This window comes from Ceratotherium simum, chromosome 9, assembly GCF_057802395.1.
Source record: "Ceratotherium simum simum isolate JZ-2026a chromosome 9, ASM5780239v1, whole genome shotgun sequence".
Taxonomy (NCBI): domain Eukaryota; kingdom Metazoa; phylum Chordata; class Mammalia; order Perissodactyla; family Rhinocerotidae; genus Ceratotherium; species Ceratotherium simum.
In genome coordinates this window covers 79,642,710-79,714,798 of record NC_141908.1, presented here as the reverse complement: position 1 = coordinate 79,714,798, position 72,089 = coordinate 79,642,710, and the positions used below count along the sequence as shown (strand labels likewise).

The 72,089-nt window shown below is 43.2% G+C and overlaps 1 protein-coding gene across 2 annotated transcripts; it reads right to left on the bottom strand.

The window, feature by feature from the left end:
• Positions 1 to 38,629: 38,629 nt before the first annotated feature.
• On the bottom strand, positions 38,630 to 45,105 carry CTLA4 (cytotoxic T-lymphocyte associated protein 4). 2 transcript variants are annotated; one of them, XM_004426822.2, is made up of 4 exons: positions 44,873 to 45,105; positions 41,688 to 42,035; positions 41,120 to 41,229; positions 38,630 to 39,885 (listed from the first exon to the last, which is right to left on the bottom strand). In XM_004426822.2, the coding sequence occupies exons 1-4, from the start codon at positions 44,979 to 44,981 to the stop codon at positions 39,781 to 39,783; spliced, it is 672 nt and encodes a 223-aa protein (XP_004426879.1). In that variant the 5' UTR covers positions 44,982 to 45,105; the 3' UTR covers positions 38,630 to 39,780. The 2 variants fall into 2 exon arrangements, with proteins under 2 accessions (XP_004426879.1, XP_004426880.1); XM_004426823.3 differs by lacking the exon at positions 41,120 to 41,229.
• Positions 45,106 to 72,089: the final 26,984 nt, after the last annotated feature.

Sequence of the window (72,089 nt, the reverse complement as noted above, 5' to 3'; positions counted from 1 at the left end):
CCTCTAGCCTCCAGAATTATAAGAAATTTCTGTTTAAGGCCCTCAGTTTGAGGCACTTTGTTATGGCCGCCCTAGCAAGCTAACATAGCCACTCCAAAGGCTCTTAAGGTAAAGACATCTATTCTGGGAAGAAAAAAAAGCCACCTCCACCAGATCAAGAAAACCAAACCAATCCACTGTTTTAGCGTCATGAAGCTGCAACTTATGTATATAAACCCGAAAAGGAGATAGACAGTTTTTAAATCTATTCATCAACATATGCCATCATTCTGGGCAACGAAATTGTCGGTGCATTTATTTTCTAGCCATTTTTTGGAATTAACCGCTAGTTGGACTACTGCCCATCTCTCCAAATATTGGGACAAAGCTCCATTTCCAAGTGAGGACTTGGCATCTTAGGACTTAATGTTTGATCTCTTCTCACACAATGATACTGTACAAGGATTACTAGAGGAAGAAGTATGGAAATGCAACTGATGTGGAAGGTAAGGAATAAAATAAGGTAAGGTAAGATCAGATCCCTGGATTGTGGGGGTGGTTCCCCACACAGCTCCTAGGCGTAGGTCCTCCAACGGAGGTTCTTTGTAGAACCTCGCTGAGACCACGGGGTCTCCCTAAGCCCACACCCTGACCTAACTCTACCCCTCAGTCTGCAGTGTCTGTTGCTAAGGATTGGTAGTCTCTTCAGTGATTGTAGGTCCCTGCCCTACATGAACCTGGAAAGTCTCAACAGCAGTGGGGAGCAAGGCAGAGAAAGGGCCCCAGCAACCACATTTCTTTTTCTCTCTATAGGAATAAATACCCCCTGCTCTTATTGCAATTATTAAAAAGTAATAGAATTCCTTTTTGAAATTTGTGCTTGGGAACCCATTGCCTTAGAAATAAATGTAAAAGGACCAAATAAGTTTGGGACTGATTAAAAAACAAACTCAAAGAAAATCAAAACCAAATTGCTAAAGTTTTAGAGATCTCAGCCCCAAACACAGAATATCATATGTGACAGAAACCCCATTAACGGAATCATTTGTTTTATGATGCCGCATTTCAGTTTCAGGTTCCAGAGCTGTGCGTTTTTATTTCATTTCGTGAGACTCTGCGTTCTTAACAATAGTTTATACGAATGAGCTTTTCCTTCAAATATATAAAATGAGAAGTTTTGGGGCTTTCTCAAATGTCATGTTTATTACACCCAGTGCCCGGGAATTTTTCCAGTGGAATACAACTTGATTTCGAAACAGAAAAACTGGACTCCCTTCGCAGACTCTCGTTGGCGCCCAACACCGTTGGAACGGCAGAGCCTCACCGCGGGGGGCCGCCGGGGCAGAGAGGGAGGGCCAGCTCCCCAGCCAGGCCTGCCGGGTGGGACCCCGAGCTTGCGTCTTCCTAGTCGCGGGCCCAGGGGCAGGGGACTGCGCTTCTGACTTCAGTTTTCTCATCTGCAGAATGAAGATAATGACAGTCCCTGCATCCTTAGTTTGTTGTGGGTATTGCACAAGTTAACACAAGTAAAGTACTTCAACTAGTATTACTACGTCTTATTTGCTCAGTAAGTACTAGCGGCCGCTGGTGTTAAGGTAGGCAGAGAGACAGGCAGAACTTCTCCCCATCAGCCGCAGGCCTCAGCCCTGCCTCCGCACCAAAGAGCCAACGACAGGACGGGGGCGCCGTGTGAACCGAAGGTGACCGCGTGGTTAGCTGGTAAACACCCCCGCTGTCTTGAGGGGCCCGAGCAGGGCCTGCGGTGGTGGTGAGGTTTTGTGGCACCAGCCTTCTCGGTGGGTTTTGTTTTGAAGATGCAGAGGTTGTTTATCTTTAAAAAAAAAAAATCACTTCAAACTTTCTCTTGTTCGACCTGTAAGATGTAGTAAAAAGTCATAGCTATTCCTTATTATTGTGCTCCAGAAGACGAATTTACAAAGAATATTCTCATGTGAGAAGGAGAAGGGGTGGGAAAGAAGCTAAATGCAGAAGCTGACATTATTTTCAGGTCTGGGTAGGAAGTTTTCTTATATTGTTTCATAGTCGGAAAACTCCCTTGAAGCTCTCTTTCCTATCAAACTCCATCCATACAACGGGGAAGAGAGGGAAATGGTAATTATTTTCCCCCAATAGTTTCCAAATTGGCTGCCTTGTTGGATATATTTAGTTTCACATTGGCAGTGTTTTCCCTAAATGCCCCCGGAATTAAATGCAATAGTATCAATCCCTCAAGGACATAAATTATCCAAGCCAGATTTTAGAAGTTCCATTTTGCTGTCCCATCCGTGCATGAAAGAGATAACACAGTGTGCACCCCCAGCTGGAAAACCCACCTGTCTGGTCCAAGGAAGCCATGGGCAGTGCTCCCCTCTATGGAGAATAGACCCTCTAGTTGCCCAGAATTTGAACCAGAAATTGTTAAAATAACCTTAAAGGGATTTACAAATATCAGGAAAAGTCCTGCGTGTAGCTGGGTCCTCCTCGAAGACGTCAGACCAGCGGAAAGCCCCAGGTGTCAGAGGCTGCGCCCTGATTGGTCAGACGGCGGAAACTGCAGACAGGCGAGCAGCACTGGCGGGTGAGGAGACCCGAACTTCGGCCAACAGGACAGGTGAGAGGGAGCAGAGGCGGCTCAGGACGCGAAATCGACGAGACGGGCAGGGAGAGAAGAAAGCCAGAGGAAGAGCGGACTGGGAGAGAAAAGCAACCTTCCTGGGGAAAGATTTGAGGAGAGAATCGATTTATTGAGAACACCCCTTGTCCCCTCCCCAGGCTTGTTGTCTTAGAGGTTCTATCAGGGGGCGCCGTGAAACTGAGAACTGATCTACAGGCTCCCCAAATTGCAGACATTCTTGTGGGCTCTATGACTTTGTTTGGTTTTGGTTTTTTGTTTTTGTTTTCTTTTTGATCTTTCCCAGTGCCACTCGGGCAATGATTATCTTAATATTTACATTTCAATTTAAAACTTAAAGAAATTTCATACCAGTAAAGGGGGAGCCAGAATTATTTGCCATGGAAAAAAAGATGATGAAAAAATAAAATAAAATAGAAACAAATAATGCATTAAATTCTAGCCACAAAGAGAGAGTGTGTTTGAGATTAGCAAACATTCTGGAGGTGCCAAAGGTACGGGGCACTAAATGAGGCTTGTTCTGTGATGTGATTAAAAGGAATAAAAGAGAATTGAAATGGGAAAAAATATTCTTACTCTGTGAGTCGATGTCATTTAATGCCATGACCAAGTATCATTTGAAGTCATTTATGATATACCTCCTAAAGCTAGTGGTATCCATCCCTCACTGTAGAAAGCCCTGGGGCCATAAGCATGTCATTCCCTAGAAAGGACCATGCTCTTCACAGATTAATACATTTTCTCTTTTGTCCAGCCACCAATGTTATCAGACTTTAGTTAAGCTGAACCCGCTCCTAAGGGCTGATCACCTCCGGGGGTTCCAAGAGCTTACAGGGGAAAGCCCAGGACCAGAGGTGGGAGAGGTGCGGCCCCAGAGAAACGCAGCCAAGGAGTTGCTGGGTCCCTGGGTGACATCTATCCCTGCACCTACCACTGAGCTCTCACGTACGGCAGCCTCTGGACACACGTGGTTTGACTACTTGAAAATGGCTAGTCCAAATTGAGGTGCTCTGTCAGTGTAGAATACATGCCAGATGTTTTAAGACAATACAGAAAAATGTAAAATCTCTTATTAATAATTTTATGCTGGTTACATGTTGATAATATTTTGGATATATTGGTTTAAGTAAAATATATTACTAAAACTAAATTCACTTGTTTCTTTTTAATTTTTAAATTATTTTCCTGTAAACCAATTTTAGACTTACAGAAACATTTGTAAGTAACAATTGTATAGAGTTCCCATATACTGTTCTCTTAGCTTCCTCTCCAGCTAATATCTTACGTAACCATAGTACAATCATCAAAACCAAGAAATTAACATTGATACAGTACTATTAACTAAACTACAAACTATACTCAACTTTCACCACTTTTTTCCACTCATGTCCCTTTTTTGTTGTTGTTCCAGGATCCAATCCAATATGCCGCATCAAATTTAGTTATCATGGCCCCTTAGTCTCCCGAAATCTGTGGTAGTTCCTCAGTGTTTCCTTGTCATTCACGATCGTGACACTTTTGAAGAGTACTTAATCTGTTATTTTGTAGACACTTCTTCAGCTTAGGTTTGTCTGATGTTTTCTCATGATTGGAATGAGGTCATGGCTTTTGGGCAAGAAAAATCAAAGATGAGAAATGTCCTTCTTGGTGCTTCCTGTCAAGGAGTTCGTGATGTCACTACATCTTGTTATTGCTGATTTTTGCTTTTATTTAATGTGGCTACTATAAAATTTTAATTACATACGTGGCTCACAATATTCTTCTATTGGACAGTGCTGGTTGACACCATACACAAAATAAGTATGTAACTTAAAAGAGCATGTTCAGGGGCCAGCCTGGTGGCATAGTGGTTAAGTTCACGCACTCCACTTCGGCTGCCCGGGGTTCACGGGTTCGGATCATGGGGGCGGACCTATGCACCACTTATCAAGCCATGATGTGGCGGGCATCCCCTATAAAGTGGAGGAAGATGGGCACGGATGTTAGCCTAGGGCCCATCTTCCTCAGCAAAAAGAGGAGGATTGGCAACAGATGTTAGCTCAGGGCTATTCTTCCTCACCAAAAAAAAAAAAGAACATGTTCATAACAGAAATATGTGGATTTAATTATCTATGTTTTTCTAGGCCGTTTTGATGTATTGCACCTTATAATACTAATAACACTTAACATTTATTGAGAACCTACTCTGTGCTTTTGTGGGCACTTCACCTGTATTAAACCATTTAGTCCTTACTACCTGATAAGGTAGATGCTGCTGTAATCCTGCTTTGCAGCTGAGGAACCTGAGCGCTGAAGAGGTTGTATGTTGCACAAGGTCCTTCAACTGGTTGAGTGGCAGATCCAGAATTTGAACACAGGGAGAGAGTTCCAGAGCCCGGGCTCACAACCACTACACTTTTTTAAAGCCACAGCATCAGTTATTTCAAATTCCGCAACTCAAGCTTTACCAACTGCAAACTCTCTGTTTTAACTTTTCTCTCTTTTTCTACATGACATAGATTAGGAGAATTGACAGTTATTTAAGCTTCTATACAACTTCTAAGCAGGTGGCAGAGGCTGAATTCACATATTTGACCATCTATCTTTCCATTATACTCACATCTTCTCTAGTTGGTTCAACTGCATAAGTGTTTTGTTTTATCTGCTTTTTAATGTTTAATAATTTTGAAATATCAGTGCTCTGCTATAGGGATTCTGTCCATCAGCAGGTTTTGTGATAATTGGTAATGACCCTGATGTGCCTTTTCAGTTACCAAAGGGAGAAAACAGTGTCACTTTAGTGCAAAGTACAAAATTTCTTAGATTCTAAGTGTGGGAAACCTGGTCACCTGTGTAAGAAATATAACGTAACTGTTAGTTATCTAGAACATCTGATGGAGGAACCAGAGCGTCTGACCTATTTTTAATTAGCTGGGCTAGTTCCTTTCACAAGCAGTACAGATACTGGGCATCCGTAGCATGGAATACCGAGCTGCCTGTGGTTGAATACGAATCCACCGTGTTCATCAATAATCTCGCCAGTGGCTGGATGACAGAATCTTCGTTAGTAAGAGTGGAACTGGGCACCACTTCCAGGGCTGTGCTGCTGAAGTTCAGACAGGCAGAAGTGTGGCCCAGATGGAATATTCCAGTGACTCCCCAGACCAAAGCAGAGGATGCAGTAGTTTCTATTTGTCCAACTGGGTTGCCTAAAAAAAAAAAAGTAATGAGGTGATTAAAAAGAGTTCTGTGTAATTAAACATACTTGGATAAGTTGTGGGGTGGCTCATATTATTAGGTATTAACCAGAAAAAAAAAATTATTTCTAAGAGTTTCTTCCTTTCAAGTCCCAAGATTCCTTTACATCTCAGAGCCTTCTACAGTTCCCAAATATAGCCACTAGGGGGTGCTGCTGAATCACACTTAATCCACAGCTGTACAAATGCTTTGGTTCCTTTTCTGAAAAAAAAAGAAAACAAAAACCAACTAATTCCATAGGCTACGTGCAATGCAGTGTAAGGGACAAGTTTTGTTTTGTTTTGTTTTGTTTTGTTTTTTGTTTTTTTTAACACTTTGCAGTACAGGCCCATAGAGCAAATTCAGTGAATTCCTGTATTGCCAACAGAAGCCGGCAAATCCCACCCAGGAGAGATGGACTCATTGTCTGATGCCGTGATTCCTTCCCTTGAATTGTTCTCTTGAAAGAATTTTGTGTTTGCATGAAGGAGATGACTGCCTGGAAACCGGTGCATTTCTTGTCTTGCTTTGCTTTGGGGGGTAGTGGAGAGCTTCCACGCAGAGATTGGAGAAGGAAACTGAGATGTCCTTGGAGGACTGCGATGTTCCAGTGACGGCAAGAAAGCCAGCTGCAATTGACGTGCCTCCGCCAGGCGCGTCAGGGTCCCATTGCCACGTCCTCTAACTGCAAACGCACTTCATAGTCTTCCTGCCAAGCTGGCCTAACCAGCAGCACATGTGTACCCCACACAGCAAGATGTGTAACTTGAAACAAAATAGGTGTTCCCGCGTGCAGGGAGGAAATGAAAGGAGGTGGCAAAGGCTGCCGAGAAGAGAGCAGGACCCCAGCGCCCACTGGGGTCCACATGAGCCACCCGAGGAGAAGGACACGACGCAGGCGCGCCCCGCCCGCTGAGAACGCGCGTTCTGGAGGTCGGTGGCGGGCCGGTGTCTGGAACTGCGCGAGCCGTGAAGGGTGGTTAGAGTCCCTGAGCGGCCACACACGCCCAGTCCAGAGCTGGACTGTGACATGGCCGGAGGGAACCGCGTGCGCTGGGCGCTTGCTGTACACCACCACCCAGCACACCTTGCCTTGTTCTACTCTCAGAGCAAGGCTACAGGGCGGCGTCACCCCGTCTGACAGGTGAAGACTGGCATTAGAGAAGGTAGTAACGGCCCCGAGTCACGCAGCCAGCGGTGGCAGAAGTGAGCCGCTTGCCTTCACCACCTGCGCCCTCTCGCCCCACTCATCTGTCCCCGCTGCTCCTTTCAGAGCACCAGACACTCTTCCGAGCGCGTCACACGCATCGTTTCATTCACACCCACGATAGGAGCAACAGACGGGTACTGTTGTTGTTATTTCCATTTTAAAGATGAGGCAGCTGAAACACAGAGAGGTTAAGAAACTCGCCCAAGGTAACGAACACAGCTACGAAGTGATGGGGCGTGGATTCCAAACCAGGTCGTGCGGTCTGAACCAAACCACATCCAGGGGTCCTCCCGGCCCCTCAGCAGGTGCTGGGGCATTGGCTGAGTTGCAAATCCTCCGGCCAACAGCCACGACAGCCGAAAAGGGAAGGAAAAGGCTTCTCTCGCTATTTCCTACTGTTTGCCAGGTTCCATGCTTAGTGCTTCATATGTATGACATCATTTGGTTCTCACCATAGTCCTGGGAGAAAGGAATAATTATCCTCATGTTTAGGTGAGAAAACTTGGGCCAGAAATGTTACTTAACCTGCCTAAAGACATGCAGTTAATGAACAGCAGAGGCAAGACTAAAATGTAACATCTGTTTAACTTGGAGGGATTTCCCAGAAGTGTTGTTAAATGAGAAAAGCAAAATCCAGAAAAGTATATCAATGTACATATGTAAACAATTACATCACTATGGAAAAAATATAGATGGATACACCTTAGGTTGTTAATCTGGGTTATAGGAGAAATTGTGGTAAGGATGTAACAAGTGTATACATCACACATTTATGCATCTATGCAAATTATGCATGTGTGTAAGTATATGTACATATAGTTATGAAATTTATACAAAAGTTGCAATAAATAAAAATAAAATAATTCAAATACATTAATTAACAGATATTTGATAAAAGTCAATAACCATTTCTAATAAAAGATCTTAGTATACTTTATTATTATGGACGTATCTTTCTAATCCTGGATTATTAATAGAAATCTAAAGTAAGCATTATATTTAATATTAAGATTCTAGTCTGAAGGCCACCAGGCTCTACACCCAGGAAGAGCTGATATTTCAGGTGAAGTCCACAGGCAGGAGAAAGCCGAGGTCCTAGTTCTGAAGCAGTCAGGCGGGAGGAATTCTTTCTGACTCAGGGAAGGTCTGCCCTTTTGTTCTACTCAGGTCTTCAACTGATTGGATGAGGCCCGCTCACATTAGGGAGGGCAATCTGCTTTACTCAGTCTACCAATTTAAATGTTAGTCTCATCCAAAAAAACCGTCCCAGACACACCCAGAATAACGTTTGTCCAAATATCTTCGCACTTTGTGTCCCAGTCAAGGTGACACATAAAATTCACCATCACAACCGTAAGGGAATGGGAAGAATTGTCCTCACTAAGAATCTAGCTTCAGAAACAGCTCCTGGTTGTTCCTGTTCTCACAGCACCTGCCATTCCTGCTCCCCTGAACCCACAGATGATGTAAAAGCTCCAGGTGGTTGTTTGAAGTGTGTCCTAGGGCGGCCACAGCAACAGCAGGGAGCTCTCATCTCTAGAAATGGGGTGGGGGGGTGACCATGCTGGCTGCTGTGGATGTGAGTCATTTCTCTGCAAAAACACATAGGTGAAATCAGATCCAAAAAGTCAGGACTACGTGGAACACCAGCACTTTAAGGGTGATAAGAAATACATGCATTCACGCATATACACACATTTGTACATGTACCTGTTACCCATAATACGGATAATTACAAATATTAAAGGCCAAGCATGTAGCAAGAGGACATTTAAATTAGAATCAGATTCTTACTGTCCAGAGAAAGGGAAAGAAATATATTCCCCACAAAAGGAATGAGAAAATCAGATGGCATCAGACTTCTGTGACAGGGAAGATATGTCTTCAAAGTCCTGGAAGAAAATTATTTTCAACTTATATATCTTTAATCAAGTGTGAGGGTGAAATAAAACATTTTCAGACTTTCAAGGAATCAAATTTTTGCCTTCCACACATTCTTTCTTAAGAATTTACTTGAGGATATAACTTAATAAAACAAAAGTATGGAGGCCTTCCCAGTAGTGTAGTGGTTAAATTCGCACGCCCTGCTTTAGGGGCCCAGGGTTCACGGGTTCAGATCCTGGGCACAAACCTACACACCGCTCATCAAGCCATGCTGAGGCAGCAACCCACATACAAAATAGAGGGAGATTGACACAGATGTTAGCTCAGGGACAATGTTCCTCAAGCAAAAACAAAAAGCAAAACCAAAAAAAGCCAAAAGTGTGTCCTCCGTTTCCTCGGAGGTAAGTTGAGGCCCAAAGACCAGGGCTTTGGTCTTGAAACTGCTCCCCACAGCTCTAACCCAGGTACTAGGGGGCCCTGGGGGTGAGGGATGGTAGAGGGAGTGGGACAGGCCCCAACTCCGGCCCCCACCTCAATGAGAGAAGCCTCACTTGGAACTGCTTCTTGTAGTGGGTTTCTATGGGGGGTTTCATCTGAAGAATGAGTTCTGCAGCTTTGGATCATTTGGAAGCTCCTAGACTGGGAAATCTCAAAAGTCCCCCAGGCGCCAACACTCCACAGGTCTGTGAACAGAGATGAGTTTGATCAAACACTGCCACTTGAACTGGGCAGTGCCAGAGCTCTGTTTCTGCAAACTAAATCATAGCATCCTTCATCAAAAACAAAAAAGCTTTCAGAGGTGGGCCATAATTTCTCTCACCCTGCTTGAATCTTTCTCTTTACAGTTTATTTTTTCAGAGCAGAAATCCTAAGGAAGACAGTTTGATGCTGTGGAAAGAACAATAGGCTTGGGATCAAGAAATTTGGCTTTTAATGTTAACTGCATCACCTTAAACAAAATGGTTAGCCTCTGTGGGCCTTTATTCCTTTCCTTGCATAAATAGAGGGTTGGAGAACATTCTTTACCTCAAAAAGAGCAAAACACAGTGCCCGTTCAGAGCAAGAGAAATACTGCTGTGATTCTAAGTCCAATGCTGTGAAAATATACAACTTTTTAGATAGTAATATTTATTTCACTGTACTGAAGACAAATAAAAAGAAGTACTCCAGGCTCTCCAAAACCTTTGCTGGCTTGCCTGCAGAAAGTTTACCAGCTTTTATCATATGAGCAAGATAATTATGAAATATTTGAAGTCAGTGGAACACTAAAAAATGAAGTAGTTCAAACTCCAAGTACTGTTATTTTTTTGTCACTTTGTTGGTTGAAACACGTTTTTTTAAGCCCATGGGTGAGTGCTGATTTCTAGACTTTACTTAAAGAACTTGGAAAGTTTGAGAGCGCACACAGTGATGTGAAAATCATAGAGGAATTATGGGTCGGTCATCAAAATGTCTTATAATTAGTTAGCTGGAATGATTCTCCAGGAGATGCCAGGCCCAGCCTCAATGTCTGAAACTTGGGCAGATGTGAGTTGACCTGACCAGCGTTCCACAGGGATGAAAACTCCAAGCTGGATTTCGGTAGGCTGTTCCAAGGTTAATAACTGCTCCATTTCATGAATTCCTTCTTGTTGCTCAACCAAATGCTCAGAAATTTTAACCCAGTTCTTCATGTTTTAGAAAACCACTAAAAATATTTAAGGTTCATGCCCTTCACAATATAACCTCTCTATTTCTAAGTAATGATAGTAAGACTCCAAGTTAGGCAATCCCAAATAAACTCAAGCTATTTTCTAGTTCTTCCCACCCCAACATTGTCCTAGTTCATAACAGACAAAAGAATTGAGAACACAACCTTCTTGGATGATCTAATAAGAGGAAGACAAAAAGGAAGATGAGGAGAGAAAGGAGCAGCAAACAGTTGAGGTGAAGCTAGAGAGAGTCCCAAAAACATAGTAAACCCAGCTAATGTAGCTTCCACCCCCGGTTCCCAGATTCTTGAATTTCACAAAGTAAATTTTCAAAAATAAATTGATTAATCAGCGGAAAATTTTGTTAGCTTTTCACTTTACCAAGTAACAACATTGAGTCAACAAATTTTAAAAAACAACAAAGATCCTAGTATAAACTACCATGACAATTCATAGAAAGAAAGGACATGTTTGACACCAAAAAATTAGGAAGAATATGTTCTCAAAATAATGACAGTTCTTTAAGTGGAATTAAAAGTGCACTGCATCAATCATGTTTTTCTCATCTCACTACAGACAAGTGAAACTTTGTCAAAGAAAAGTACTCCTCTTCCTAAGCCTGGTATTTGAAAACCACTAGACTACTCCACCGTGAGCATGAAATTCAACACAGAAGCCTAAGATTCTGCAAGCAGAGGGAGGTTTCAGAGAGTGACGTACGAAGCATCCAGGCATGTGCAACTCTGCAAAGCTTTCTTAGTTTGAACCCCCATCAGAAAGTGATTGTATTTTCCAAAAGAAGCAAACTACCAACCTTCACCATGCTTTGAGTAGACACAGCTGATTTTCGTATATTGATCTTGTATCCTGCAACCTTGCTGAACTTGTGTGTTAGCACTAATAGTTTTTTGTGGATTCTTTAGGTTTTTCTGTATATATATGATCAAGACATATGCAAATGAGAAAATCTTATTTCTTTTTCTTCCTTAATTTCTCTAGCTGAAACCTCCAGTACAATGTTGATTAGAGGTGGCAAGAAGAGACATCCTTGTTTTTCCCCTATTCTTAGAGGGAAAGCTTGCAATCATTCACTATTAAGTATGATGTTAGCTATGGGTTTTTCATAGATGACCTTTATTACTTTGAGGAATTTCTCTTCTATTCCTAGTTTGTTGAGTGTTTCTATCATGAAAGAATGTTAGATTTTGTCAAATGCTTTTTCTGCATGTCTTTTCTTTCATTAATATGGTGCATTATGTTGCTTGATTTTTGTATATTGAGCCAACTTTGCATTCCTGAGATAAATCTCATTTAGTCCTAGTGCATAATCCTTGTTATATGCTGATGGGTTCAGTTTGCTGGTATTTTGTTGAGAATTTTTGCATCTATGTTCATAAAGGATATTGATCTGCAGTTTTCTTTTCTTGTGATATCTTTGTCCAGTTTTGGTATTAGGGTAATACTGGCATCATAAGATGAGTTAGGAAGTGTTCTTTGGGGAGATACTGAAGCAAGAAACAACGGACAGAAACAATAGAAAGATCTCAAAATGAGATAGAAAAATCAAGAGAAGCTGTGCCTTATTAAACAAATAACTGGTGGCAGGCATTTGTAGCCTGTACCATAAACAAACATACTTTCAGAAAATAAGAACTTTACACAATTGGTAGATACAAGATATAAGCTAGACACAAGGAAATAACAATTGTAGCACAGAAAATAGCCAGCATGATCTGATGGCTAATTCCTGCTAGGGAAAAGCTGAAGTTTAATATTAAAACTCCACTGCAGATTATTCATTATTTGTTGAATATTGATTATGTACAAGTTAACTGTATGGGAAAAAAATGTGTCAAGTTTTCATTCCACACTCACAGTTCGGTTGTTTCCAATCAATCTTTGTGGCAGAGATTGCTAATTGTCCCCCATTATCTTGTCCCTTTTTCTTTTTTAGTAGTAGAAAAATTTAGCTGGACATGTAACTATGCAGCCAAAGCCTATATTTCTCAGCCACCCTTGCACCCAGGTGTGGTCATGTGACTAGGTTCTTCACAGAAAGCGAGAGAAGGTGATGTGCAATTTACAAGTCATACCCTTAAAAGATAGGAATACCCTCTTCCCTCTTCCCTATTCCTGTTTGTGGGAATGCTGAAGTCGTGATGGAAGTTAGGGCAGCCTTCAGAGACCACAAGATGGAAGCTACGTGCTGAGCATGGCAGAACAAGAAGGTCCCCAGGTCCCCAACATCATTCATTTTCTTCAATCCTTTCACTCAGAACTTTAAGTAAGAGAGAAATAAATTTCCATCTTGTTTGACACACTGCTATTTTGGCCTTTGTCACAGCAGCCAAATTAGTATCCTAACTAGTACAATCTTTGTCTAAAATACCAGGTTAAAGAAAAACAAAAAGCTCAAGATATTGTTGAAGACATATTTTTATCTAAAAGGCTATAGCTTTCAATTATAGTCACAATTTTGGTATTGCAAATTTATGAAAAGATTAGATAAGTAATATCCTTTACAGAACATGGCCTGAATAGACTTTTTTCCCCAGCCATTTCTTTCTCTCTTTTCGCTCTTTCTTAAATGCTCTTGAGTCAAGTCCTTTCTCCCCATCTTTCCACCAAAAATGCTTCTATCAGGATCAACAATGACCTCCATGTAATGAAATTGTACAGTTAATTCTCAGCCCTTGTTGTACTCGACCTGTCAGCATCTCACGCATTTGTGTATTTTCTCCTCTTTGAAAAATTTCACTTAGTTTACAGAACACCTCACTCTCCTGGATTTCCTCCATCCTCACTAGCTGCTCTTTTTTAGTCTCTTCCTCTCTCTCCTACCACAAATTATTAGAGAGTGCATCATCATTGGAAATCTCCTTTCTATCTGCATTTGCTTCCTTGAAGATCTTATCCAGTCTCACGTTTTAAACACCATATAGATAGTGCAACTCCATAATTTTATCTCCAGCCTGCTAGAGGGTAAACCCTATGAGGGTAGGAATCCTAGTCTGCTTCTTTCCTGGTGCATCTTCAGTACCTAGAACTGGACCTGCCATTTATCAGTGCAGCAAATACATATTTGTTGAATGAATGAATAAATAAATAGAAGCTGCTTTGCTTTATAAATAATCTCTTTAATTATTAATTATTAATATCTCTAATATTGACTTTCCCCGTGAAAGTCTCAGTAGAGAGCAAGAAAACCATATCCTTGCCCAGAACACCTAGCACACACAGAATAAATGTCAACCATGAATTTCTCTCTCACTATTCTTGGCCAGCTACGCAGAGGCTGTGATGATGATGTCCTCAGTTGGTTTTAAGAATTTATAGCACTGCAGAATATGGAATGATATGCCCTAGTCAATCACAGGCTTAAAGAAAATGAGTGCTTATTAGTATTCAGCCTTTCATGTCTGTGAATTCTAATCCCCAGTACAAACTCTTTTAGGGTCGTAAACAATGCTCCAAGACCAGCACTTTCAAAGGGTGTTTACAGGGTCTTCTTTGCTTCTGGGTATATTTAACAACCAATTAGACTCAGTGGATACTAGGGCACTCAGAAAATGGCACGTGTGTCTAATTAGAAATGTTATCAGCTAAATGCAGGCTCAGTTGGTCCTAATCCAACCTGGGCTTACCCAAACCTGAACCATGATAACAGTGTGCATAAGTTTTATTTCTTGGATGTTTGTTGAATGTTCTCTGAGTGGGAAGCTCAGATTGGGTGTCTCTTTGTATGTCTGTCTATGTGTCCATGTGCTTATGTGTGTGTGTGAGTGTGTGCCTGAGAGAGCATCTGTGTTTATATTCTGAAAATACTCTGTTCAAATCTCCAGAGGAAAAAAGAAGAGCTGACAATTACCTGCAAATATGTTTATAAACAGAAAGAGCAGAACATTCAGGAAAGAAAATACTTTCCATCTGGGAACCCAAATTCTCAGAAATGGTATCTTCAGAGCTTGTATTTGACAGATCATTGCCAATGCTTCAGTTTGGCAGTGAAGACCTCTCACATTTGGGAGAAGCAGAGAGCCTAGGAAGAGTAGTGTTGTGGACCCAACTGGCTGCCTACACAAACAACAACCACTTCCCCCTTCTTCCTTCCAACAAACTCAGTTTCTGTTCAGGTGTCCAACCCTCCTTAGAGGAACTAAGCAACTTAGGGAAAAGTTGACCCCATTCTCAGCTCTAGAAGTAGGTTCTGATTCACCTAAGCTAGGGGTCTGCAAACTTTTCTGGTCCTGCAAAGGGCCAGATAGTAAATATCTTAGGGTTGTCAGCTACATAAGTCCCTGTCACATATTCTTTGTTTTTGTTTTTTATAACCCTTTAGAAATATAAAAACTTTTTTTGGTTTAATGGGTCATACAGAAACAGGCCACAGGCTGGATTTGGCCCATAGGCTATAGTTTACCAACCCTTGTCTAGACCGTCATAGTAACTTCACTCCCCTTGTCAGTAGCTGCTTTAGAAGAGGACATGTGATCCAATTCTAACCAATGAGATATAAGAGAGAATCTGTTGAGGACTCTTAAGAGAGGTTTCCTCATCTCTCCTGCCGCCAGGAAACTACTGCAATCATCTTTCTATATAAACCAAGAGAAGGCAGAGCCAGGAGACAATAGGGAAATGAAACCAGACCCTCAATTGCACCGTGCCTGGAGCCCATCCCGCTTCTGAACTTACTGCTGTGTGGGATAATAACTTTCATCACTGTGTAATCCAGTCTGAATCAGTATTTTCATTTGCCTGTAGACCAAAGCCCAAATTCTAGTTGATCGAGATGGTAATGACTTCAGGGAGGATGAGAAGAGGAACAAAGAGAATTCCTGGAAGGGTAAGATGGCAGAAGATGTTTCCTCAGATTCCTGGATACCCTGTCCTTACCTTTATCCTCTTCAACCCCCTCTCAGATTTCAATTATAAAGATCATCTAAATGAGTACTAATTATTTTGGTTTTAAAAACCAAAGGATTTTGGAGGTGAAAGAGATATTAAGATAATCTACTGTGATTCCTTTATGCGATGGATGAAAAAGTAGAGCCCAAAGAGAAGTAATTTGTCCCTAATCATGCAGCTATTTGGTGGCAGAGACGGGATGAGAAACCGGATCTCAAATCCAAGTCTATAAACTGAAACAAGAGACCCAAAGTCTACACACTAGGAGACGTGGTCCCCCAACCATGTGCTTATCATGAAAACCTAGAATCAAGATTTCCCTTTGAACATCAAGACATCTTATTAGAATCAGGCATAAAATCACACATCTGTGCATTAGTCAGTGTTCTCCAGAGAAAAATGAGATGAGAGAGAAATTGGCTATTATAAGAAATTGGCTCATGCCATCATGGAGGCTGACAGGTCCCAAGATCTGTGGTCAGTACACTGGGGACCCAGAAGAGCCGATGTGTGTGCCAGTGCAAAAGCTGGCATGTTTGAGACCCCAGAAGAGCCTATGTTTCAGTTCAAGTCTGAAGGCAAGAAAAAACCAATGTCCCACTTCGAAGGCAATCAGGTAGAAGGAGTTTCTTCTTATCCACAGCCTTTTTTGTTCTATTCAGACCTTCAGCTGATTGGATGAGGCCCACCCACATTAGAGAGGGCAATCTGCTATACTCAGTCTAAATTTTAATGTTAATCTCATCCAAAATCACCCTCACAGACACACCTAGAACAGTGTTTTACCAAATATCTGGGCACCCCATGGCCCAATCAAGTTGACACAAAATTAACCATCACTGGATTTCTTGGTTTGGGTAAAAGGGAGTTGGAAGTACACACACAGCCCCCAACACACCTACCTTTGACCCATGCCACTGGCCCAGAAGCTATGGAGGACCGTGGTGCCACGGGAAGAAGAGGTATCAAGGCTTCCATTCCGAGCCTATTTTTTTGGAGTTGGAGAAGAAGGTGAATAAACTAGAGCTAAAAACAATAACCTTGTTTACAGTAGAATTTGAAATGTAAATCCTGACATTTAAGAAGGAAATGGAAAAAAGAATAAAAAGGTAAGATCTGGCTTAGAGAAATTGACTCTTAAATTGTAAGGAGGATTTTGGAAAGGCAGAGAGATTTATGAGAACAGCACTATGTCTTTGTGGTTTTTCTTGAAAGCAAGGGTCCCCAAGTCTTGATGACAAAGAGCCATTTTTCATTCCCCCCATGTCTTGTGCTCCCAAGTGTGGTGGAGCAAGGAGGGAAAAAAGCCACAATAGAAAATAGAGTGGAGGAAGGGGCCCTTCCTTGCTGAGTGGAATTTTGGCGAACCACAGAGTTGTAAAGGTCTTAGAGCCCCACTATGAAACGACGTAAGACCTATGGTTGGGGTTAATCGGCATTGACACCTAACACCCTGTAAATGTTTGAAAACCAAGATAACAGGAAGAAAAAATAAGAAGGAGCTCTACAGAAGTCACACAGAGTAATAAGTTTACAAAAAATTAGAAGTAACGTCAGCACTTTGTAATGGGAAGTGAAAGACAGATGAGGAAGTCACTATTTTAAAAAACCGAGAGAGGCCCCACGAAAGTAAAGGTTCGATTCATGGCCTTCAATGAAACTTCCTCTGAAACTGTCGAGTGATGGACAGGAATTATTTTTAGGTACAGCACATTTTGCGATTTCATTGCCTAGGCTGCATATTTAGTGAATTTTCAGGCCACTAAGTGGTTTACATGGCCTGGAAAGTCCAATCAGGCAGGAAGGAGGCCTGGCCATTAATTGAGGATGTGACTCGATGGCTCATGCCGGCACTGATGTTCGGGAGAACACCCAATACGACCACAAATGTAACACACCTGAGCAGCAATATCCTGTTTTTGAAAAATTAAAAAGAGGTTGGTTAATTACCACACTTTGGAGATCAAATCTAGTTACACCCTTCTAGGCTGACAACCTTCTTCCTATTAAATAATGTACATGGAAACCTCCCAAAAAGGCTACACAAGACCCCCATCCTACCTGAGCATCCTTCTCTTCACCTTCTGCAGGATCAAAAAAAGGGAGAACGGGTATCTGATTTCGAGGCCCCAGAAATGGCACCTTTTTGCCTGACTTCGTTCAGAACTGTGGCAAGGGGTAGAAAGATTGGAAGCAGCATATTTGGAATTGGGCTGTAAATTAAATGAAAGAGACAGAAGTAAAATTGCCCAATATCTGCTTACTATCCATGCCATTGTCAAGGAACTGAATTATTATTGGCTTAGCAGAGTTAGCTTCTCAGGAGTCTCCCCTCCGGAGCAATTCTCACCACCACCACAACTGTCACCCCCCTCCAGGGACCAGCAGGAGTGAACCACAGGCCCCGAGCAAGAGGAGGAGAATAGTGGAGGGGTCAAGAGTCTTGACTGATGTTTTCCCAAGCTGGATTATTACACTAAAATAGATTTACTATATATTTTAACTTTAGGGAATAACGATTTTGTTTCTTTTAACAAGAGTTAAATGCTGTGGTATTTGGAGACATGATTGCATAAATTGTATAATATTTAAAATACTGAGAAGGCCAAAGACATTACCACGTTGGAACCTCACAATAACATTTGTGGTAGGTATGATTATCTTCTCTGTCCTTTATATAAGAAAGGAAAGGGGGACTCAGAGACACAAATCAAACTATCCAGCACTAATTTCGAGGCCTGGCTGGGAGGTAAGATTCCAGAGGGCTTGTCCTTTCCAGTTACCGTTAGACCTTTCTTCAAAATTGAGAAAGGGGAGAGCCAGCCCTGATGGCCTAGTGGGTAAAGTTTGGTGCGCTCTGCTTTGGCAGCCTGGGTTCAGTTCCTGGGCACCGAACCACACCACTCATGTGTCAGTAGCCTTGCTATGGTGGCAGCTCACACAGAAGAACTAGAAAGACTTACAACTGGAATATACAGCTGTGTACTGGGGCTTTGGGGAGGAAAAAAAAAGACAGAGGAAGATTGGCAATAGTTGTTAGCTCAAGGTGAATCTTTCCCACCAAAAAAAAAAAAAAAAAATTGAGAAAGGGAAGAGGAGAGGGAGAAAAAAATATAGGAAAATTTTAAAAGACATTTGGTTTTTTTTTTCCTACAGTTCTTTAGATCCCCTGAACACTTGAGTGCCAAACATTTTATAAATAATAACAGCTAATATACACATAGGTAAGCAATCTGGTGCTAACGATAAGCAACATTTTTTAACAACCTCTAAAGTAGCTGCTTATCTATCAGGTTTTCTTCTCTTTTTTTCTGGGTAAAACGTATAGAGAAAATAAAGCTATAGCTCTCTTTCGCTTTACTAATAAATGTGCTTTATTAAAGATGACTTTAAAGGAAATGTCACGCCCAAATCCCATTGGTTTTCACAATAAGCAGTGAGAGATATTCCCATGAGAAAAGATATGTGGGGGAGGCCGACTTAATAACCCTCAGCAGGAAAGCAGTTATGTCTGCCTCTGCTTTGGACAGTCTCAGTCCAGTGTGTTCGGTGCTTTGAGCCAGCGCCAGTGCTGAAGGGGACAAGATGGGGTATTTTGTTCTTGGCTGGCAAGGTTCAGATGCTGAGCAAGCGGACAAGCTAAGACCAAGTAGACCTGGGGGTCAGTGGGTATTTGGAGGGATAGGCGAAGGCTGTTCAGGAAAAGGAAACTGAATGAAGGAAGTCTCTGTTTGTGTACACGTGAGATGGGGAACAGCACTTCACACAGCCAGCGTCCCCATGTCTCATGCTTCGGAACTCGAAGCATTTCAGGTGGTAGAGAGAGTCTAACATTATACCCTGGTTCATCCTCTCAGCAGACCACTCTCCATCTTAAGGAACTTGCTTATGCTGAAAAGAGGGAGGCTTTCTGACCACATTCCTCAGAAATGATGTGAGAGCTAGATCACATCCTCAGCTAAGCTGGAGGCCTGGTCAGAAAAGAGGTGGGCCCTGGAGCAGACAGACAAGAACCCAGCATGGGAGTCCATGTCCTCAGTGACCCAGAACAAAGACAAAAGGCCCCGAGGCTTACATGGCCCCAAAGTGACTTTCCGTGCCCATGCCATCTGTTACCGAGTAATCTCCAAGCTCCTGAGTCTCCCTTCACCACCCACAGTCATCTGCCTTTCCCTAACCAACACATTTTCTTTTTTGTCTGTGTTTCCTTTGAGTCCAAGTGTCCCTTCCTTGGTTCTCAGCATCCCTCTGTTGACTGGTCCCATTTATAAAGCCTGATAACCCGGAACCGTAATGCCCCACTTGACCACATCACATCGTAATAGACAACCTAAATAACTCCTGATGTTCAGAGTTTCTGGTGCTGTAAAATGAGATCGTCATCTTCTTGCTTAGTTCTCCAAGTTCGCATTTAAAGATGAGTGACTTAAAGAGGGATCTGGAAACTTGAAGAGAAAACACAGAAGTACTTCCCTGTCCTCATTTTATTCCACAGTTGGCCATGACAAGAAATGTTCAATTGTAAGGAGCAACTTGCTCTGATTGAGCACTTTGTCTGTGGTTCTCGGCCCGGGCTACACAATAGAGTCACCTGGGAAGCTTTGAAAAAATAATGCTTGTGTGTCAACCTGGTGGTTCTGACTCAAGTGGTCTGAGTTGGAACCCAAGCAACAATAGTTTTTAAAAGATCCCCCAGTGGTTGTAATGAACAGCTCGGGGTGAGAACCACTGCTAACTGCATAAATAGTGCCTCACCACAGCCATTTTTACAAGTCAGAATTCTTTGTTCATCTCTGAGGAAAGTGGCTCAAAGGAGATGTTTCCCTGATTCACGGGCTGCTCTTGCCTGTCACGTACACTTTCTTCATAATTGACAGACTGGTGCTATGACTCATCCCCAAAGTCAAAACAGCCCAAATTCCATTTTAGGTAGATCTGAACAACTACAACAATTTTCATCCTCCTGCATTTGAAAAGTGCATTCTACTTTACACATCATTTCCCAGATGAAGTCTGTCATTCGATCCTCATCCCAATCCTGAAGTCAACAAGTCAGATGTTACTCTCCCATTTTAAAGAAGAAGAAACCAATGCCTAAAGAGAGGGAGTGATTTCCCCAGGGTCACACCGAGGGAAAGTGGCAGAATTGGGTTTAGAACGGGTCTCATATCTCAGTCTGGTCTTCTTTGCAGCGCCCCCTGCTGCTCACAGCCAAGTTCACTACCCAATCCTCTTGACCCAGTACTATGCCCTGCCTTTGTCTGCCTTCACTACACTTCTCAATCCTAAGGTGCATGCGATCACCTGCGGATCTTGTTAAAAATGCAGAATCTGCGTCCCCAGGTTTGGGGTGGGGCCGAAGGTTCTGCATTTTTAACTTTCTCCGATTAACACCAATGCTGCTGGTCCATGGACCATACTTTGAGTAATAAAGTCATCACAAAATAGTTCAAATAATATTGAAGAAAAGAATTAAACTGAGCTTCACTTTTCTTCTGGATGCTCGTGAGACAACACATTTATTGAAGCAAATCATCAGATCCTTGGCAGTTCTCTCTCTGGCTAGAATATGTTTCTCGTTTGGCAGCCAGGTCATCATTGTGCTCATGTCTGGAATCGGATCAACAGCTGGAGTTGCAGCAGCCACTGGCTATAACTTCTCTCTCTCTCTCTCTCTCTCTCTCTCTCTCTCTCTCTGTCTCTCTCTCTGCTCTGCTTCTAGTTCTCAGGCCAACAGGATAAGCCCAACAAGATGGCCAGTGGGCCATCTGGCCATGCAGCTGGCCTGGGCTCCTGAGTCTGAGAACACAATAGTGATTCACTGTGTGCAATCCAAGTCCTTAGATGACATCTTCAGGGTCTGGAAACAAACTGCCAGGAACAGTTATAATACAACTGTTGGTCTTGAAACCCGTTAAAATAGTGTTGTACTAGCATTGATGGAGATATTCTTTTTCAGTTTATTCTTATCCATAAAATAATCTAATTGTTAAATATCTTTGCAACATGTAAGAGTGTCTCAAAGAGCACAAAGGACAAGGACTCCAAGACTTGGGTTTAGTTCCATCCTTGCTGTGGACTAGATACCTTGGGGCAAATGTTACAAGCTTTCCATCCTTTAAAAAATTCAATGATAAAACTATAGGCTCTCCAACAATCTTTCTTAGCACTAATACTCTTTGAGTCAGTGGTTCTATCTCCACAAAGTAGGAGAAATGATTTTAGAGAAACTTTATCTCTCTTCTACTTATCTGTTTCCGCCAAAAAAGCATCCTATATTCCAATTCCCCCACACGCCATTTGGTCATTGCTCACTATACTATGGAGCCATCCAATCCTACACAGTCATTTTTAAGAACTACCATTTGTATGTCATCCAATCGTAAAAGGTGCCATTGAGAATGCAGGGCTCTGTCTTAACACCCACCCTCAATCCCGTTTGAACTGGATTCTCCTTTCCTCCCAGTCGCCTCTGACCCTCCCTTTGCATCCCCCCTGCATTTTGATGAACCCATATATTAACTTCCACAGTGTTGTTAAAGGATAATATTTTGAAATAATGATTCATTTTTTCCCTCCCAGTGTCATTCCCTTTCACTTCTTCTCTCTACCTCCCTCCTCATAGTCCCATAATTTGCCTCTGCTCTTCTTTGCCTTAGGGAAAGAATGTGACAGAGGGAAAGGCAGAACTACTCCCATTAGTCTTTCCGCCTTTGTTTCACAGAAGTCCTCAAGGTAAGGGAGGCTCTCAAAGAAGCCTGAACAGAGGATTTCCCTCAGCCCCTAAAGACACTCACTCCCCCAGGGGTCAGGGGGAGAGAGAGGTAGGTGGGGGGGGGGCGGTATCTATACCTTCCTCCCTGGTGCCACCACCCGGAAGGCAGTAGGACCTCAGAGAAGGAAGGGAATGGCTGTAAGGTGCACACAGGCCACTGGAACAAGAGACAGCCTGACCCAAGATACCCCTGCCCCAAGCTGAGCATGGAAGTGGCTGAGAGCCGCTATTCCTGAAGGGTTAAGAAATCAGAAACAATGGAACTAGACAGGTGTGGAAGGACCTGATGACAGCCTACCCCAGCATCTTAACGTTGCACAAGATCCAGAAGTATGACACAGTCCTGGGGAGAGAGGGGGAAACCCCAGAGAGGACTGAGGTTAAGGTTTCTTTCCACTAGCCTAGCAGAATGAAGCTTGCAGTCAAAAATTAAAATCTGAAATTGAGTTACTAAAATGAAGAAAATGAACGGAAATATACATTATTCCTCCCTAAGATTTGTACCTGCTCTACATCCACAGGGCGTTGTATTATATTGCCTTGCATGAGCAGCTCCAGCAGGAATCTACTCTTCAAAATACTGGGGAATCCAGTGACTATTCATTAAGTATTCCTTGCGAGAGCTAGGCATCCTGGAAGGACTAGGCTCTAGCATCCTAGAGCCATGCATGGCATAAAGCAGCCTCTATGACTATTGCTTACTGGCTGGCTGGTGGTCTGAATGACCAGCATACTTAATGAAGCATTGAAACAACTCTCTTCCTTTATTTTATTGTATTAGTTTGAATACAGAAGGTAGAAAACTATTCTAATCAGTAAAATGTGAGCCAAGAGTGGGCCCTTAACAATAACATTTCCAGATCCATTTCCTCAGATTATTCCAAAGATCTAGCCTGCAAGAATTCAATCATTTTCACCAGAGAGCTGACCCTGGAAGGCAGACGGCTGCTCTATGTGGCTTTACAAGATCTATAAAGGCATTAACAGTTTTGAAGCTCTAGGACCACTGTGAAATCTGGGATGCTGTGTTCTGAAGTGAGAAATTCACCCTCGGCAGCTGTGCTGTAACCAGGTACGCCCCAGTGTTAACTGAGATTGAAAATAGCCTTTCAAGAGCCTTAGGGCCTCCTTTTAACATTACAGTTCATGTTGCTAAAAATATTCCTAAACCTCTCCCTTTTGATAATTTGAGAGAGGAGGTATTACACTGAGAAATAGCTGAATCATGACCACTTCCCTCCTGGAAGTCCTGGATGAGCCCAGCCAAGGCGTCAGAGTCCCTGAGTGGCAGCCATATTGGATTCTGTCTGTTGCTGCAGAGGTCTCTCTCCTCCGGGCCAAGACACACTTCAAACAGCTTCTGTGTCTCTTCTTGTCTGAAAAAGTGACGTGATTTCACATTTCAGATCTTTAACAGTCACTGCTTAAAGTACTAACTCACCACCCACAGATCCTGTTCCGTTGTTTTCTTTCTCTTAAAAAATGTTTTTTAATGGGGCTTGGAATTTGAAGTTAAAGCAAGAAAACAGGGAAGAGAGATGATTCAGTACTCAATCCCAAATGGCAGAGTTGTGACACTGGGTCTTATTTCCATATCAATCCTGATGCCTGATGAGAATGCGTTCCTTACTGAAGTTTGAAATCCTAGCTATATGTAGCCCACTGCACAGATGATTTTACTGTATACATGAAACCCGAAGCAGAAAGAAGGAAGGAGTGAGATCAGTTTTTACTACACACTCCTGGTAGAAGGCAAAAGGCTCTGCAGACTAGTCAAAATGACAAGAACCTCCTGTCTCTATGTTTCAAAAGGCAGCCAGGAAAAGAGAAGCTGTAGATGCACTGTCTAACCAGGCAGAAGCTGAAGCTAGATCACGGGTAAGGATAGAAATGCCCCCAGCCTGCCAAGCCTGCATGCTCTTGCACACACTCAGGTAGGTCACTTGCAGTTAGTTGTCCTGTCTCTGAAATCCTCCCTTTTCTCTGAATGCCCACACAGTCACGCAGTCTGAGCTTAGGCCTGTGTGCTGCCTGCTCCCCCTTTCAGATCTTACAAGTGGAGGTAATAATAGTTCCTACCTCATCTTATGAAGATAAACTAAAGAATTTAATTTTAAGGATTTAAAACAGTTTAGGTACATAGCCAGCTCTAAATATCTGTAATTATTATCCTTGAAGACTCTGAAGGGTTTTTCTTAAACACACACGCAAAGATCCCACTTGTCAATATTACAGAAATGCCATTTTCAATGGATATATCATGATTATTCTAGAACCTATAGGTTAATTGCTTGTTCTTTGTCAGGGTCTTCTCCTGAGCCCACCATCATTTCCCCTGCAGGTCCTCGGACAGAGCAGCCTTTGTGATCACCCACCTCATTTATAGCTTCTTCATCAAACAGTCAAAAAGAAACTCATAGGCATCAAACTGAATCTAAGCTGAGCCCATTGACCCAGAAGCGATCCCTTATTCTCAGCCTGAGAAAGTTCTCTGCCAGCCTACCAGCAACAGAAGGAAATGCTGACTCTGCGACTGGACAGAGACAGCTTGGGGATCTCTGACTATAGGTGTAATCAACGAGGAGGTGGCTGAAGATTTTTCAGGCGTAGCTGTGCTGGTAGGAGTGGTCCCGGGGAATCTCAAAGCATGACCAAATCTCAACAGAAATGACCAGTGCTCAGCTCCTCTCCTCGCTCCTTGCCCTCTTTTCTTATACTAGGACTTGAGGCCAAACAGACTACCAAGGGTTATGACAGCAGCAGATTTCTATAGCAAGGAGGCTATCATTCCTAATTAAGAGTGGTTGTTAGGACAAACAGAAAATTTATCAAGTTGGGGCAGATATCACAGCTCCAGGGTGACTGCAAAATCAAGCTTATTCCTACTCAAAAATGGCTGCTAGGACACTGAGTGGATCCTCCATAGGTTTCCAGTCCAGCTTTTCACAGGCTTCCAAGGGTTTCAGCCAACAGACAGCCCATTTCATTTCTGACAAACATTCGATAGTGTTCTTTTAGTGTGGCCTGTCCCTCAGCTGTTTCTGATCCTGAAATCAGAGCAGTTCACCTTACAGCTCTGGACTTGGACTAAAGACAGTAGTTTAGGGTTGTAAACATTTAAGTAATTCTGACTTCTTGAGCAGCCACCAACTATCAAATGATCTCCTCTTGCTTACTCCCCTCAACGTTTCTCACCCCACTAGCGCTCATCTCAGTTCTTCTCTTCCTTCTCACAAAATCTCATGCCTTTTCTTCTTCTCCATCCTTCCCAGTCCCAAACCTGTCTTAACTTAATGGCTGTGTGGAGGTAGATGATCAGATTCTGTGCAAGCTTCTTGAGAGATGTTACCAAGAATACCTTTGTGCAACATGTTCTTATTATGCATTATGCAAGGTACTAGAGGAGATACAGCAGAACTATCAGGCATAGGCTTGATCTCAGGAAGCTTATAATTATTATTAATCTTCTCTAATGCACACCTCCCACTCTCCTATGTTCTAAGAAAATGCTTAGTAAATTCCATGTGTGAAGAGTGATGTTATGGCATAATATGGTGACAATAAATGGGTGCTAAATAAATTCCTCATTTTCCCAATCCCAGCCCAGCAAAAGCATTAAGTATCTCCCAGAAGTATCTCCACTAAGTGGGTCTTTGAATGAGAAAAGCCATCACATCAGATGAGGGGATCATCAAATGTATGAATATACACAAATGAATTAGTGGCTTTTCTCTAAATCATGAATCTGAAGTCCTTTTGCTAATTCTTGACAAATGGGCCAAGTTCAGGCTGTGCATCCTTTTAAAAAGACTCACATCTGTTTCTTGTAATTCATTAAGTAGCAAAATGCCGCTGTAACTGGTTCTATGCAACTATGTTTAATATGGCTCTGTTTTCAGTAGTCTGAATGGTGTTCTCTCAGAGGGACAGTGTCTTTATTCATTTAGCTGTAGCTGTCCTGTTATTAGAAGTGTGTCTTTGAAACAGACTTATAATGTTGGGAAGGAAGGAAAAAGCACCCAGAAGAAAAAAAATTAAGCATATATCATATTTTTCTTAATGCTCTTTGCCCCCTACACAAATATTAAATACATCATACTCCTCAGAAAGTCTTTATAAGAGGTGTAGTTACCAAAAGAGTAGACTATCATGAAACTGAGTCTAAGTGGACCAGCTTCTATTCCTGATTGCTCAAACATTGACAGACCTTCACATGATGCCTCTGCCCTCATGGAAGACAGAATAATGCTTCTGCTTATCTTAGAATGCTAAAAATGGCAAACAAATCCTCCCACTCAAAGAAAATGAATATTTTTCTTATCATGATTTTTAGTCCAATATCTCATTCAAGGCATCGTTTTGTAGCATGGAGAGTCCAAGATTTTGAATGGCAGTAAGGAAAGAAATTGGAGAGAACGTCCTGATGGAATATTTCAACAGAGATGAAGAGAAGGATTGTTAGGTCCATCTGATAAGGCTTCAACGTGGGGAAATGAATGGCTGCTTTGGGGAGAAGGGACTTTAGCTAAATGACTTCTTGAGTCCCTTCAAGCTCTGGTGTTGACTGATTCCATAAGAATAATGTGACTGTGTTTTTAAAAATATTGTGGTGACCAGATTTGCTAAGGAGATAACATGAAGGAAAATCTGAGTAGTGAGTGCAGCTGCCTGTCAATCATAGAGCAATTCAATAGGTGAAACAGAAAGAGGTCTCTTGAGAAATGGTTGGCCACAGGGTGCAACACCTCATCACATTTCTGGCTGGCGAAACCCTCCTGCTTTGCTGAGAAGGGCTCATTTGCTGAGGCTTTACAGATGTAGAAACATGGACTCAGCAGGTTGCAAAGCCAATTGCCAGTTTCAGTCCTGTCACTTACAAGAAGAATTTGAGAACCAATTTAGAAATGAATTGTGCTCCTTCCCTCCCTTGATTAGCACACCTCACTCAACCCATTCTGACTGTTCCAAGTGTGTGGTCTCGGGCCTAATTTGTTGCGGAGCTTATGCATTGAGTTCTTCCCAGAAAGCAAAGCTCTGAGGTTTGGGGGGCGGGGAGGAAGTAGGAGATAAGGGTGTCTATTAAAAAATCACACGACTTTTCTTTCATTCAATAATAAAAATTAATGTTCTAGCAAGAAGGAACTAGGAGCATAGTCTGTGTTGAATAAATTTTACTTGCTTGTTTTGAAACGTATAGGACAATACTTATATTAACATTTATGTTTCTTAACAAATATACCACAGAGATACTACCACAATAAGATGAAGCTGAAAATAGATGGAACAATTAAAAACATCTTATCAGAAGATCCGTGCCTAATATGACTCTGTTTCTTGACTAAGTTAATTAACATCCCTAAACGTTGACCTTCTCATCTGTAAACCGTGACTGTCCTGGAACTGTCTACTTCTCAGGGCGGTTATGATGAGCAGAGGAAATACCATTTCCTTTGACTACTACATTTCAGCAATGAGCATGAAAATACTTTCAAAACAGAAATGTGTTCCCTAAATGGAAGGTATTGAGAAATTTTGGGCCCAGAGCAGTTAAATCACTTGCATGAAACTGGCAGCTAATAAGTGATGGGTCCGGCCTCAGAGCTGGCCGTCTTTGTTATCCAGCAATATCTCCTCACTAGACTCTGTTACTTTTCTGATTTCTCCATGTGAACCAATGGTGAAACCAAGAGAGCACTTTCAAAAGACACGCTTTAGAAAGAACCACTATGCTCAGGCCTTTACTACCCAAAAGGAATTGAACGAGTTTAACATCAAAATGTAGAACAGACCTATCTGAATGGTCTTCTTCTACTAAAGTGACTGAATATTCTGCTTTGAAGCCAATGGTTGGGAAACATGTAGACACACCCTCAAGGCTGTCCTCTTGTGGTGACTCACACCTCTCTTCCCCAAATCATCCCCCAAGGAGGCACGTGAATTTCTGCCATCTCCCCTGTCTACCCAACCTCTCCCCTGGCAGGAGCCACAAGCCAGGTATGCTTCCAGCCGCTTGAGGAACTCCCTTAATGGAATTTTGTGCTTCAAGCTTGTTCTTAAAATATGCAGAATTCCGGAATACAGCTTCTTCTTATAGTATTTCCTGGGGAATAGATTGCAGGTCCATACCTTGTAAGTAAATGTTCTACAACACTTTAAGGGTTTCTCCTTACACCGTATTGATCTTAATTTCATTCAGTGGTGATTTTAGAACCATTTTCGTATTCAATCCACCACTCGTTCCACTAAGACTTTCACTGAAGACCTACTCTATGCCAGTCACTCCTTGGTGTCCAAGCTGTCACAGTGGAAAAAGCAGGCAGAGTGAAAAGAATATGTTTCCAAGACTCTATCACCACCAAAGACAAACCCATGAACAACATACAAATCCCTGACCATTGTAATTTATATCCAGGGTTATACTCAGAGTTAGCCAAGAGGCAGCTTGCTCAACATGGTTCATTTCCAGGACACAGGGACTTGAGATGTCCCTTCTATGAATGAGGACTGCTCCTTAATTCCACATTCAGGCTCTTAACAAAGGGAGGAAGCGAGGAAGGAAAGAAGAAATTGACCTTCGTATAAGCCATTTTCCATTTCCAATCTAACTCTGGGCTTCTTTTCTCAGAAGTTCCTGTCTTTTAAGTACTGAGCCGAATCAGATCACAGCCTGGCCTGTGCAGTGATGAGCAACTCCAGGGAGCTGCCTTGCACTTCCTACAGAGCACGCTCTGTGTCTGTCCCCCAGATTTACTCAATTTGAGCAACATCACGCACTGCTTACTCATGCCTGAGCCTTTTTGCTGATGTACTTGCACACGGCCAGGCATTTGTCACCTGGCATTTCTGTAATTTGTTTTTCCTCCCCAAGCGTGCTTCTCTACACTTGTTCTTAGTTGAAATTCATCTTGTTTATATCTGAAAACCTCTACAGCTTACCAAGGTCATTCTGAATTCTTATGATAGCTCTGACGGCTCTCAGACCTAGGAGGGACCTTGGAGATAGCAAGTCTGACAAGCACCCTGACGCTGTAGAGGAGGAAACAGAGAGCCAGAGGCACAGAAGACGTTTCCAAGGATGGTGATATGTCAGTTAGGATCTCAGCACCAAAAAGAATTCATCTCAGATGGTTCAACTGAAGAATCTTGAATAAGGGGACAACTTACAGAGCTGTGCACAGGGTTACGGGAAAACAGGGATGCTGAGACCCTCAGCGACCAGCGATAGCAGACAGTCTTTACTTTCCCTAAGGCTCAGGAGAAGGAGAAAAACAGTGACCCGAGCTCAGTGAGAGCAGGAAGCAAGGGAAAGGAGCCACCCAACCAGAGTTGCAGTCAGGGAAGGACACAACTACTCTCCTAGACGCTGTGTCAAGGCAGGGACGTCTGGGAGAAATACCCCAGTCACGGCCTTCTCACTCTCAGCTCCTGCTGGTGCCTCCGCTGGTCGATTGCCAGAGGACAAGGAAGGCAGTTGAGGTGGTCCAGTCAGGTCAGCTTCCCTGGCACAGAGAGGAGCCAGAAAGCATGGGCATAGATCTGGAGGAAAATAACCAGTGGATACAGTGATTTCAATCACCCAGCATGAATGCACATCTCCATTTTAACCAGTATTGTCTTATTACAAAGGTTCTATCTGCCTAACAAATATTTGCTGAAAGGGAAAAGAAGGAGAGGTGGAAGAAAGGAAGGCAAACAGGAAAAATGCAGAACTGTCCTAGGCCGGGCACTGTACCGAGTACTATGAAGGGTCATGCAGAAATAATAAAAGTATTCTGTAGTAATATACTTACTACATATATTACTACATGATATAGTGTTTAGCCCATGCCGGGCCCATTCTAAGCACTCTGTATACACCCACTCATTTGATCTGCAGCCTCACTCTATAGATGAGGAAACTGAGGCCTGAGCTTGGAGCAGGACTCGCCCCAGTCTCCCCCTGCAGAGGTCAGGCTTCACTCCCACCCCACACCACCTCTGTAAAGTAACAGTCTCTCGGGAAATTCCTTATGTATTTGGGGAGGTAGTAATACTAGTGCGTGAAAACTTAATTCTGAGAGTTAAACAATAACAAATTACATCATTGCAAGACAGCATGAGAGTGAGTTTAGGATGGGAGCTCAGCTGAGGCTGGAGCACGTAGTGAAGACTATCAAACAATGCCTGAGCCTGACGCGGCTCCGGGCCACTGCAGACCTGCTGAGGCAGAGCCCAGAGCAGGATCCGGTCTCCCAGCTCCCAGCAAGGACTGCTAGTCCCCTCGCCCTTGACAATGTGCTTCTCAGAGCTCCACACAAGTTCCCTGAGCGACAGAGCTCCGGAGCACAGGTCTGGGACCTCCCTCCGCAGGCCCTCAGGGCCACCTGGGCCAGCCTCCCGCCCTTGGGCCGGGGAATACTAATATGCTCTTTCGTCAAATGAAGCAACTCTTCTGTGCTCGTTTTCTGGATTCTGTGGAAAAGCCAGTGACCAATATTTTTAAGGAACTGGACACAGACTTGTAAACCTATGCACAGAAAAACATTCAAAGGATAGAATATAAGCAGAGTAGACTAATCTTGTACACTACACATTAATCTCTATTATCATCACTTTTGAATATAAGTTAGACTCTGGGGTGGATGGTTACATTTACTTTCTTAAGTATCTGTCTCTTAGAAACATGCAGTGTTTAATGAAACTATTAACAGAGGTCTTTTTGTTCGAGGACAAAGCAAGTAATCTTCTTTACATTTGCCCATGCATTTTGACCTTGAAGAGAATAGACATCACATTTGGTTTTATGATGTTGCTGTGTGGTTTTCAATTAGGTTTCTGTTATGTTCTGCAAGCAGAAAAACCAGTCTGTATCTAATTTAATACCTATAAATTTCCACAGATGGTCGCAGAATACTGCGTAGTCTAGGGGATAAAGATTTTTGCCGCATGTTTTCCAATTCATGACTTAAAATTGTGTTTCTACCACATTCTTTTATATTTAAAATTTCCATTCACTATTTTTTTTCCATAGACCATGATTATAAAATAATTCTCTCAGTTTCACTAGGCATAAAGACATCCGAGTTGAAAAATTTGTAGATTAGGCAGCCAAGTTTAGACAGAAATAGTTCAGCTGCGACCAAATAAAGACAACAGTGTTAGGGGCATTGTCAAAAGTCAAGTTCATGGAGACTAGTTTGATCCCAGTGTATATAATGCACCACAGAAGATGGAAGTTTCTGAAGCTGGAGCCAGCGACTCATGAAGTTCCTTATACATCTGCGAACGCTCCCAGACACAGCCTCGTTCTCCTCCTGCCTAAGCCTGTGCCAACGTGTTGAAGGGCACATATGGAGTGCAGGGTCTAAAGGAAAGAGCACCAGACTGACTTGAATTCAAATCCATCTCTGCCACTTATCATGATGAGACCTTAGGAAGTTATTTAACAAAGTAGAACTAGCATCTTCCTATCGAAAGGTTGGGTAGACAAACATGAGAAGGACTCTGCCGTTGCCCACAGCGAGCTCAATCCAGAGAGGATACCAGGCCATAGACAAGTGTTGATGCTGCAGAGGGGAAAGAGCTAGAAGAGGGAAGGGCCAAGTGCAGTGAGAGCATTTAAGAAGGCTCATGGAAGAAGGGACATTGAGCCGAGTCTTGTAAAAGACAAGAAGTGGTTACATTCCTGGGGTTAACAATGACATCTTGAATGCCATCTGTGATGACTGTTTCTGATTCCCTAGAGAACTGTGTTGAAAAGGATTCTGAGATTGTGCCTGGGATCATGGTCTAGCACTTAATCCCAGACCCAGTCTATGGCAATAGCTCCAGGCAAGGTCTCCAGGAGAATGTAGTCCTCCTCGTCTATGGAGTTCAACTGGACTTTGGCCTCGGTTTACTTGCCCAGCATGCCAATTCTCCCTGACACCCTTCCTAGCCTCCCCCAAGCATGGCATCCTATTCTCTGTACCCCTAAATGTCTGCAGGAATCTTAATGTGAACCAACAGACCCACCAGAACATCAATGGCCATCTGGCTTTGGGTATTTCCTACCATATCATTTCCTGCTCCGGTACCCGCCTGCCAGGTTAGATGTCCACGGACAGTGCAGCCTCCCAGAATGGAGCCTCAACCCATCACACGTCTCAGATGTGGTCCCTAAGAGTGCTGCCTGCCCAGCAGGAGCTAGTCCTTCAACCAGTCCATTTCCCCAGCCTCCCACTCCACCAGTCCCCTGATTCTTGCCCTTCTCCACCAGCTGATGTTGATGAGGATCCAGCAGGACTTCCCTGAGCCAACCTGCAACATGACCGAATAAAATGCTCTCTCTCTGGCTCTGAACCCAAGTCTACATAAAGGAAGAAAAATCATACTAACCCCCCTCTCTCTCATCTGCTCCAGTGGAACACCAGGGCTGAGTGCTCCAGGAAGCCCATAAAGCAAATCTAATTCCCCCCTCAGATGACATCCTTTCGCTCTTGGCTTCCTTGACTTGTCTCCTCAAACACAAATTACAAACACTATAAACACTCAAATTGGCACAAGTGCAGACCACTCCACTCAGCTCTGCACGGGCTGAGAGCTCACAGAGGCTCCTTTGTGATGCTCCTTGACGCTGCTCCGCCAATCAGCTTTCACCTCTGTGCAGTGCCCACCCCACACCGCACAGGCACCTGCCTCCACCTCCACCCGCCCACAGTGGAACCATTGCCTTTAATGCCCATTCCCCGCGGGGAAGGTCTTTCTCTGATTCTGGTCCCAGGTGTTCCACACCTGGCTTCTCGTGGAGATGACCTCTGCATAGCTGCCTCCATCACAGTCTCGGCTGCGTAGTCCCCTGGTTCTGACCCAGGCTTCTCTCAGTCTTCTATGTGGCCTGTGGCATCGGGCCCTGCTCTGTAACTTTGCTTACAGGATATGAGTCCACTTTATTTGCCATGTGGGGGGATCTTCAGGCCACTGTCTTTTGCTTCTGTTCTCTATTTTCTTTCCTCAAAGGGTCTCATTGCTATTTTCCAGCACCCCTCAACCCCAACTCAGAGATTCTCCCTTCTCTTTACCCCACCTCCCAACCTCACCTTCTCTAGGCTGATTATTCACCTTTTACAAACTAGCCTCATTCCAAGGGTCACAGATACACATGTGAAGTAATCCCCCTGACTTCCGTTGGTCGTGACTTTATGTTACCTCCAGCCTGTTTTGAATGGGAATGACCCCATTTGCAGGGAACACACTACAGGTTATGTGAGAATCCAAGCTCCCCACTGGCTGTACTAATGGCTTCCATTTCCCCCACTCTGAGTGAGAAGCTGTAAGGCCCGAGGCCAGCCGGCATCGTTACTGGGCTGACTTCAGGGTCAGGGAGTGGGAAAGCTGCTACTGCGTAGTCTGTGGGTTGAAACCCATGGTTCACTTTTAAATGTCTTCAACTTCTGTTTTCCTCTCTCTCTGGTTACAACTCTCAGCTACTGGAGCTAAGCTCATAATGAGAGCCCTCAAAAGACCTTTCAAAACACTTGTCCAAGGAATCCAAGACTCATCTGTAACCTCTGTGAAAGGTGCTTTACTTCTCGAGCACTCAGTCCCTGTTCACTTTCCATTTTGCCCTTTCTTTTCCTTTTGCAGGCGGTCCCCAGAATTCAGATACAGTCATTTGAAAAGAATGTGCGTTTTGGAATTCAATATCAGTTCTAATCTTCACCCTGCTGCTTACTAGCTGTGTGGCTATAGCCGAGTAATAAAACCTCTCTGAACCTCAGTTTCCTCATCTGTAAAATGAAGATGATGGCAGTACCTCTTCTGCAGGGTTATTGTGAGAATTACTTTAGCTAATGTACACCTGTGTAGCGTTAAACGCTTCACTAGGTGGTTTCCTTTCCCGTGTCATTTAGAACAAGGATCTCATGAACTATGTCCAGCATGGCGGCTTCTTCAAGAGGAAAGGAATACTGGAGAACGCTAGTCTTTGTTCACAGATCTAAGCTCATGTCCTTAAAGTCCAGTCATGGTTAAAGATAACTTTGGTGTGCCAGGGGCAAAAAGATGTTCACAGGAGACTAGAGACTATGAGTTGCAAGTTAACTACAAAGCAAGAAAGCAAGACTCATTTTCAACAAGTCGAAGAACATAATTTAATAGTGGCATGACTGCCGTGTGGACTAAAATGCTGTCAAGGTGAAGCAAGAAGGAAAAGGAACCGTCCTCAGAAAAGTGCTCCTAGTGAGAAATCATCTGTGTTCTAAAATTTGAAATCACCTCCTGAAACATATATTTCCTATGATTCCTCACAGAAAGAGCCTCCTCTTTTTTTTCAAATAGATTATATCACTTTGTGTGACTAATACCATGTTTTTAAAGCACCTTTGGTTACTATGGCAACCTGATTGCATGTGATAAAAAGAGCACTTGTCGTTTCCCTGGGTTGTTAGGTGACCTCCGGCAGAATCGAGAAGCTTTCTCAGCATGCTGCAGGTACTGCTGACAGACTGTCGGCAGTGGTTGTGCTGTGTTTTCTTCCACAGCGTTCTTCTGGAGGATGGCTGAGGACAGGCTAGGTCCCCTGTGACTCTCTTGCTGGTGCCCTGAAAGGCTGAGGGAGAGAGAGAAAAGATGGAGCCAGCATCAGGCCAGAGCGGGGTAAAGATCATACTGAGACTTAGCAGCAGCTGGGGTGAGACAGAGGGGAAAAGCAGGTTTTCTGGGGGTAGCCTGGAGTGGTGGCAGTGACGTTCCAGAAGCAGCCTGAAGAGGACAGCCCCTGGGCAGAAATGTTTAGAGTGTCACCCACTGCAAGGCACTGAAGTGAAGATCTGGAGGGGTGGCCTCTCAGCCTGGTTCAAATCCTGCCCTACTCCGTGACCATGGACAAGATTCCTCGTGTCCCTAAGCCTCATTTTCTTCTAATTATTGGAAATAATTTCCAAGGTCCCTTCTCCAGCCCTACTCATCCATGATCGTAGGATCCTGAGTTAGACAGAGCTTCTGAAAGTATGATCCAAAGACTCCTGGAGAAGGAAAATCCCCAGGCCCTGCCTCTGATCTTACGAATGAGAAGCTCTGGGTCTGAGGCTCCTCAATCTGCACCTTTTCCAAATGCTCCAGATAGTTTCTGTACATAATAAATGTCAGAACAACTGTGATAGAGTGTACCCGTGGAAGCCAAGATGCCCAAGAGGGGTCTGAATGTCAGACTCCTGGCCATGTAGACCTGAGTGGCTTGAATTCTTCTAAGAAATGTTTCTAGAAGACTAATAGCTTCCCCCTTAGCAGAACCCATTAACCGCCAGTGACACTGAGCATCAGTCCCTGTGTGCCCAGGAGTGGGAGCAGGACATCGTTCCAACAGGATTCTAACAGGAGATTAGAATTGACAGTGGCCACAGTCTCAAGTTGTTCCTGCCCAGAAACTTCTGGGGAGGGGTCTCCAGCACATGGTTTATTCACAACACGTTAAAGGTATATACTTTCCTGCTGGTCGTATTGTCAGATCAAATAGGAAACATCTTGTTTTGGGGGCTTGGGGTTGTTTTTTTTTTTTTTTTTTTTGGCTGAATCTGGCAAAACTACCTACAGACCCCTATGCCAGCCTGTAGCCAAGGACTCGTGAAAGAGAAAAGAAAGAACCTTCCCTCTCTCTCCATCAATAGGCTGTGTCATCTTTCTGGTCTAAATGGAGAAAATTGACCTAACATAAGAAAAAAATAATATATAAAATAAAACAAGGCCTCTTAGGTGCCTGAGTCATGGCTCTAACCAGGTGCAAAAGAGAAGCGAGCAATAGGAATAACTTTCCAAAGAAAGCCATGTTCTCTTTTGCTTTGAGACCTCTCAAAACAATAAGTTAAATTTATAAATCCTTAAACTTCTTAACTGGCTCTGCTCTAATTAACAGCACAGTGACATCAACATTTTGCAAGTTGGGTCCCAAGTAAATTAAGCGTGTATTAACTATGGAGACGGAAGAAGGCTCTGACTCGGTATGAAAATATAGTCAGTTTTAGCAACAACCTACAGTTCAAAACAGAGAGAAAGAGAATAAAAATGAGAATTCCTCCCTCCCAAAAAACATTGGAAGACTGGATTGAGATAAAAGTAGAGTGGGTGGGGTGGGGTAGCCAGCCGGAGCGCACACTCCAGGGTCTTAAAGGTTGAAGCCAAGAGATAGATTGACCTACCCACAACTCCACTGGTCAACGGGGAAAGAGACTAGACCAAGTCCACCTGAGAAAACACAGCCAGGTTCTGCAGAGAAGACAGTTGTCCTCCCATAGTCCTGGATGTCCTAGCTCCCAACTCTTCAATACATTTATTTGAGCATCTACTGTGTGCATAAAGCTGTGATGATTCTTATCTTGGAGAAGTTCCCATGTAAGCTAGGGAGAAAAGACATGCACATTTGAAATTATTAGGGAAGAAACCAAGTATAGCTATGCAACAGAAGAGGAGAACGCCACATGGGTTTAGAGTGTCAGCGAGTCTGATGGAGGAGGCAGAATTTGAGAAGAGTCTTGATGGATATGAAAAGGAGGCATACAGATATCTGGGGATGAGAGAAAGGGAAATAGGAAGCACCAGAAATGAGAGTACCATGTTGAAAGAAGGGAGATGAGTAGAAGTGTGTGTTGGGAACTGGTAGGAGTTGGGGCTGACCCAGGCAGCCCCTGGTAGCTCTATCCTGATCCCCTTGCCATGCACATTCCTACCTGGGACCAGTGGTTCCAAGGAGAAGAGTTATGATGCTCAGGCTTCCCCTCCAGGGCCAACCAAGCCTCATTTAGAGAAGTGGAGTCTTTGGGCTTCCTCAGGACCGTGATCCCAGAGATGGAGATAGTGATGAAGATCGGAATGCCATGAAACAGTTGGTCTTCTAATTTGGGGGCAATGAATTTCTCTGAGTACTGCAGGCAAAGAATCTACCCTCATAAACAAATGAGAATTAGAAGAGGTTTTCATTTGGTGCTCAGACAGCGCCACCCCCCCCCATGTTTGTTGTCTCCCCTTTCAGTGGAACTCTAGGTCAAAGTCTTTCTTGCCCATGTCTTCTGCCACAGGGGAATCTTTTTTGAATTAAAGAGCATTTTATTTTTTCAAGATTGAAACTGAGTGAAGAAAGCAATGCTTAACTCGATGAACAGCTAATGGTAGAATTTCAGGTAATAGGAGAAGAGATATTAAGCTTATGTAAAGTAGTCCATTGTCTGAAGGTGTCTGAAAAGTATCTGAGAGATCCCTTATCTGAGACCCTCTCTGCCATTTAGACCTGCCATCAACTATGGAAAAGAGCAATCTCTCTAAAGACATTTGCAGGAGGAGAAATGGTATCACCCTCCCTACTGGGGCTCCTGAACTGTGTGTTTCTTCATGGCTTCCAACCAAAGGCCAAGAGAGCAAGAGGGACAGTCTTCGCCGTAGTAGGAGCTCGTTGTAGCTAATCGCTATTACCATGTTTTGAAAGACCTACTCATTTTTATTTAACAAATCTTTGTGGAATGCTCACTCTGTGCCGTCTCACTTGTTTGTTAGCACTTGCTGGAAAAAAAAAAAAAAAGAGAGAGAGAGAGCTATAGTGAGCAAGAAAGAGAGAGAGAGCGAGCTGCCCAAGCAGTGATTTTCAAAACTTGATGGGTAAAAGAAGCTCTGGGGAGCTTGTTGGAAGAGCAAACTCCTGGCCCCATTGCCCAAAGATTCTGATTCAGCGCATCTGAGGTTAAGCACTTGAATCAGCATTTTTAGTAAGTGACCGAGTTGATTCCGTTACAGTGGTACCTGGCCACATTGAGAATCATCTCAAAAGACAATAACAGGATGTGGAGGTCAAGGATAAGAAACCTTGAGTGGAAACCAAGCAGGCTGAGGCTCCACAGTGGTTAACCAAGAATCATAGACAGCTCAGTGGGCCAGGCCCAAGCCCGGCGGCTGGTAGCGACACAGGGCCACAGGTAGCTTTCCCCACACCTGTGAAATAGTCCATTTGGAAGCCACTGGGAAAAGCTCCATTTGCCATGGAAGCAGATCAAAATGGCTGTGAGGAGCATGGTTGACAATACAGGAGTTGCCATGGCAACTATAATCCCTGTAGGAGCGGAGCTGAGAAAGCAAGCGTGGGTAAGGAAGAGGAGGTGAGGAACTGGTGCTAAAGACAGTGCTGCGTGGTTTACAGAGGACTGCCATCTCTGTGGGAATTGCTTTATAGCTCAAATAGGAAGAAATCGGAAGGACAGAGGATGAATCCCTTCCTGAATGGCATGCAGGTAAAGGGCTGGTGGAGAGCTGATTGATGAAGCATTATTTGCCCTTTTGGGTTTTTTCAGTTTGTTCCCAGGGTTTCTAATATTGGAGACACCACCCACTGCTGAACGAATCAATTAAAACAAATTCAAACACATACTCAAATACAAGGAGGAGAAAAACAACTCTGGAAAACGACACCATATATTTTTATTTAATTAAAAATATTATACACGTTGTTGCATTTTCATGGAAAATATTGAGTTAAAAAACACCAACAGTGTTAGTTTTCAGAAACCTTCATCACCCCACTCTGTCACCTGCTGCTTTTTTCTGTCCGTGGCATTAACCATGTGTGAGGAATTGGGGCCCTGAGGAACTGGAGCCTCCTTGAAGTTCATAACTACAGGACTCCTGGAATGAGCCATCTTCTCGACAGCAGTGTTCTGTCGAGTTAATTCAGATACCACCCACATTGGCTTCCTTGCAAACCATTGAAAGGAGCTGATAAAAGCCCAAAGCACATGTCAACACCAATTCGGCCCAAGAGGTCTGCAAGAATCGGCTATGACCGCGTCCAGTTTCCAAGCCAGTTAGCAAGTGACCTTGTATTCTACCTGGTATATTAGTGTCCTGAGCCCTTCCACAAAGCTTCCCCTGACCCCTGGTGGGAAGACACTGCCATATAGTGTTTATATTCAAACCATCAGCAAATACACAAAAGCACATGTGGCCCCATGCACAATATTATCAAATAAAAAATACATATTGGTACAATACAACCTTTGGAATCACTGGCTAAAATATAGCCATATGAGTATTTTTAAAGTCTTCATATAATTATACATTTGGTAAGAAAAATAACACAGCATAAAAATTTAACGTGAAAACATCATTTCAGCTATAGACTCTCACATATAAGTACAAGGTGTGTACAATATTGTCCTCTCCCTTACACTCTTCCTTTGCTTTCTTTGGACTGTACCATTCCCTAACTTGTATCCTTGATCCCACGTCACAAGGCTGCACCCCCGTATTGCTCCCGAGTGATGCTTTTACTAAAATTGGATCTGATGTGACAGAAACATCCCGGCTCTGTTTTCCTGCTCCCTTGCTTTAAATTGTATTACACTTAATTTGGGTTCTGCATCCAGCTTTATATCAAAGAGAGGTGAATCCTCCCAAAATACACAAACAAACAAACATAGCTGGATAGCAAAAAGTTAGAGTTGCTTCGGCTCTTAGAAATTGGAAAATTGTCTTTCTTCTTCATAATGGTCTCTCAATTGATGGGAATAAAATAAGGCTGAAATTGCTTTTCACATTCTGGCTCCGTTGGGGGCATTTTCACATAGACCCCTGTAGTAAGAGGACTTCTTTTCTTTAGCTGCCAAACACAAAAAGAAACAATAATTATTATTGAGAAATACAGAAGCCACTTCTAACCATAATAGGACTCGACAGATACTGGTTCTCTACCCTGTTGAAAAATGGATGTTCACGATAGATAGAATTATAAGCCCCAGGAGACTTTCTTGATTCAGCTACTAAAATTCATTTTAGATAAACAAATGCTATTGATGTAAAATAGCCACCATTTTCTCTGTCTGGAAGATACAAGAAAGAAACTTTGGAAAAGCTTCTGAAAGATGCCCAAAATACCTACATAATTGCCTGAATCTTGTCTGTGGGGAGCGAGTTTGATAAGACAGTAAACCTAAGTTGTCCTGTTTGAGAGCTGTATTTCTCGTGTCCACTCCAAATATACTTCTTATGACTTTTTCTCTGTCTGCCTTAGTTTCCAGTTTTTATCACCTCAGTAAGTTGAGGTCTAGCCTACTCATCTGTGTGGCAGATTGTAGCAAATAAGGTAGGAAGAAGTGGGTGTGGGGGGGGGAGGGGAGTGTAAGACAGACAGAGAGAAAGGGAGGGTTGGAGGGAAGGAGAGAGGAAAGGGAGGGAGAAGTCTGTGGTGACAAAGCCAGCCTTGAAGAGGTGGCTGAGAGGGACAGTCAGAGAGAAATCCTGATCTCCAAACCTTTGTCTCTTCCAACAACAACTGTAGTAAATGAAAACTGGAGTTTTCATTTACTGGGCTGGAAGAGAGGGCAATACTTGCTGGTTGAGCAGATAGGGTAACAGGGAGCCTGGACAGGTGTGAGGTGGACAGCTATAGCTTGGACAGGAAGGCACAATAGGGTGACACCGAGAGATGGCTTCCAGGAAAAGTAGAGGGATATTCAGGGGGAGAGTAAAATCCACCCAGGATTCTAGCAGCATTCTGTCCAACCTAATCTTGTGTTTCAGGGTTGTTAACTCAAGTACAATTGTCATGAAGATAAAGAACAAAACAGCTGCCCCGTGTTGTTCAAACAGTTACTCAAACTGAAACTCTGTCAGAAGACACAAACATTCAATGTCAAACACACTCCTCTATAGTGTTAGTCATCCCGAAACCTCAAATGCCAATGCCAAGGGTTCTAGTGTGTTCTTTACCACTGTCCTTTCTCTTCTTCATTTATTGCTTCATCTCAAGAACACTAAACTCACAGTGTCATTGGTCAGTTGTTATTAGTAAAGGCATCCCCTCCAAAATGGTGCATTGTCTGTATCACACTCACCATTCTGCTCAAAGAAACAGCTGTGATAAGGAAGCTGTAGAAAAACAACCCAGAACTGACTGCTGCCAGGACCCAGAGGAGGAAATCAGAATCCGGGCACGGTTCTGGGTCTGCAACAGAAAACCAAGCAAGCCTCCCTGAGACACTCTTCAAACTGCAGGGCCCTACTCCCCCCATTGGTGAAAAAGGGAAGAGGTTAGAGCTTCCAGATCCTGACATCCCCCCAGATGCTGTTGCTAGCCCGCAGGTGAGTCCGGCTCTTTGGGGCTACCTCCCAGGGGCATCATAGCAAAGGCACAAGGCCAAACTCCCTGATGGTTATCACTCCAGAGTGACTGGCCCAACCTCCCAGTAGAAAACACCTTCCCCACTATTTATTTAATAGTCAGGATGCCATTTGGGTGGCCACCCATGCTAAGCAAGCCTACCATGTGGTATACCAGAGAACTCTTAAAGAGAACTTCCACAATCCTGAAAATGAATCACCTGACTTAAAGAACCAAACTGTCTTCATGCAAAGAAGACAGCAACGCAAAAGGTGCCAGCTTAGTGACGTGGCTTTGCTCACCGATGACATAAATCTGGGTTCCGTTGCCCATGCCCACATAGTAGGGCGGCGGGTACATGAGCTCCACCTTGCAGATGTAGAGCCCCGTGTCCATGGCCCTCAGCCCTTGGATGGTGAGGTTCACTTGGTTTCCACTGGAGGTACCGCTGCAGGTGGAATCATCTAGAAAGGTCAACTCCTTCTCCACCGTGTACGTCGCGGCACAGACTTCAGTCATCTCGCTGCCAGCCTGCCGCAGCACTGTCACCCGGATCTCGGCGGCTTTGCCTGAAGACCCGTACTCACACACAAAGCTGGCGACACCCCGGCTGCTGGCCAGCACCACTGCAGGCTGGGCCACGTGCATCCCTAACAGGGAAAAACCACAGGGAACTCAGTGAACTCAGGCTCACCCAGACCAGGCCCAGGCAAGACCTTGGGCCAGAGAAGGTCTATCTCTGATGGGCACCCTCCCCTTCAACAAACCCATCATCCTCCCCTATCCCTTCCCTTCTCCACCCATCCCAGCTTCTCTTCCATCTCTCAGCTATCTTCCAGTGACTCCCCATAGAGGTGTTTCTCATGGAGAAATAGTTTCTTGAAGGCAGATGGTTGTGGCAGGACGAACACTGATGTGACAAACAGAAGACTTGGCTCTACCATGAAATATGTGATTTGGGGTAAGTCAGGTCTCCTCTGTAGCCTTCATTTTCCCTCACATGCAGTAAGGGGATTAGATCAGATGCTGTCAGAGTGTCTTCCGACTCTGGTATTCTAAGGTTATTCCAGAACCATAGGAAGAATAATTCAGGAACTATAATGAGTAGTATGGGAAGTTTTGGATGTTAAGGTACAGAATCTTACTTTATCCCTCAAAGCATCCGTCAAAAACCTCTGCCCACGTTTACTTGGCACTGTACCTCTACCATCCAAGAGCAGCCGAGCCTTGGCTCACTGTACCAGCCGCCCCTTCCCTGGCATTCTTATCACAGAGTGAAGGGTGCTGCTACATGAAGGAAGCCACAGAGCAGAGGGCACCAGGTCGTTTCCTCTCTAGGCTGAGGCAACCCTGCTGTTAACTTCTGTGGGCTTCCCCGGCCACCCCACCACCTCTTCCGCCACCCTCTCGCCTTCACCTGAACACCCTCGCGCTCCTTTGTTCTTTTTCCCTCTGACTTCTACAGGATAAGAAAGGCCCGCTGTCCATAGAAAAAGGCTCACATCATCCAAAAAATGGTGGCTTCACGTCAAATTACCTTCTTGTAACTAACCTGGCCCCTCTCCAGTCAATCATACAAATGACACTCAAGCGTTAGATAGAATCATGTCACTCATTCTGCTCAAACCCTTTGATGCCTTACATACCATTGATTGCAAAAAGAAACAACATTCAATGTCCTCCATGATCCATTCCGAACCCAGCACTGCAGTCTGAGTTCCCCTCTTCCTGTGTATAAATCACTCTATACTGAAGGCATTAGTCCTTTCCCCTGAGCACCCGTACTAGACAACACCTATCCTCAGAAGAGAGGAAGCTATGGCAGCAGCCACCCCCATGGTTAATCCAGCAACCTCGGCTGACTAGACACAGTCTCCTTCTCCAACCTTCATCTCTGTCTATCAGAGATGCCCTCTGAGCATCCTATGCACTATTATAACGCCACTGCAGTACTCAATCAAGTTCTGCCCTTGATTGAAGTTTTTTGTGCACTAATCACACCTCCTCTGCCTGTGGCTTACAAACTCTTGGGAGCAGCCATTCATCCTACCCAAACGGGCACTCAATGATTGCTATTGTACTGACTCTGAGGCTAGAGAAGACTGAGTCTCCTGCCACCCCCTAGGCAAGCCCCCAGTTATCACCACTAAATCTGGTCACACTCAATTTTCCGGTATCTACCATCCCAGTTACAGGCGGAGATAAATTTTCTAAAAAGGAAATTTGATTACTTCTAAGGTTATTTAATTTTTACATGTTCAAAACATGTGAAATACAAAAATGTATATGAACATTTCTTATCTGGTAAAAATTAAATCATCAAATATCTTTTGAACACTGACTTCGTACAAACCACATGGTTTCTTAACTGAGAAGGTCTAGAGAGAGAGAAAGTTGAAATTCAGTGGGTATGTTCATCATTTTATACCATGTAACAAACCTGATATCAACCTCTAAGGAGTTTTATTTTGTCTGAAAACTGGGGAACCTGCCTCTGAGTCCACAGGTAGGTCAGGCATCAATTAAGCATATTATGCCAAACAAACCGATGGCTTGCTTTCCTTCTTCCTTTCTTCCTTCCTTCCTTTCTCTTTTTGTTTTACAATTTGAAACTGCTTTCATTTTTTAAATAATTAGCTAACTAGTATATAGAATTGATTAAGAAGACCTTAAAACATTGAATTGAGGGGGGCCAGCCGGGTGGCATACTGGTTAAGTTTGCGTGCTCTGCTTCTACGGCCCAGGGTTCCCGGGTTTGGATCCCGGGCACGGACCTATGCACCACTTGTCAGGCCATGCTGTGGCAGCATCCCATGTATAAAGTGGAGGAAGATGGGCGCAGATGTTAGCCCAGGGCCAATCTTCCTCAGCAAAAAGAGGAAGATTGGCAACAGATGTTAGCTCAGAGCTAACCTTCCTCACACAAAAAGAACATATATATTGAATTGAGTAAAAAAAGGCATTCTTCCCAAGATTTTCTTAAATTTTAAATAAGCTGGTTAATTAGTTTATAAAAGTGAACTAAAGGGCCTTAAAACACTGAATTAGGTAAGAAAGAAACTTCCCATGATTTTCTTAAGTCAATGTTTTTTAAAAAAGGAAATCTTGAACTCACCATGATCCTAAGCTCAAATGTATTTAGAACTGTGGATATCTTTTCTGTCTTAAATCACTTAACTTGACAGTATTTTCTTCCAATCTTATAGAAGTGTGTGAAATTGCTCATGTCTCCCAAACCAACTCAGAAGTATTCATTAAGCCCTTACTAGATGCCTGGCACTCTGCTAGGAGCTGTATCTCTGCTTATTTGCTTCCACCAGCTATCCCCTATCTGCCTTGGAATACAGAGCTATCCAAGCCAGGAGACTGGAGTTTTACCTCTATGTTCTGGCTTTGCTTTAAATCACTGCCCTTGGCTGCTGAAAGAAATGAAACCCAGGTGGGAGAAGGACTTCCTCCACCTTCAGGCTCCAAGAGCCTCACTCACCTTTGGAGAAGACGGGGATGAAGAGGAGAGAAAATAGGGCAGTGCAGGGCCAGGTCCTGGGAGCCGGGTCCAGCCGAGCCGCACACCTCCGGAACCCAACACAAGCCATGGTCTTGTGGGAGTGGTGTTCAGGTCTTCAGGAAGCAGAGCGAAACCTTTCAGGATCCCGAAGCTTTGAAATGTGTTTGAACCCACACAGAATCAAGGACTTTATATAGCTGGCTTTGATCCCAGGCGTGGACTACACATGTGCACACACAGAAGGCACCTGAATAGAAAGCCTTTTTGTTTTGGTTTTACGAGAAAGGAAGCCGTGGGTTTAGCTGTTACGTCGAAAAGATAACCTCAAACACTCAAAGTAAAACTGAACAAAACAAGCCAATCCATGGATGGAAAATGCACTCAATCTGAAACTGAAGCTTCTTGTTCACTTTGAGGATAACCAAGTGGAGACAAGGAGAATTTCCTGGAGTGCAGGAGTCCCGCTGAAGTCCCCATTTTATCCAATTGTCTGGTTATCTGTTACCACCCGATTCATTTCATTGACACCCCAAAACTGCCAAGCTGCCGGCTCTCTGAGCCCTTGAGCTAATGACAGACTTCGTCTGTGGACATCATTAATAAGAGCTCTGAATTCCACCTGTGACGTGCCATCCCTGGCATGCTTTACAAATAAGAGTTTATTTCTCCTAGCTCAATTTAGCATTTTGTTGAATGAAAACACGAAAATCACAGGAAATAAACTGATCTGCTTCTGGTTTTGCAGAGCAGGAAAGAATTCAGGTGTTCTTAAAAGACTTAACAAAGACAGAACAGAACTGGAGAAGGTCCAGAAACAGTCAACCAAAATGATCCAAGAGGTTCAAACCTTCCATAAGAGGATAGACTTTTTTTTTCTAATGGGAATTTTTCAAGCAGAAAATCCAAGAATTTCCAAGGTTAAATATGATTGAAGTTCTTAAATTTGTGAAAGTTGTAGATAGGACAAATGTTCATCCTATAAGAGAATACTAAGCATTGGGGACACCCCCCTTAAAACTGGGGAGTTTTCACATATTTCAATGATGAAAGAGACATTTATTGAGAACCTATAATATGCCAGAAATTGAGTTCACTTAGGACTGAATAATGGCAAGACAAAACATAGTTAATGCCGCAGGCGAGTTCTGGAAGACTGACATGGAAGCAGATAGTCGCAGCGTGGAACACGGTGTCTGCCTAATCCAGCCCTTCATGGTTCCCATTGAACACGCACCCCAGCGCAGCAGAGCAGGCTGCAGACTACGGACCTAATGCCTCTCAGTCTAGCGTATCATCCAGCATTCCCCCACACACCCCCTTCCTCTGCTTGTCATTTCTCTTCAGGTCTCATCGCCTTTACCCACGTTGTTCGTACTGCCTTTTGTTCCAGCCTCCTTCTCCCATCCAGGAGTTAGCTAGGGTGTCAGCTCCTCCAGGAAGCCTCTCCTAGCCTGCGTCTTTTCTACACCCTGCTAGCGCCTTATATGAGCCTTCAAACCCCAGCTGAAATGCCAGTGGGCAAGACAAACCTAATGAGCACTTACTAACGGCCAGGTCCCAGACTGGGCACTGGAGATACAAAAGCAAAAAAGGTACGTTCCTGCCCTTGAGAGGACCCCACGGCAGAGGCAGGGGCAGACAGTTGAGCCTATGGTCGTGACAGAGTGGATAAACGCTGGAATTGAAGTATTACACAAACAGTAGAGGAGGAGAAGCCATTGGTTTGGCCTGTAGAAGCCGGAAAGGGCTTCTCAGAGGAAGGAAAAACTGAGCTTGTCATTGAGGACAAGGGCAAGGGGTAGGTGTTCACACAAAAAGAATAGCGTGCGCCAAGGCTGGAAAGAGCATAAAGCACTCACTGTGTCCAGAGGACAAGGCTAGCATGGGGGTCAGCAGTTTGTGGAAGCTGGTGTTCTTGGCAGCGAGGGCCAATGCGGCATGAGGAGCAGATTGGCATGACTGAGTTCACACTTTAGGGAAATTCGTGCTTGCACAGGAGGAGGGCCAGGGGGGATGAGTTCAAGGAGGAATAAGATATAACCAGGAAAACCAGGAAGGAGACTAGTGCAACACCCCAGGCAACCAGGAATAAGCAAACTTTTTCTGTAAAGGGCCAGCTAGTAAATATTTTAGGATTTGCAGGCCACATGGTCTCTGTCACCACTACTCGGCTATGCTGTAGTGTGAAAGCAGCCACAGGAAATACAGAAATGAGTGGGCATAGCTGTCTTCCAATGAAACATTATTTACAAGGTCAATTACATCTCAATTGAAAAAAAAAAACATTTCCTACAAAACAGGTGGAGGCTGGATTTGGCCTGTGGACCATGGTTTGCCAATTCCAGTTCTAAACTAAGGCATGACAGCAGTGGGGACAAGGTCCCTAAGGGCACTAATCCACAAGCACTGAGTGGGTGGAGAAATTTAGGATGACACCAGATTTATGGCTTGGAAGGTGCTATGGTATTGCCAGGAATTGTTCAAATGTTTGTCAAGTTTTATCTCATTCAAATCTCAAAACAACCCCACAAGGCAGGGATTATTGTTTTATTCAATTTATAAAAGAAGAAACCAAGGCACTGAGAATTAAGGAGACAAATCTAATCCCCCATAGTTGATGGTAAAGCCAGGATTTGAAGCCAGTGATGTTGTTAATCACCACACTAAAGCAAAGGCTTTGAGGTCAAAGAGAAGTGGATCTGAATCCTAGCACAAAGACTTGCTGGCTGTTAACCTGGGGCTGTTGACCAATGTCCTCTAGAAAATGGTACCTACTTCTCAAGGCTATTGCAAGGATTAAATGAGATAATGCATGTAACATGTATAAAAGAGCTATTATGGTGGCTGGTCACTCAATAAATAGGAGCCCTTTTTATTATAGAGTCACTGAGAAAACAGACTTGCAATTTACTGGAATAGAGAACATAAGAAGAGCAGACCAGGAAGTGAAGATGATGAGTTCCACTGGGCATGTGGAGTTTAAGGCATCCATGGACGGTAAGGTGGAAAGACTCGAAAGCAATTGTCAATATGGATCTGCAACACGAGAGAAAGATCTGAGCTAAAGACATTAGTTTAGGCAACCATGAAGCCACTGATGAAAACTCTACAGGGTCAAGGCACATAAAGAGCACTCTGTAAATATCTGTTAAATGGATAGATAAACGGATGAAAACAGTTCAACATAAGAAGAGATGAGCATTGTCATAGGAACTTTCAAAGAAGTCTTACACCATGTCCCCTAACTATAGTTTTATGAAACTATTTCTGCCATAGCAAGAAAATTCAATGGTTATGAAAACCACTGGGTGAAAGAATATTGGTGAAAAAGATATATTATCCCATAGATTACTTGATAATTACAAAGGGGAAAAGATAATGGATAAATCGAGCAGATGGTGCCTTAACCAAGTGATTAAACCCAAGATCCCCCATGATGGGGCATTCTGACATTGTGTGCCTCCAGATCCAATGCACTGAGAAGGACACAGCACCTCTTTAGTATTATTGCCAGAATTGTTTAAACTGAATCTAATCATGAAAAAACCACTAGACAAATCCATATTGGGATCTTTCTGCAAAACAATTGGCCTTTGATTCCTCAAAAATGTTAATATCATGAAAGATTAAAAAAGAAAAAATCTGGAAAACAGTTCTAGATTAAAGGAGATTAAGGAGACATAACAACAAAATGTAATGTGTGACCCTTGATTGAAAAACATAGACAACTATAAAGCACATTATTGAGACACTTGGGAAAATTTGAATATAGACTATGTTTGATAATAGCATTGTATAAATGTTAAATTTGTTGAGTGTGATCATTTTATTGGGGGTATGTAGGTGATGTTTGCTTAAGTTTTTAGGGATAAAATCTCAAGATGTTGGCAAATAACTCCCAAATGGTTCAGCAAAAATGTGTGTATATTTGTGATAGTAGAAAGAGAGAAAAAGAATAAAACAACAGTGACAAAATGTTAACAATTGGTGAATCTAGGTGAAGAGTATATCTGTGTGTTCATGGTACAATTTTCATGGTACTAAATTCTTTGTAAGATTGAACTTTTCAAAATAAAAAGTTGAAAGTAAAAATCATAAGGCCACTATTAATATGGTAGGCGCTACACCACAGACAAGCAAACTGAAATTAGAGAGAGGAAGGGACTTGCTCAAGGTTATTCTCCATCCTCTTCCTCATATCCATTCCCCACCTGAGAGACAGACTCCCATGGACAACTGGGCTCCCTGGCAGGTTTGCTTCTGGGAGGGATCAGCTGATGGGAGGCACCAGTAGAAGATCAGAGGGACAAGGATGGAGGTCAGGGTGTTTCTTCTCTGCTCTCTCCCAGATTCAGGGCTCTGTGTCTGCAGTGACAGTAGCTCTGCACAACCACAGCTCTAGTGGGGTGAGCCCCCCACTGTGATGACAGCTCTCACTCTTTTTTCCCCTGGTGCTGGGAGTGGCATTAGCTTCCACTGTTGCTAGCACCTGGGTGCGTTACCATCCTCTGCCCCTTACCCTCTTTATTTATACGTCTCCAAATAGTCCTTTTGCTGCATCCCTTATTTGAACCACCCTCGGGTAGAGTCCCTGATTAATCCAGTCCTACAGCTGGTAAGTGGCAAAAACTGGATTTAAATCCTGGTCTCATTCCTATCCAGTACTTACTTTTTCCCTATTATTTCACGTGCAATAATAACATGTATCATACAGTTTGTATTTATTACAGTCAATTGAGTGCAATTCTGACTCCACTATTTCAAATTCTATTTCCACAACACTCGCACCCTCACCCCACACGTAGCATCTAACTAGGGCCTCCTTTGTACACAACAGGTGACCGAGATTTTTTCTGCAATTCAGTTTAGGTCTCAACCCTTTTTGTTTCTCTTGCATCTCATTCCCAGCCCTGGGGAAAGGGCTAATAAGTAAGGAGTCCATCAGAGGACTGACAGGCACTCATGAGACAGCACAGTGGCTAAGGGTGTAGCTGGCTCAGACAGACATGGGTTCAAGTCTGGCTCAACTGCTTACTAGATGTGTGATCTTGGAGAAGGTTTTTGAATTTCTCTGATCCTCAGCTCCTTGTCTGTAACATATGCCTAATTATGGTAACTATCTTGTAGGGTTACTGTAATGATTCAATGAGACTATGCCAATAAAATGTTGAAAACCATGCCTAGAATATAGTATGGGCTCAGTGAATGTTAGCTTATATATTAAATATGGAGAAAACCATGGATTTCAAACTTCAGCTGCTATAAAAACCCTTCTTTCCTTATCATCTCCAGTGAAGGGATGGCACATAAAATCAGGTACTAACTATTCTAATACCCACATAGGTGTTATATTTCTGCCCTTGTCAGTGTCTCCATCAGTATCTGGAACCAAATAGCTTATTATTTGCTACCTGATTGAGTCTGAAAACTCACAACTCTAAACACAATCTAAGCATTATGTATTGGGAACTCTTAGTTATTCAGAGGTTGAATATTCAAATGTCTGAGGGTACCATATCCTTGGATATTTTCATCTCAGGGCATGGAGGGGAAAGTCAATTTTGTTATTTACTTTCACCACTCCAATAAACAAAAAGGTTCGTGGTAGAGGTAATGAAAATAATTGGCTAAAATTAGGGCTTGGGACTCACTATGATTTCATTTCCTCACAATCTTCTTATATCCTACCGGCTTGAGTAAACCCCAAGCTGGTTTTGTAGTATTCTTAGTGGTTTCTGGATTTGAAAGATCTTTCAAGATTTGCATAATTCACTGATGCCTACAGTGAAATGTCTTCAGAATTCCAGATGTGATGGGCCTGCCCCGTGGCTTAGTGGTTAAGCGCGCGTGCTCCGCTGCCAGCGGCCCAGGTTCGGATCCCAGGCGCGCACCGATGCACCGCTTCTCCAGCCATGCTGAGGCCGAGTCCCACATACAGCAACTAGAAGGATGTGCAAATATGACATACAACTATCTACTGGGGCTTTGGGGGAAAAATAAATAAATAAAATTATTTAAAAAAAAAATTCCAGATGTGATATAGTTTGAGAAAGGGGTAACTGGGTTGTTTTACTTAATTGTAAAACTCCTCTGAATTTATAAAGCTCATTCTGAGCTTAATTGAACTTTTCAGTTTTTTAAGCTTTTTTTTTTTTCTAAGCCCCCTCCTTTTATCCTTTTCCCTACTGGTGCACCCAAAAAACCAACCTTTTGTTAAAAGATTTGCACCTGGCATTGACTGTGGTACGTACTGCAAAACATCCTTTGCTTGATGGTTTCAGATGTAATGGGAGGAATGAAGAGTCTAATATTTGCATAGCGTGCAGTTTCAGGACATCCCATTACGTTGAGTCTATGATCATGCCTAATTAAGGGTATATACTCTGTGTTTTTGCGCTAATTAGCTCATCACAGTACAACTCCTTTCAAAATCGACTTCAAAGGAAAAAGAAAATCATCTTACCAAAGTAAGTGATTGCTGAAGAAGGATCTATCAATCATCTCACTTCGAAAGAGAGTTAAAGAGAAAGGAAATGATATGCAAAGTGACTGGAAAGAAATTTTAGCTTCATTACCATTAAAGGGTGAGAATATGGGCTGGGCAAGAACTCACTTAAATAAGTGTGGCAGCTTAATTTTCAGTTGCTAGGAAACTGCAATCTACATCACAAAGTCAGGTAAAAATGGATGCTTCTGAGCTGTGGACTTCCTGCCAGGTCCTCAGTGGGAAAGAGAGTAGGCTCCTGCTGGCTTTTCAGTCCACATGGCCCCCTCACTGGGGATAACGTGGAAAGTTTTGACAGGGAAGCAAAGCTTTATTTGCCCGTCTGGATGACAAAATGCAATGTAGAGACTGCTTCAGTTGAAGGTTAACCCTCACCTATCAGAGCTTTCCTTTGTAGAGATGAAAACGAATATTTTTGAGTGAATAAATGACAAGGTCAACTGTGGTCACAAAGCAATTTGTAAGGTGATCTATGTTCTAGTTGCCAACCTCCTTACTTTATATGAGTAAATCCTTTTGAATGTCTTATCTCCGTTTATGGATCGTGGTCTCATTATATTTCTGGTTTTAGCCATTATTATCTCTGATTCTCTCTCAATCTCCTTAGCTTCTTACACTTAAAAGTAAAATTAAAGTTGGATTGTGTTTTATCCTTAATCCTTCACCCCTGTTGCAACACAGCTGGTCATAAATAAATTTAGGTAAGTGACTTTATCAAAAGCCAAGAATAGATGTTTTCGAAATAGGTGATCCCTTTATTTTACAGATGGGAAAACTGACACTGAGAAGCACTGACTTGCCCAGAGTCACACATTTGGATTTCATTCCTTCATCATCAAGGAGAAGTGGACAGAAAGGGAAGTGTAAATAGTCCAATATTTGCCCTGTGATGTGCCCCAGCTCACTCCACTTGAACGGTACACTCAAAGTGTCCCTGATTCCCATTTAGAACAAGTTGAGATGGCTCAGTACTGTTTCCAAAAGAGGAAACTTCACAAGTCATTAATATTTTCTTGCCTTAGTGCAAGGAGGAAGAAACCTTGGAGAGTGGCTAAAAATTTTCTTTAATTCTGAATAACCCACCCAATCCCAGAAAGTTGCTAGTTATTTATAAGGATTGACATTGGAAATTGTCCCCTTTACATTGTCCCCTTCACACCTCCAGTTCATAAGAAACTGTTATGTTCACACCTTGAGCATAGAAAAGGAGCTGTATTGTACTACTTTGCAGTGCAATTGACAGCAGCTGTGCCGGCAGAGAAATGTGCATTAGATGATGAGAAATACAGTGTGTTTGCACAGCCTGTCACAGGCACTGAATCCTAGAGCTAGAAGAAATGTTAGCGAGTTCTGCTCCCCCATTTTATGGATGAGGAAACAAAGGCCCAGGGAAGTGAAATGATCTACCCAAAAATTACACACACAGCCTGTTGGTGGCAGAACCAAGAGGAGAGCACCAAAGTCCTTAATTCTAGGTTAGTTCTCTTTTTACTGTGCCTTCACCATCATTCACCATCTTTCCAAGACCTGTTAGACTAACATGGCTTCTGGCTCTAATTTTGTGCTAGTTTGTAACTTAAAACCCAGTGCTAATAAACTTCCTGGTAGGTTGGGTACCCACAAACACAAATCAGGAAATCAGATTTTATTTAACTAAAAAAAATTATGATCTCATAGCAGCGCTAATCACAACAGCCAAAAGATGGAAACAACCAGAGTGTCCATCAACTGAGGAATGAATAAACAAAATACGGTATGTCCATACAATAGAATATTATTCAGCCATAAAAAGGAATGAAGTACCAATACATGCTACAACGTGGATGAACCTTGAAAACACTATGTTGAGTGAAAGAAGCCAGACACAAAAAGCCATATATTGTATGATTCCATTTATATGAAATATCCAGAATAGGCAAGTCCATAGAGACAAAAAGAGGACCATTGATTGACAGGGGCAGGGTAGTGGGGAATGGAGAATGACTGCTTGATAGGTACCCGATTTCTTTTTGGAGTGATGAAAATGTTCTCAAACTAGATAGTGGTGATGTTTGCACAACATAGGGAATGTACTAAATGCCACTGAATTGTACACTTTAAAATGTTTAGAATGGTAAATTTTATGTTACGTGTATTTTACCACAGACACAAACATGTGGTCACGCTGATGGATTTAGTAGGCACTCACCATCTTAAAAAGCATACCATTGGTCTTATGGTATGTATTGGCCATACTTTTTGCTCTTCTCTGAATGTAATCTAGACAAAATCTGTAGCCAAGTTCACCTCTTTCCAGATATGAAAAGAATGAACTGGTAAACATATCATTAATGGCTGAGGCAAGGGAGAAAGATTCTGGTTATTTCTCACCACCTCCAATTCTGACCACATATCACACTGAACCATCAACAGCCAGAATCTGAGATATGGTTCATTTGGCTCTGCCTTCCCCTGGGCACAGATTTCTAGCAGGTTACTCAGTTGTGGAGTAACTAAATGAGATGGAGGGAGGCCACCTTAGGAAACTTTGGCTCAGTGAACTGTGTTATTCAAGCGTGCTTTAGGAGAATAGAATTTAGAAGCAGCTGGTTACATTTAGCAGCTTTCCTTAGCAGGCCTCATTTCATGGACTGTGCTCCAAGAGGAAAATCTCTGGCCCAGAGCTTTATCCACGAGTAGGAAACTAAATAATCGCACTTACATGGTTATATCAGGGCCTGCTGAAGGCAGTCAGAGCAATGCACTGTCTAAGACCCAGGGTCTTCGTTGTTAGTCCGGCACGTGTAGAGAGCCTGGTTTCTGTGCTCATCCAAGAACATCATGTTACTGCAGCAACATTGCCTTTAAAGCCGTGTCGAAACCACAGCTTATATTTTTGTTTCTTCTCAACATTATTTAAATTCTATCTGATGATGTAAAGTGCTTGCCACATGCAAACTTTGCAGTTCTGGCCATTCTGCTACATTGGTTAAGAAATGCTGACAAGTAGAATAAACCAGAAACATTTGTTTCCTGTCCTCCCAAAACATAAGGAGGTCCAGAAGTGTTAGTCAGGTCTATCCCCTTCACTTCACCCTGTGGATAAGATGGACAAGCTGTGCTTGAGAACAAATGAGGGTGTTAGGAATTCTTAACTCATGGTGTAAAAAGGAGCTGAGGGAAGTTATGATTTTAAAAATGAAATGTTTGCTACTGGAATTTATTATCCTGATTTATAGGATAAATTCAGTAACCAGGTTCATGGTGATCAATAGCGTAGAGTAAATGCACTTGTTTTTCCATCAGTTGGAACCACTGTTTTCATGTGAGAAAATAGATCACTTCCAAATTCTCTGGCTCTCTCTCTAGACAGCCAGGCCTTCTTTTAAGTAGCATCATAAAATGTCTGTGTCACTGAATGTCATTTGTATACTCTGAATATATTCACTGACTTCAATGTCTCCTGTAGCAAAGAAAAAGGGGAAAAAATCCTCAAGATCTTTATTTTAAAAGAATGAGAGGAAAGAGGAAAATGAGAAGAAAAAAGACTAAGAGAAATGCAAAACAAAAGGAACAGAGGCAGAAACTTTAAATGAAGGATAATTTGCATATATTCAAAGAAGTATCAATTCTGAGCCACCTGACAGAACTAATCAATGATAAGAGAACTTTGGTTTTGATTGTGGGTGGAACTTTCGTAAAATTCCAAAAACCTCTTGATATCACAAAACCCCAAAAAAGATGCTCTGCTGGATGTTTTTATACAAAGAATGTTCAGATAATGTCACTCTAGTACTAAATTTAGCAAATAAAATTGATTGTGATTGATAAGACTCATAGAACCTTTTTTGAAAGTCTTTAACTCAAATTACTGCAGCGTAAATGGTTTTTTTAAGTCACTAACTTAAAAGTCAGGAAAGTCTTACTTAGATTTAACCATATTTCTATTGACACTGGGTTAGGTAATTTCTTATACATTTATAGCAGTTTGGAATGTCGCCAAGTTTCAATGCTTCTAACCCTATCATTCCAGCACAGAGACCTCAATTTGAAGCTTTAAAGATTGAAAATCAATCAACAAAATTCACAAGTTATTTTCTAGAAAATACTTTCAATAAATTCTGAGTTAATTGGTCTTTTCTGCTGTGTTTCCCAGCAAACACATAGCCAAGCTAAAACACATAAGGGGAAGATAAGACTTTCTCACACACTCTAAATCCGATTTATCGTGTCCGATTTAGCTACAGTATATAAGGAGTGAAACGCACAAAACGGGACACGGGCTTTAAGGGTTTCGAGTTAGAGATGTGGCTCTGATGCTGCCTAAATCTGAATCACTGTAATCATATAAACTTGCTAGAGTTTTTCTCATCTGTGAAATGAGGAGTGTTGATTAGGAAGAATCTGACTTTCAGCTCTAAATAATTTTTAATTAAAAGTATATTTTCCTTTCATGGCATGTAAATGGAAAAGTAAGTTCGAAAATTGTATTTAGAGTCTGATCCATTTTGTAAAATAAAGTGAAAAAAACACAGAATTATATACAGCAAAATGCTAACAGTGATTACATAGAATTTTATTTTCTCATTTTATCTACCTGTATTCTCCATTTTTATGAATGTGTATGTATTATTTGTGGTCAGGAAAGTAGATATTACAAACAATAAAAATTAAAAATCTTTTCAATGACATCATCAATGTCATCAGAACTTTCACATTCCCGTTTTTAGAAATAGTTTAAAGGAGGTAAGATAAGGATTTAGCTTCTTCTCTTTCATATGGAGATTGAACCTATATAAGAACTCCAGTTTATGAAATATCAACCAAAGAAGCAGTTTCTCCAGCACAACATATTGTACCATCACCTTTTCTCCTTTTGTTACCTCATTATCATCACAGTAATCTGAAAGCACTTCTTGTGTTAATCTTCCTAGAATACTATGAAAAATACTGTACACACTAAAAAATACATTCCTTTCCCCCAAGATAAATAACATGTATGGGTATGGTCAATCTGACACGGAAATAAATGGATTATGTGACCAATATAGGAGAGAGACGTTAGTGGGGTCAATTTTAGAAGAAGGAGGTAAGTTTAATTAAGGTAGTTTGAGCTATCCAATTCATTGAGACCTTGAATATGGAAATCGGAAATTTAAGGTCCATCTCTTTTCGGTTGTGTCAAAAACTGGAAAAACTGACCCTCAGAGGCAGATATGTAGGCCCGGCTAGACACCAGCTGCAGACTGCCTTCTCTGAGTACTTGTCCTTGGTTTCTAACTTCACAGAAATTACACAAGACACACCAAGCAGGTCACTCAGACTACCTTTAGTTTAAGGCAGACTTCAGGTGTCAAGGATAAAAACTGTCAGAATCAGGTATCAGAAAATTCCTAGAAATTCCCATATTCTGTAACATAAATTAGACATGACGTTGAGCATACCATGAACAGAGAATTGAGGAAAAAATCCTGACAAATTTAGAATGATTCTCTGGCCAATTCCTCTCTGTCAGAATTGTATTCCTACTTAAAGGTACTTTTCTCTCTGTGCTATGGGAGTGTCGTCCAAGGCTCCCAACCATGCCAGCCTCTTCTCGGGCAAGAGATGAAGAAGACGTTCTGCTTTCTTTATCACATGGAGCCCTTTTAGTTTTCCAGGCTTTATAGAACACCGTGACATTAGAGGAGATGTCTCCACTGGATCACAAGGAGAATCCCAAGGAAGTGAGGATGGCTGGCTCCCTACCATTCAGTGTCACTCCCAAAAAGGTCTCAAGGATGAGAGGTTAGCTTGCCTCAGCTTCACACGAATGTGAGCATAAAACTGCACGTTCAAAAGACTGCAGCCCCTCAAATATGTCATCTCGGAAGCTATGATTTTCCAGTTATGCTGTCATTGCTCAGAACATCCCTGGGTTGCCTCTTTTGGAATTATTCTCACTTTTATAGAGGAGAAAAAATGCAGTGTCTTATGACATAATGATCATGTCTTGGTTTTGACACAAAATGGGAAAAACCTGGTTTGCTCACCAATGTTCCTCAGTTAACGAGGAAATTGTTGGGGGAAAAATATGAAATTCGTATTCAAACAACAAAGAAGTGCTGCCTTTGAAGATGTTGCAAGGATTATGCTACAGGCCTTTCCATACGAAGAACGTTTTCAGTAACGGCGGCATCACTAGAACGAGGGAGGAGCTATTATATCTTGGATTTGAGCAGGAGACACAATTCTGCTCCATGGCCGCACAAGGCAAATGGAGATGGAGAGGAAGGCCGATTCCCTCATTACTCGGCACAAGTGCAGGACTGCAGTTGAGCATCAGGCCCCTGGGGGAGCAGGTGGGGGTTATGCCAAACCTTCCCAAGGAACAATTCAACTAACGGCAGTGGAGCCAAAGGAGAGGAGATTGTGCTCAGTGAGTAGAGCACAAGACGTAGAAATCTAGGCAGGTAGTAGCCATCAGATACTTCTTGCTCAAGAGTCTGCCCATAAGCTGATAAGCCCCAGGCCCTCAGACAGAAAGATGGAGATCAGGTCAGGGCTTGGGGCCTCCGGGAAAGGGCAAGACAGTCAAAGGAGTCAAAGCAGACACTCAGTCCTCTGAGATGCAGGCAAAGGGGCTTGGGGGAAAGCCGGCCTTACCCCAGTATGAACGGAGCCCAGTGGCCACTTCCCAAGATGGGGGAGACATGTGAGAGTCCAACGGTCATAGTTTCACTGGATCCAAGTCTTGGATAGTGACTTATTCAATGAAGGACTGAGGCTTTTTTTTTTTTTTTTTTTTTTTAATTTTTTGTTTATTGCAGTAACATTGGTTTATAACATTGTAAAAATTTCAGGTGTACATCATTGTACTTCTATTTCTGCGTAGATTACATCATGTTCACCACCAAAATACTAATTACAACCCATCACCACACACATGTACCGAATTATCCCTTTCACCCTCCTCCCTCCCCCCTTCCCCTCTGGTAAGGACTGAGGCTTTTAAACCCTTATAACTTCCAGTAGAACTGAGGTAAAACAGAGCCTGAAGGTAAGGTGAGACAAATGGGGAACTGAGACATTTGGGAAACAAAGGAGAGAAATTAATCAATATGAAGATAGGAGACATAAATAAGGGGTGATTGGATGCCCAAGGTCACTTTCTGAAGAGACCAACACTCACATAAATTCTGATACATTTACCTTAGAATATCTATCACTTTACTCTATTGGCAAACCTCACATGAAAAATGCTATACTTCCCTCTGGGTTTGTTGTCCCTAGAAGGGTGCTATTGAATCCCATGGATTGACGGGATTTCCAGGCACTATTTTTTAAATTAAACTATCCAAGTTTAGTTGGGTTGAAACTAGACCGTGGTTTTCAAGGAGGAGACAAATTGAGACCAGACTATATTCTAAACTCCCCCACTTTCTGGTTTCATTACGTTCTTGAAACCCAGATCAATTTTATGAAAAGAGTTGATAAAACTGGGCTGGATTCTTAGCAAACCTGACCCAGTTAGAACTTGAGGTTGGAGTGAATTCAGCTTTAATTTGGGGTGCAGTGCTAACAGTGGAAGTGAAACTGAATATGTGCAAATATGTAAGAACTCAAGAAGAGGAAAATATTATTAAGTGATAAATTTATTAACCCAAACCTCTGCACAATGAGTGGACAATAACCGGTAAAAAAATATTTCCAGATCTAAAAGCCCAGCAATTACTCTAAGATCATCATTCTAAAATAACTTTTCTGATTAAGTTCAAACTTTCCAAGAACATTTACCCTTTATCCGAAACTGAACTGAGAAATTTCGAACTAAAAGTCATTGTACGCTGTTTGCATGAGAAATAAGTTTTCACAATGGAACTGTAGAGTAATCATTGTCATTTACTACCTACGATATTGCGGCAAGAGACAAAGGTCATTGGGGCCAGACAAGAGAGAAAGAAGGGAGGCTGGTGGAGAAAGAAGAGAGAGAGAGAAGGAATGAAGGAATGAAAGGAGAAAGGAGAGAAAGAGGGAAGGAAGGAGGGAAGGGAGGGAGGGAGGGAGGGAAAGAAAGAAGTAGCGGGCAAGAGTTATTGTCAGTACATTCTCAGAGCAAGCCAGTTGTGACCAAACCCCTTGAGAACATGATACTGTTAGTTTTATTCTGACTGCTTCTCAGAAACATCGTTTTCCTTAGTGTAGCATCTGCCATCTGGACCAATCCCCAAGAGCTCTATCTCCAGGGAATCACAAAGTAATGGGGCCAGTATTGATACCCCACTCCCACTGCTATTATCTCTCTAAGCAAGGGTTTCTCAACTTCAGAACTATTGACATTTTGGGCCAAAATGGGATTAAACATGCAAGGGTTTTGTTAGGGGAAATGTCTGTGAACTAAAATCGGGAGAGAGACAGGGAAAGCTGGGAGAACCATCAGATCATGATGCAAATCTGACCCCCAAGGGAAGGAGGATGGAAGCATTCCAGACCCCTGTGCTGTCTAAGAAAGGGTTGATGAGACTGTCAAGGGTCCTTGAGCTAAGGCAGACCATCTGCAACAGGCTTGCTTTAGAATTCTTGCCATGCCAATCGTTGGCTGGGAGCCCCTGGAAAGCAAGACCTCAGCATGAACAGGGCAATGGATGGCAGAGTGCAGCCACTTGGGCCCTGGTCCATGACCTTCCTTACGGTAGGGGGTCTGTGAGGCTCACTTTCATGGATGCCTTGGTCCACCCCTTGTGCTACATGGATCCACTTCTCCACATAGATTCAGGTAGCTCGTCTTCCACGGTTCCTGTGGACCTTCCTGAGGAAAAACTCAAAAGAGGGAGGGTAATGGGATGAACAACAAGTCCCATCACTGCAATCGATCTCAAGGCCACAACTAGTCTTCCTCCTCCTTCCTCCACTCTCCACTATATATTCTTTCCCCACAACCTCAGATATCACACTGGCAGGTCTTGGTGGCGTACCTGGTGGTGTGACCCAAACCATCATTCCCGAGGGGCCTTAACCCTTGATAATCACAGCCTTCACAGTTCTGGGTTGTGCCACATGTTTATTCACAATTCTCATGGGGCAGGAGTACCAGGAAGCACCCAAGTGGATCATCTGTGTTCCCCCTGTATTCTTCCCTGTCCCCATTATGTAGAAGCAGCCCTACCACCTCCTTTGATCAGGATCAATTACCTCTATCAATATGGTGACACTTTTTCCTGCTGCTGCTTCCTGGACATAGGACCCCAAAGTATCTTCATGGCAGCCATACTATGTAGTTCGGTGAGATCCATGCTGTGTCTTCTAGCAAGAATGCGCTCCCTTTAAGGACCCAAGTAGCAGAGACAGGAAGCACAAAATCCCCCAATGGGTCATTGAGAGTGATGGTAAATGGGCCCACTTCTGCTTCCACCCCTTTATTTCTGGACTCATGTTCCCTTCCTACTGGGAAAACAGCACCATATAGGAGTTTCTGATTTAAGCAATGCATTGCATCCTAAAGGATGGCATCGCATTCTTCAGAGTGTTTTCTCCAAGCTGGCACCTCAGCTGGTCCTTCCAAAGGATTTTGCAGCACTCAGTGAGGCTGACCACCTCTGGGTACAGTATATGATACAACCAGTGGACATGAGCCCATTCCAACACCTCCTTCAATATGAATTGGTCAGATGGTATTCAGAATGGAACTCTCTTCATGTGGATCAGGCATTCTGTAAGTCCCTGGATAGTTGACATGAGGCTCTGCAGGCAGAAAAAGCAAGTCTACCCCCAGAATAGGTATCTGTCCCTGTGAGGATGAACCTGTGACCTTTCCAGGATGGAAAAGTCTCAATGTAGTCAACTTGCCAGTCAAGTGGCCAGTTGGTCTCCTCAAAGAATAGTGCCATACGGGAGGCTCAGTGTTGCAAACAATTTGGACATCCACAGAAACCAGTAGCTAGATCTACCCTGGTAAGTAAAAGTCCATATTACTGGATCAATATGTCACCTCCATGTCATCTACTCTATTCATGTGTCCATCATACCAGTTCTGGAATGACCAATGATGAATGTCACTGTTAATGTCAACTGGCCAAGTCATCTTGGCCACTTGATAGTTCGGTGTTTCTTCCGTGGTGAAGGCTTTCTAGTAGGCGTTAATGTATGAAACAAAATCTTTGTACTTTGTGCCCACTTCCATATGTTTAGCCTCAAGACTATACCCCAGACTTCCTTTCCTGCAATCTTCCAATCTTTTTTCTTCCAAGTCCTTGATCAGATGTCCAGGTTATTGGCCACATCCCAGGATCTATATTCTCATTTTAGGCCATTTCTCCTTCTCCACAAAGTGGAGAAGCATGGCTCACAGCTCTGCCCACTGGGAAGATTTTTCCTCCTTATTGTCTTTCAGGACCACCCCTGGATGAAGCTATAATGCAGCCACTGTCAACATTCAGCTTGTACCCAAGACCCAAGTGGAGCCACCCATAAACAAAATTCTAGATTTTTCTTCCTCTTTCAGCTGATCATACCGGAGAACCCATATGGCCATAGGTGCAAGCTGGGGGAGGGGCACTGGTGCAACTGTGGTGGATGATATGGGTTCTAGGCCACCTGCTCATGCAGCTTACTCATGCCTTCTAGTTCTTCTTGGGCTCAGTCCCAGATATACCATTTTCATCTTACAGTAGACTGCTTCTGGGCCCATATGACTCTATGGCTTGGTGGATCTAACAGAACCCAGTTCATAATGGGCAGTTTGAGATGCATAGTCACTTGAAGTCCTGTGGTCAACTGTGCTACCTCTACTGGGTTCCAGTATCAAACCAAGAGCTATTTCTCAAAAGGTAATCCTGCAAATGGCATGACCTTACTCCAGAATCCCAGAGGCCTGTGTTATGATTATGGAGCTTGCCGTAAACTCCACACTGCATCTTTTTCCACCACTGATAACTTCTACACCATAGGGTCTGCTGGATCATAGGACCCAAGTGGCAGGGCTGATTGCACCATGTCCTAGACCTGCTCCAGTGCCCTTTTCTGCTCTGAACTGTACTCAAAGCAGGCAGACTTCTATGTCACCCAGTACAGGGGTAGGGGCAATATCCTTAGATGTAGGGTATGTTGTCTCCAGAACTCAAAGAGGCCTACCAGATGCTGTTTCTTTTTCTTCTTTTGTGTGTGTGTGTGTGTGTGTGTGTGTGTGTGTGTGTGTGTGTGAGAGAGAGAGAGAGAGAGAGAGAGAGAGATAGAGGATGAAAGATGCAGCAATTTGTCTTTTACTTTGGAGGGGATATTCCAGCATGCCCCTAAGACCACTAGACCCCTAAAATCTTCACTGAAGTGGCTGGCGCTCAATCTTCCCACCCACTAGAGCATATATGGCTTACCAAGACCCAGCATATTAGTCAGCTATTGCTCAACCTGTCCAATCATTATAATGTCATCGAAGTAACAGATCAATGTGCCGGTCTGTAAGATGTCCAGGCAGTCCAGGCCTTTTCAGACTATACAGAGGACAGGAGAAACAGGGACCTGAGGCAAAATTGTAAATGAATATTGTTGTCATCCCATGCAAATGCAAACTGTTTCTGATCCTCTTTTCTAACTGGAATGGAAAAGAATGCATTCGCCAAGACAATGGCTGCATTGCATAAGCCTGGGCCCTTGTTAATCTGCTCTAGGAATGATTCCACATCTGGTACAGCAGCTGCACTTGGGGCTGCTGCTACTACGGTAGTCTACAGAACTACCAGGATCCATCCAGTTTCCGAAGGGGCTAAACTAGTGAATTAAACGGAGATATGGTAGGAACCACCACCCCTGCATCCTTTAGATCTTTAATGATGGAAGTAATCTCCACCATCCCCTCATCCCAAGATATGAAATTTTGGGGGTCTATTACATTGGATGGGGTGGGAGGGGTGTTGGGAAATTTCAAATGTTTCCGTTTGGCCTTCCCTACTATGATAAATCTTATTCCACAGACCAGGAAACCTGTGGGGGGGTTACTCCAATTTCCAAATGTATCAACTCCAATTGTGCAATCCTCCAGGATTCTATTTATTACCTGACCCCCATATGCTCTCCCTCTAACAAAGGGTGCCATGATGACACTTTGGGTTTCCGAGTATTGATGTCGTCTCAGGCCCTGTGTCCATTAATCCTCTGTATGTCTACGCTATTCCTCTTTCCCTCATCCAAGTAAGTGGTCATAAGTCTCTTGGGGGAAGGACTGAGGGAATTGTCACAGTATATTCTTGCCATGGTGCTGAAAAGTCCTTCCTCCTAGGCACCTGACCATCTCTTCTGTCAATGGGTTCCAGATCTGAAAATTGGCTCAGGTCAAGGAATTGAGCAAGGGATTGTGACTTTTTATTGGGATAATTGTCCTCAGCCTCCTGTTCCTCCACTCTTGCCTGTATTTTTCTTGCAGTCTCCTCTTCTCAGAGCTGCATTATCCCCATGGTTGTTGACAAGCCCAGCTCTGTGACTGCCTCTCCTACCATAATCCCTGGCATATAGAGGAGGCAACCACTGAGATGCTGATGCCCCTCTCCCCAGCACATTCCTTATGGCCTTGGTGAATGATTTGTCCTCTGGTCTCTCGCATGGAACATTATCCTCTGGTGGGTCTCCTGGTCTCACAGAATATATCCATTCCAGCATGCCCACTTTTTCAGTCTCTTTATTCCTTCCTTTACCATCTTCCAGGACAACTCAGGCACTTCCACTTCATGAGTGTTGGCCATTGCTTTATCCAGCTCTCTAAGAGCCACCCCAATGAGTTTGCCCCATCCCCTAACTACTTTGATGAGATGTTAAAGTCCATGTCTCAAAAAAATGCCCTTAAGTCAATGAATTCTTGCTTACCCTGACTTACATTCCAGCCCCTTGATCAAGCACCCTCAAAATCCAACCCCAAGGGTATTCCTCTGGCTCCTGCCTATACATACTGGCTATATTGCAATTCTTCAGATATAGAGTGTCTTGTTTATGCTTACCAGTCCCAGCATGACCTCAGCCATCATATACTGGGGTTTAACCCTAGTTGTTGGTTTAGCAGGTGGGAGAGGAGGTGGGGGCAGGTCCTGAAGGTGGCCCCTGTTATGGAGGTGAGATTTCTACAGCATCTTTCAGCACTGTAGAACTGCTAGCCCTTACTGTGAAAGGTGGGCCTCTGCAAGCCCAGAGAGTTTGAAAAGTTTGCAGAGTCAACATCCTCAGGGCACCATCCAGATGTCCTTATCCCATGTTTCCATATTCTATATTTTCCCACCAGATCCCTGATCTTTCCATAATAGACCTGCCTTGGCTGAGCAGTCAAACATCCCTGGAGCTCCGTGACTAAACATTCTTCAGACCATCCCTCAGCTACATCCGTCCTTCCACTGCAGGAGATACAGGCCTCTTCGAGAGTTACCACAGAAGTTTTCTGGCTCTCACACTTAGCAATAAACTGCTTCCTAACAGTCCTCAGTCTGCCAATATCCTCTGTAGGGCATTAATACAACTTAGGAATAGCCAGCCAACTCTACTGTCTTTGTATGCATTATTCCCCCCATATCTCTCAATAGCCTGGATCATTGCACCTTACTCAGCACTTCCCTCCACCTGGACGTTTTCTCGGGTCACCACTGGTGAAATCTTTAGCAATTGAGCCTCTTTGTCATGCCAGGGACCATCTGTACTGCATCTAGCTAGGACTGTGTCCTGTTCACCTGCTGGTTGGTGGACAATTCAGCCCCAAATTCCAAGATCAAGGCCTGTTTCCTCTGAGGAATAAATGCCAAAATGAGAGCAAACATGCAAGGATTTTATTCAAGCTGATGCCTGGGATATAACGAGGAGGAGCTGGAGGAGGCTGGGAGAACCATCAGACCATTACGCAAGCCTAACCCTGAGTGAAGGAGAGAGGGAAGGGAGGTTGGGTGGAAGTATTACCAATGGCTCCACAGTCTGAGGAAGGGTCAGCAAAGTCTCTGGGGAATCCTCAGGCTAAAGACAACTGTCAAAGGATTCCTGCGTCTGCCAAGAAGGGGACTGGCTCAGCAACCCTGCCACGTTCAGTCATTGGCTGGGAGCAGCCCGTGGGAAGCGTGGCTTCAGCAAGCGTGGCCTTGGTCAATTATGCTCCTTGTATTTTAAGGTCTGGAAGCCTGGAAGTTTGAGAGGTTTTTACTGTGAGCCTGTCTTCACTGGAGTTGTTCACTGTTGGCATCCAGGATGTTCTGGGGTGGAGATGTTCCTATCAAGCAGTTTCTAGTTTGCTTCTTCTGGAACCCTAAGTGTTTTACCAAATAAAGAATACTTTTAATGTTATTTCCTTGGCTTGGGTTACCTACTCCACATAGATAGTTCTAATTCAGACTCCATGCTCTCCCGAGTAGGCTTCCTTGCCACCTCCCCAAACAACACGGCACAATTTTTCTAATCTCCGCTTCATGGGTGGTATGACAGTCATTCATGTTCCTAAATTTATGCAAGAAACTAAGTCCCAGATTTTAACATAAAATTAAGGATTAATTTTATTCTTTAAAATTAATTTCCAGCACTGGGACCGTGAGTCAAAGAATTTTATGGCTTTTGACATACGTATATGAAGCCCTAGGGAAATAAATTAACTTACAGTCCCATCAGCAGTACATAGATTTTGCAGCTTTTCTGGCATTCCTATCTTTTTTTTAAATATCTGCTAATTTCATCAATGTGAGAGTCTTCTCATTATTTTAGTCTGTTTTTATTAATTGGCTTTTGGTCGTAACACTGAGCATTAACTGATTAAAGAGCAACAGCAACCTTAGGTAGTACTGCCTGGGGAATGTTCCGTGATGTTCCACAGAATGCCCAGGAGGACGGGGATCTGACTTCTCTGGATGTTGCTGCTGCCTCTTGAACCTTCCATCCTCTTGCACCCTGTTCCTTGGTCAGGCCAATCCACTGAACCCACCAGGTGCTTTGACCCTTGGACTTGGTTCATGTGACTCCTTCTGCCTGAGCTGCTCTACCTTTTCACTAACCTAAGGAACGCCTACTTTTTCCATGAATTCTTTCCTCCCTCCCTCCTCCGTCATCCGCACCCCAGTAGATTTACCACTATCTTCTGTCACTGCTGTACCTTCTAGGTACTTGTATCAGCATCCACAACACTCCAGGGCCCTTGTTAATTTGCAGGTCTTCTCTCCATGTTCTGTTCCTCGAAGGCAGGGACCACATTACTTTTATCTTCATGTCATCAGCATTTTGAACAGTAAGTGTGCACACAATAAGTAAATAAAGTGCTTCAGGATTATCTTCAAGAGGAGAGGAAAAAAACAGCATAGCTTGACATTCGTGTTTATTCTTTTTTTTTAATCTTCCCTCTTTGCCTTTCTTTTCTTTGGTCATTCAACACACTCAGGTGTCCATCCAACCTGTTAGACTGCCTTCCCGTGTGATGGCTTCTCAAAGGCAACAACAAAACCCTTCCAAAAGCATAGACAGTCTGAGTTTACATGTTTTGGAGGTTCCAGGCAGGTATCAAAAATCACAATGAATATTCCAACAGTCAGGCTCCTAGACTTTTTAAAATCTAGATGTGGAATGTTAAATTGAAAAACATATGGATGCCAAATCAGAACTTTCCATTTTAAAATAGACACAGCCCTACTTTTACTAGGAAACTGGAAGGAATGTTGCTAAGGATCACAGCTGCTCTTATGAATTTGCAACTTCCAAACTGCATTAGAGTTGACAGCGCTCGTGAACCTCCAGCATGCATAAGGAGGAGTCCTAAATGGTTTCCAGATGTCCAAGGCAAGAGGCTTTCAATGGCTTTAAGCTGAGAAATGGATTAAATAATAATAGAATGCTACACTTAAGATTCCTGCATCACAACCTCTTTACAGGTGAAAGCAACCCTGAAGAGAAGTTGTAACACCCACGAACACACACAACCCTGGTCACACACAGCGAACATCCCAGCAATGCTCTCTCTGTCATTCCCAGAATAGTAACAGCTTAACAGTGAGCCTGGAGTGTGGGAGGGAGGCTCCATGGAGGGGCCCCTCACCCCTCTTCCCACCTACATTCTCCCACAGTTCTGAGCCTTCACACTGATCCAGAAGAAACATAAGGCTTATCATGTGCTTGACTGTGGGCCATTACTCAACATTAGAAATGCATGAGGAACTGGGTCTGCTGGAAGGAAATCAGGCAAAAGTATTTGTGAACTGAAAATATGTTGAAAACATATTACAACACAATAACCTAGAGTCTCAGTGGCTTTGCTACGCCAGAAAGAAGGAAAAAAGGAAAGAAAACGTTTTTTGTTTCTGAATTTGCATCATCTGGAGTAACTGAATACTTGTCCAAAAGGTTCCTCAGGTCTCAGGCTCCAGCAGAGTTGAATTTAAAAGAGGTTGCACCTGCTCCATCTTCCTATAGGTTATAAAACTCAAGGTTACTGAAAGTATATCTATCCAACAAAACAGAGTATTTAAACCAAGTCGGGGGCCGGCCCCGTGGCTTAGTGGTTAAGTGCACGAGCTCCGCTACCGGCGGCCCAGGTGCGGGTCCCGGGCGCGCACCAATGCACTGCTTCTCCGGCCATGCTGAGGCCGCGTCCCACATACAGCAACTGGAAGGATGTGCAGCTATGACACACAACTATCTACTGGGGCTTTGGGGAATAAAAAAGGGGGGAGGAGGATTGGCAATAGATGTTAGCTCAGAGCCGGCCTTCCTCAGCAAAAAAAGGAGGATTAGCATGGCTGTTAGCTCAGGGCTGATCTTCCTCACAAAAAAATAAATAAATAATAAATAAATAAACCAAGTTGGGTCAGGAGGGAGGGGAGGGTGGAAAGGCTGCCCAGCAAAATCCTGCTTTTTCCCTTTCACTCTACAGCCCCTCCCTCAGCCAGTACGGCCCCAAGTTGAAGGTGCTTCTCTATTAAAGTCACTTGACTACCTTAGTTCCTGTCTGACCTTGTTTGGTCCCGGAAGACGGACTAGTCAGAATTGGATGTGAAATCGCAGGGAGTACTCACACACTACAGACCTACCTGAAATACACTGAGAGGTATTGCCACTGACTCCTGCCTTCTCTACCAGGAATTATTACTCATTTGTGTATCATGTAATCTGAACTAGAAAAAGACACCATAGTGGAAAAGAGACAACAGGAAAGATGTCACGAGCAGTACTTATGTAGCCAGATATTTCGTGTCCATATCTGGTACGTGGGTAATAAATGGAATGAACTTGATTTTTCTTCACACAAAGCTGGTGGACTATGATTGATAACTTGGATATAGAAAAGAAAGGATAGACTACAATCAAAAAAAAAAAACAGCATGAAAGAGAGGAGGGCAGAAAAGCACTGTTACACGTTGTGTACTGGCAAGAACGTGATTCATACAATCTAAGGTATGTATAAGGAGAGCGTTTATGTTCACTTTTTATTATTTTTGCTACGAAAGCAATACATGTTAACTATGTATAAATTAGAAAACTCATAGAAATGACTCAATAGAAATTCCTACATCCATAACTAGTGTGCCAACCCAATGACATATGTAAAAGTCCTAGACAGTGGACAAGGAGACTATCAGTCTTGTTCACCACCGTCAACTCAGTGAATAGTCTCAGGATGAATGAATTTGAGAGATTTTTCTACGCATATATACACATAAAATGGAATTACCCCATACACATTATTTTGCACTTACAGTACATCATAGATGAATTTTCTTGTCAATACATATTCATCGACAGCATTTGCTTGCTCTATTTCATGATGTTGTTTGTACCATAACTTGTGCAAGGGATTCCTTTTCTGTCTGAGCCACTGGCAGTGGCCTTTCCTCCCTTCTTATTCTCCTTCCTTGGGACTATTGCTCCTTTCTTCATCCCTCCTTTTCCTTGAGCTTTAATAGAAGTGTTCTCAAGTTTTTATGAGCATTTTGGTTTCCTGAAGAACTTGTTAAAACTTCAGACTCCTGAGACCTGCCCCTAGAAATCTGAATTTATTTGACTGAAAGGAGTCATGGGAATCTGTATGTTTAAAAAAGACCCCAGGTGATTCATCTGCGGGGGATGGGGAGACCACACTGTGAGAATCACCATTTTGCCAAACTACAGAATATGGCAAGCGTATTTCCACTCCTTCTCCATATTTGCAGCCCCCTACCCTCTGGAAGCCCCGGCCCTGTGTAGAGAAGAATATATAAAGGTCTGCTTCCAGGTCCCAGAGACCCGAAGTAAAGGACTCGGTGCTTACAGATGCTTAGCCATAGGAATGGCCAGTATACATAATCAGTCAGAAACACCTCTGCTGGTTCTGGAAACAGCCAAGCATTTGAGACAAACCAGTAACTGAAGGACCCCTCCCAGGGTCCTCTGATGAAATTTTAACCCAACTCCAATATTAAGGATGCCTTTGAATACGTGTGTGTGTTCAGTTGTACCGTTCCTCTGATTGGCCCACGAAAAGTCCAAAAAGGCCAGAAAACATACTGGGAAGTTCCTTTGTTGTCTGTCTCATTGAGTTGCCCTCCCACCTTGCCTTCCCTCCACCACTGCCTCTCACCCCTGTCTTTGGTATTGTGCTGGGAAGGGACTGGCATAGGAAGGGAGATGAACGGTGTCACTTTTGGAGGCTTTGAGTAAGCTTCTCTTCCACAGTCAGGTTTGGAATTACATGGCCTATTGGAAGTCAAATAACAGTAAACTGCCCTAGCATTCTGAGACCACACAGGTCTTAATTCACCTCTTACAAGGAAAGGTGGCAACCACAGCAGCAGTGGTAAATGAGGTCTGATTCCTATGACAAGGATGGTGGTGGGTCTGGATCACGTGACAGGAGGAGCAGGAATGTCTGCAGCAGTCGCCTGGGAGTCCCCTCACCTCTTCTCCAGAGGCTGGTACAAACCTCATCATGTGAGATGCCTTGTTAAAATCCTTCCAGGACCTCCATTACACTTGACATGCAATCCAAACACTTGAGCATGGCTCTCAAGGTCCCCGCTGATCTAACCAAGGTTTTTATCTTCCAGACTCACCTCTTGCCTCTCCCTTCTCCAGCTCTTCCTCCACACATGTACACACACCTACTATGTACTCCAATCATAACCACACTGCGTTCAGATTCTCAGATTCACTACTCCCTCTCACCTCTGGGCCTTGCCACATATTGTTTCTTCTGCTTGGAACATTCTGAACCACTCTTGCCACCTCTCTTCCTGAAGAACTTCTACTTGTCTTTATGTCTCAGGTTACACATTGCTTCCTCTAGGAAGCTTTCTTTCATCCTTACCTGTAGTAGGTTGAATAATGGCCACCCAAAGATATCATGCCCTAGTCCCTGGAATTTCCTTATTTGGAAAAAGAGTTTTTGTAGATGTAATTAAGTTAAGGATTTTGTGATGATAAGAAGGTGAAGAGATTACCCTGGATTACCCAGGTGGGCCCTAAATGTCACCACAAGTGTCCTTATAAGAGAGAGGCAGAGGGAGAGAACATAAAGACACACGGAGGAGAAGACCATGTGAAGAGGGAGGCAGAGGGGGGAGTGATGTGGCCACAAACCCAGGAATGCCAGGGCAGCCACCAGGAGCCGGAAGGGGCAAGGAACTGATTCTCCCTTAGGGCCTCCAGACGGAGGGTGGCCCTGCCAGATTTCTAGCCTCCAGGACTGGGAGAGAATAAATTTCTGTTGTTTTAAGCCACCAAGTTTATGGTAATTTGTTAACACAGCCTCAAGAAACTAATACCCTCCTCAACCTGGAAGAGTTTCCCCGTCCTTCCTCTCCCATGACACACCCAGCACAGCACTTACAGCACTCAGCCCTTATCACCTACTTACTGGTCTTCAGACTCCATGAGATTAGGACTGGGAGCACTGTCTCTTCTGTTCCCCACTGTACCCTCAGTGCCTAGCACAGGCCTTTCATACAGTAGATGCTCAATAAATATTTGTAGAATCAATAGGCGAATGAATGAATGGATGAATGAGTGAACAAGGAAAGATTTCCTTAGAAAGAGAAAACAGGAGCACCTATTAACTATTATTTGAAAGGCTATTAATTAAAGAGAGGGAGCGGAAGTGAAGATGTATTGAATGTCTCCTGTATCAGCCACTATGCCAGATGGTTAATGTATATTATCTCATTAATCCTCACAAAATCCTTGAAGAGTAGTTATTATTGTCCTGGTTTTACAGAAGAAGTAAATCTCAAAAAATTAAGGAATTCACCCATGGTCATATAGGATGGAATAGACATCTGTGAGGGTCCTGCCAGTGTAGCTAGACCCAAGGGTGAAAAACAGGGCAGCAGAGTTTAACTTAGAAAGCTGCTTTTGGTATTAATAGAGTATCCAACAATGAAACAGGTTGCCTCAAAAAGCGGACAGTGTCACTGGGCACAGTCAAACAAAGGCAGGATGACCATTCATGAGGACATAAAACAACGTCTGAGTTAGAGGGAGGTAGGTGCAGATTATTAAATGACCTCTAAGGCTCTTTCCAGCCCAGACTGTGGTTCTTGGGTGGGCTGGAATGAACAGCTTTGTTGAAGGCTAACAAAGACAGGAATTTGTTCTTACGGGCTGTAAAATCCAGTAGAGGATTAGCAGCCTACAGCCCATGTACCAAAATGGAGGTGAAGTTGGCATGAGAGCATAGCTCCTCTCGAGGACCCTTCTCTCTTATCTTTGGACCAGTGATCCACTTTCCCTTTCCCTCCCTCTTGCAAGGATCAGTCCTCCCCATCTACT

Excerpts from the sequence above, each read along its gene's own strand:
- CTLA4 (XM_004426822.2), bottom strand. The coding sequence starts at position 44,981 with ATGGCTTGTGTTGGGTTCCGGAGGTGTGCGGCTCGGCTGGACCCGGCT. Across the intron at positions 42,036-44,872 it reads CATCCCCGTCTTCTCCAAAG|GGATGCACGTGGCCCAGCCT; the intron begins GTGAGTGAGGCT and ends TTTCCCTGTTAG. Across the intron at positions 41,230-41,687 it reads AACCCAGATTTATGTCATCG|ACCCAGAACCGTGCCCGGAT; the intron begins GTGAGCAAAGCC and ends TTTCTGTTGCAG.